Below are 72,089 nucleotides of genomic sequence, written 5' to 3'. Positions count from 1 at the left end.
GCAACGTGCACATATTCAGCACACAACCCAATCACCCTCTTACAGGCCGGCTCCCTCCTCTACGTAGCTCTCACTTCTCTTAGTCGCACCATACACAAGCTCATGCACGGGGGGTTTGTCAGGCCGGTTTGCGTAGGGCACCCGGCCGACCTGGCCCGGCCCTGGTACCTGGTCCCCCCTACATATCCTTACATATGACACATAAACTATACACTGAGCTCATGTGTAGAGCATTATAACAACTTTATTTTATTTTATAAAAGTTCCCTGGCCTTGTGTAATGTAATGTATTTGCTACAACATATACGTCCATTCAACTTTCACTTCCAGTCTTATGCAAATTAGCCAACGCTTTGCTTGGCAAAGTAACGCTAGCGCAACATCGCCACCTTTCGGTGCCCTGGACACAATTTCGCATTTTAGGGAATTATCGTTGTCCTGGCGAATTTACGCCTGGCAAAGTGTTGCAAAATGGGCAAAACGGTTGCTAGCTAATTTGTGACGTTAGGGAATTTGCCCTTTAGAATTACACAATCACAGCAAACAGGCAGGAGCAATTTTAGGGACACTGTTATTAAGGCAAATTGTGTATCACCCCAAAATCTTGTATATGCACTGCAATGCCTCTATGCCTGAGGCATAGAGATGGGGCAGTCAATTAATTTTACTTTCCATTCAGCAATTCCTACATGTCACTGCACTTCTCACATTTTCCCTTCCTTCCTTCCTTCCTTCCTCAGGCTCTATAATTATGTAGGGCACTGCACATGGGCATTAGGTCCATCAAGTTCAACCCTTTAACTGCCAGTTGATCCAGAGGAAGACAAAAAAAAACCCATCCAAAGCCTCTCCACTTTGCCTCAGATGGGGGGGGAATTCCTTCCTGACTCTAAAATGGCAATCGGACTAGTCCCAACCCCATCTTAAAAGAGAAGGAAAGCTACCGAAGCAGTATTGCCAATAGATTAGCCACAAAAGTGCAAGATATAACACTATATTTATTCTGCAGAATGCTTTACTTTACCTGAGTAAACAGCTCTAGAAGCTCGCTATGATTGTTTAGGATAGCAGCTGCCATATTAGCTTGGTGTGACATCACTTCCTGCCTGAGTCTCTCCCTGCTCACACATAGCTCTGGGCTCAGATTACAGCAGGGAGGGGAGGAGTGAGTGGAGAAAGGGGAGGGGAAGAGAGAGAGAGAGAGAGAGAGAGAGAGAGAGAGTAACAAACTGAGCATGCTCAAGCCCTGCCCTGGAGGTTTATGCTGATACAAAAGCCCACAATAGAAGGAAAGAAATGCTGTGTTTCTTTTGACAGAGGACTCAGAGAAGCATTACTTTGAGTGTTTACTGGTGTATTTATATAGACCTTTCTGATAAAGTATACTTCATTTTAGCCTTTCCTTCTCCTTTAAAGATATCTAATGTATTAGCCAGTACAACTGGTTCAGGGAGAGAAATCCACATCTTTACAGCTCTCACTGTAAAAAAAAACCCTTCAGAATATTTAGACGGAACCTCTTTTCTTCTAATCTGAATGGATGACCTTGTGTCAGCTGCTAGTAAATAAAGCATTAGAGAGATAATTATATGATCCCCTTATATATTTATACATAGTTATCATATCACCCCTTAAGCGCCTCTTCTCCAGTGTGAACATCCCCAATTTGGCCAGTCTTTCCTCATAGCTAAGATTTCCCATGGCTTCTACCGGCTTAGTTGCCCTTCTGTGTACCCTCTCTAATACAATAATGTCCTGTTTGAGTGATGGAGACCAAAACTGTACGGCATATTCTAGATGGGGCCTTACAAGTGCTCTATACAGTGGAAGAATGTCCCCCTCCTCCCGTGACTCTATGCCCCTTTTAATACAGCTCAAGACCTTATTTGCCCTTGAAGCTGCTGACTGGCATTGCTTGCTACAGCCAAGTTAATCATCTACAAGGACTTCAAGGTCCTTTTCCATAATGGCTTTGCCTAGTGCAGTCTCATTAAGGGTATAAGTGGCTTGGATATTCTTACATCCCAGGTGCATGACTTTACATTTATCAACATTGAATCTTATTTGCCTCTTAGCTGCCCAGATTGCCAGTTTGTCAAGATCGTGTTGCAAGGATGCCACATCCTGGATGGAATTAATTGGGCTGGATAGTTTTGTGTCATCTGCAAATACTGATATATTACTTACAATAACCTCCCCTAAGTCATTAACAAGTTAAATAAAAGTGGACCCAATACCGAGCCCTAAGGGACCCCACTAAGAACCTTACTCCAAGTAGAGAATGTACCATTAACAACCACCCTCTGTACCCTATCCTGTAGCCAGTTTCCTATCCATGTGCAAATGACTTCAAATTTGTCTGACATGATCTATCCTTCTTAAATAGTGATGGGCGAATTTATTCGGCAGGCGCAAATTTGCAGCGGATTTGCGCGGTTCACAGTCAGCGAATAAATTCGCGAAACGGGCAGGAAAATTTGCCGGCGTAAAAAAAATGGACACTGGCATCCGTTTTTTTGGACGCCGCTGTATTTTCGCCAAAAAAAGGACGCCGGCGTCAAAAACGAGATGCTAATTATTCGGCGAAGCGTAACCGCGCAAATTCGTCCATCACTATTCTTAAAGCCATGCTGATTGCTGCTGATAATGTCATTGACTAGGACAAAATTTTGAATGTGATCCCTTGTAAGTAAATTTACTGGCCTATAATTGCTGAGATCGTAATTCCTTTTTAAATATTGGAATAACATCAGCTTTTCTCCAATCCATAGGCACCATACCAGATGAAAGTGAATCTGAGAAAATCAGAAATAGGGGCTGGTCTAAAACTGAACTAGAACCCGGGGGTGTATGCCATCAGGCCCTGGAGCCTTGTTTACATTAATTTTTATTAAAGCTTTATGAATCATATCCTGAGTCAGCCACTGACTAGAATGTGCTGAGCCATTAGTGCAGCTATAAAGTGAGCCTGGGAACTCAGACTCCTCTATTGTATACACTGATGAAAAGAACTGATTTAGCACATTTGCCTTTTCTGTATCTGTTACAACCATACTGGTACCGTTATTTAATGGAACAGCACTCTCAACCTGCATCTATTTACTATTAATATATTTAAAAAACTTTTTGGGGTTAGTTTTAGCCTCCACCACAATGCACTCTTCATTTCCGTTCTTTGCCTTCTGGGTTGCTGTTTTACAACATTTATTATAGTGTTTATATTCATTAAATGCAGCTTCTGTCCCAACAGACTTGTAGTTTTTAAATGCCTTTTTCTTCTTTCCTATTAACTTCTTTACAACTATATTAAGCCACATAGGGTGATTCTTAGAGCTTCTACATTTACTCCTTAATTGAGAACAGTAATGATTTATTATAATTTTAAATGACAACCATTTCTGTTCTGTGTTTTTAGCTGAAAACGTAATGCCCCAATCAATGCTCTGGAGAGCAGCCGTCAAGGCACCAAAATGAGCTTTTCTGAAATTCATGGTTTTTGATGCCCTAGTGTATATTTGTTTTTTTCACAAGACTTGTTAATTTTTTTAAGCAGTGTAATGCAGTTGTTTGGCCCTGTCTATTTTTTAGACAAGTGCAATTTGCACAATACATGCTTCTTAACATTTCTTAGTGCCCCACTACACAAAATAGCTTTTTATGTGAGGGTACTCTGCTGTTTACTGAAACATTATCAATATCTTCCTTTTATAACACCCTTTCCAATTCACATTACACTTTGTCATTCAAACAGGCTGCTTGCTATAGTAAAATGTACCCTAGCAACCAGACAGCTCAATAACAAATCAATAATGTAGGTGTTACAATCGAAGTTTGATGTTCAATTTTAAAACAATATTTTAAATGTTTGTGTAAGAATGAATTTTTCCCTTTCCATATCTACACATTTCTATAGAATTGGGAGTAAACCTTGACTACATATAAGGGTGGTGGCAGACGTTGCAACTGCGGAAGATTAATTGCCCTGCGAAAAATCGGCTCTTCTTTGGGAGACATAGCTTCCCGCCGGCTAGAATGTAAACCGCCAGCGGGATGACACTCGTATCGCTTCAGCTTTCCAAAGTCTCCTGAAGTTTCCTCATGAGGCAACTTTGGGCGACTTCGGAAAATGAAGCGTTTCGAGTGCCATCCCACCGGCGATTTACATTCTAGCCGGCGGGAAGGCATTTAGGGGAGATTAGTCGCCCGCAGAAGCGGCGATTTATCGCTGGCCGACTAATTTCCCCCAGTAGACTTGTGTGCCACCACCCTAGGTAAACCTTATTTTGAAAATTTAAGCTAAGTTTGGAGTACATAAGTGAGACTGTACCCTCTGTACTTCTGTAAAGTGTCAGCTAATAAATGTTGACCCTTAACTGATCAATAAAAATAAATATTTGCCACCATTTTTATTACTAAAAATAAATAAAATTCCTTACAATGGGAAATAAGTAAAAATCCTTACAACAGGATGCTTTTTGTTGTAGCTTGTGTGATAAAAAATACAATTCTAGCCACTTACAAGCACCTGATCATTGGTGTCAAATAAAAAAAAGCACTTTTCTGCAAATGTTACAACTAAAATACAGTATCCACATAGCACATAGACATAGCAGGACAATAAAGTCGTACTAAAAATAATTTATTACTAAATTTACTTACTAAAAATTTTTACTGTGGTTTTAACAATTATTTATTTTTTGGGGGGAATATTTTTAGTAGGAAATGCTATAGCACATGCTATAGCTGTCTCAGCTGGTTGCATAACACAGGCAATCTTGTTGATACAATCTGTTTTTCTTTGGCCATTATGTCACATAAGGGTCAGTCACAGTTTAAATCACAGTTTAAATCGATTAAATCTTTCGAATCAAACTATTCAAAGGATTTCAGCGATTGATCGAATGATTTTACTTCGACTTCCAAAACCTTAGAAAAATGCTCTAGAAGGTCCCCATAGGCTAACATAGCACTTCGGCAGGTTTAATTTGGTGAAGTATTGAAATCGAAGTTTTTTTAAAGAGACAGTACTTCGATTATCGAATGGTCGAACATTCGAACGATTTTACTTCAAGTTGAAGTCGTAGTATCCTATTCGATGGTCGAAGTATCCAAAAAATTACTTTGTATTTTAAATTTCGAAACTTCAAAAATTCCCTCGAATTCACTTCGACCCTTGATAAATCTGCCCCTAGATATGGGGGTTATCTCAGAGCTTTTTTGAGTGTTTTCTACAAGCTTACACAATGAAAAAGCAATATCTGCCAAAGAACGAATGATTTCAAACAGGTGTTGTATGGTCAAATTTTGCTTGAGGAGTTCAGTGCTCCATTCTTTTCAATGTTGCAGCCAAATCATAATTATGATTTTCTATTCTTACTAACTGAAAACGATATTTCAAAAGTTCTCTATTTCTTATAAGCTGCAAATTCACATCATTATGGCATCATATTTGTGTTTCCACATAGGTTGTTGAAAGACTGGAATGCCTTATAGGATGCATGGAATGGATCCAGTACACCTTCAGAATGGTTATCTTTTGATGGTTCCTGATTTCCACTGAAAATACAGCATCAACATATGATTGTGCTTCTTCTTCCTCACAGTCTACATAACTTACAGGATGACTTTATTGTGTACATTTTTTTCAGTTGTTGCAAAAAAGGCCTTTGCATGGGCCACATATAAGGACACACATTGGAAAAAAGATGTGGATGGTAAGTGTGTAAAAAAGGATCATGATGTCTAGCTGTTTGCACTGTGGGTGCTATAAATTTTTAATAAACAATTTAAGCATCAGAAGTTGACTGTGGTCCAGTTTGTGCCAGCTTTTTTATTTATATGGTTTAGTTGTGGCATACTCAAACATTAAACCTCATTCTGAAAAACCAAAAACACTTGCCAAAAATGAAAGGTAGATCTTTGGAAGGTCCCTTTCAGCTGGTGTGGTGCACACTATAAGATGAAATAGGACGTTGTTTAGAGTGCAAGTTTAATAAAATGTGAGATTGAAGTTGCTTTGGTACACAGTGAAGTAAACATGGTTGTTAGAATGCACATGGGTGTATGTTTTGCAAGGCCAAACGTACCTGGAATAGCGGACTTGAAGCAAGTTTGTGCCCGCCTTTTGTTTTATATGGTTTACTTGTGCCATACTCAAACAGTAAACCTCATTTTGAAAAACCAAAAACACTTGCCAAAAATTAAAGATAGATGATCTTTTTGGAAGGCTGTTTGGAAGGTCCCTTTCAGCTGGTGTGGCGTACACTTTAAGATGATATAGAGGATATTGTGTAGAGTGCAAGTTTAATAAAATGTGAGACTGAAGTTGTTTTGGTACACAGTGAAGTGAACAAGGGTGTATGTTTTGCAAGGCCAAACGTACCTGGCATAGTGGACTTGAAGCACGCAAGCACGGAGGGCAAAGGCAGTCACAGAAAAATCTCTCCCTGGAAGGCTGGAGAAGGTCCTTTTTGACTGGTATGTGGTACACTATAAGGATATGGTTAAGTACGCAACTCGAAAAATGTATTAGTTTGAAAAAGAGTGAAGTTGAGGTTGTTTTTGCACACAGTGAAGAGAAGGCATATGGGTATATGGTTTGCAAGGTGAAACATACCTGGAATAGCGGACTTGGAGCACGCAAGCACCTGCAGCATGGAGGGCAAAGGCAGTCCCACAAATTTTCCAAAAATACCTAGTTGTGGTATTTAAGTAATAATCTTTGATTGGTTGTAATGAGCCAATAAAAGATGTTGATAAAAATCTTAGGCAACGTGGAGCTTTGGATGGTAACTGGAAAATATTATACTCATGAAAAAATTAAAAAGTTAAGAACTTGACATATGGTGTATTTATGCATTTGTAGACAGCGGTAGAATTTTGCATGTTAATTTGCGGCCAAAACAGAAACCACAATAATGCAGTACCGCTAAATTGAATGTTTCTCGCATTCACTAAATTCCTTTTTTAACAACCTCAACACATTAAGTGCATTTCTATAGGTGTATCCTATTCCTGGATTTTATGTTTCTTGTTCCTGGATTTCACATCAAAATTTCCAATATTTTCACAATTTCTCAGAAAGTTCCTACTATTGTTTTTGAATGCGAACGCCAATTTTTTCCCTTCATTTTCCCCTCTGCACATGTAGTACACATGTGCAGAGGGGAAAATGAAGGGAAAAAGTTGGCGTTCGCATTCAAAAACAAAAGTAGGAACTTTCTGAGAAATTGTGAAAATATTGGAAATTATGACACGCCAATACTTGTGTTCCTTCTCCAGCAGCTGGGGTGGTGCAGTCTCTGTGCACTTTCAGTATTTAGAAGGCAGTGTGGCAAGTTGTGCTGGACAAGGTGGGAGCCTTTGCTTAAACATGCGTGAGTTTTGCCACATTAGTAGTCTTTTTCTTCAGTTTACACCAATTTTACAGGGAAACACTGATTTACCTTCCCCCATTTTACGTTTCTCCTGGAAAATGTAAAATCATGGTTTGACTGTATTATAAATAGGAAGGGGTGAGTATATATTGGGTTCAAGAAGAAAAGGGGAGATCGAAAAAGACTGAAAGAGAGAAAAGTGTGGGACATAAAAGAGTGGAAAGATTACATAAATACAGGATGGAAAGGGATACCTGCATGGGCCTGCTGTACCTACTAAATAAATATGAAGGGCCTGTAGTACATACTAAACACATATGAAGGACTTGCTGTGCCTACTACTAAGTAGTTTGATGGAACTTTTAAAAAAAAAACTATACAGTCATGTTTGCCCTTCAATTGCCAACTGCATGGATTTGTAGGATAAATTCCACAGCTCTGCAGTACCGTATAAACTCGAGTATAAGCCGAGTTTTTCAGCATCCAATATGTGCTGAAAAAGTCTACCTGGGCTTATACTCAGGTCAGCGGGCAGTAGCTGAGATTGCAGTCACTTTTAATCATTCCTATACCAACAGTTCACTTGGGGAGAGACTGCAATATCCCACAATGCCCTCTGTTGGTTATATGAAAGAATAACAGTGCGCCCTCTGTTGGTTATATGAAAGAATAACAGTGACTGCAATAACACACAGCTCCCTCTGTTGGTTATATGAAAGATTAACAGTGACTGCAATATCACACAGCGCCCTCTGTTGGTTATATGAAAGAATAACAGTGCGCCCTCTGTTGGTTATATGAAAGAATAACAGTGACTGCAATATCACACAGCACCCTCTGTTGGTTAAATCAAAGAATAACAGTGCGCCCTCTGTTGGTTATATGAAAGAATAACAGTGACTGCAATATCACACAGCGCCATCTGTTGGTATATGAAAGAATAACAGTGACTGCAATATCACACAGCACCCTCTGTTAGTTATATCAAAGAATAACAGTGCGCCCTCTGTTGGTTATATGAAAGAATAACAGTGACTGCAATATCACACAGCGCCCTCTGTTGGTTATATCAATGAAGAACAGTGCGCCCTCTGTTGGTTATATGAAAGAATAACAGTGACTGCAATATCACACAGCGCCATCTGTTGGTTATATGAAAGAATAACAGTGACTGCAATATCACACATCGCCCTCTGTTGGTTATATGAAAGATTAAAAGTGACTGCAATATCACACAGCGCCCTCTGTTGGTTATATGAAAGAATAACAGTGACTGCAATATCACACAGTGCCCTTTGTTGGTTATATGAAAGAACAACAGTGCGTGCAATAACACACAGCGCCCTCTGTTGGTTGTATGAAGGATTAACAGTGATGGTAATATCACACAGCACCCTCTGTTGGTTATACGAAAGATTAACAGTGATGGCAATATCACACAGCACCCTCTGCACATGGTAGTGGGACAGTGGGACAATGCACACAGTAATCCGTTTGGCAATTCTCTGTCACCATCAACTTTGCAAAGAAGTCCGGTTGATCACTGGGGGGGTCTCTTTGGTGAAATGTGCGCTGCTGGGAGACAGGGCTGTAGTTGTGTCTAGGCTTATACTAGAGTCAATAAGTTTTCCCAGTTTTTGTAGGTAAAATTAGGTACCTCGGCTTATACTTGGATCGGCTTATACTCGAGTATATACGGTATTTATTTATTTATTTTCAATAGAAGGCTAATTATTTGGGATGTCGTCTTGCTTTTCTTTCTGTAAAGACTGCTCACTCTTCATTTCTGTACATATAGTCAATAGATACAGAATGTAATGTTTGATTGTCTTGTGTCTTTGCTTTTATCTATAATTGTCACAAACTAGTTAAGCACAAGTTTGCTGAAGATACAATAACATCTGCTGCCTGGCACGGCATAATTAAAATGTCTCTCTGCATTCTCTTTCTTTCTCTTTAGGAGCTCCAGCAACAATTTAAAAAGGAATTATCAGAACTAGATGAAAGTAAGAACCAATTGACACAGCAGCTGGCAAACCTTAAGGAAGAACTCACAGAAAAGCTGACAACTGCTAATCAGGAGGTAAATACGGTACCAATACAAACAAATCAGATAATGATGGCGATATACAAAATGTATTTCATAACTGACCTTTATCTAACACTATATAAACTTTTCTTTAGGGGCTCATCATGTTCTAAGTTTAATGTTTCTGTTAATTCCTGTTAAAATTTCAACTTTTTTTGAACCATCCCTATCTACTCTATTGCACTTAGCCTAGTCTGTGGTGGCGAAGAAAAGTCTGGCGCAAGAGGTAACTTTCACGAAAATCCTCAAGTTAGTGAATTAGCGTACTTACGTCCCTTTGCCATATCGCAACTTCGTCTGGTGTAAGGGTGCGAAGTAGCACTAGAGTAGGTCCACTTCGCTAGCGAATTTTTGCTAGCGTTACCCACTTCACCCTTTAGTAAATTTGCCCCATACACTGTAGGCTAGGGTGTGCTGGAAAAGTTATGTTTTGCAACAAATTCTTGTTTGTCCTTGTAAATGAAAACCCGCTATATCTGTCAACAGAATGTACGACTGCAGGACCTTGAGAAAAAAAGTGAGCAAGGGCTTGGTTCCGCTGAGTCTCATATAACTAGCTTAAAAGATACTCAGTACAGACTTCAGAAAGAGTTGGATGCAACAACCGAGAGACAAAGGGATACCAGTGAATCTTTATTTTCCATTCAGGTAATTGTAAAATGCTAGTCAAATTTGAAATTTGTAGATTATATAATACAGCCTGCACAAAGATTGCTGAAATTTGACATGTGCATGTTATATATTTGAATTGCAGATATAGAATAACTTTTATTTTCTTGTAAAGGATCATCTCATTTAGGTATACACAGGAAATATTATGCAGGCTTCAACAATGTTGTGAAAACATACACAATGAGAAGGACTTGCTCATTTGATCAATAAAGCTGACTAAGCAGGTCAAAATCATCACTAGTGATGAGCGAAGTCACGGCAAATTAGCGTGTTTCGCTGCCAGCAGTTCAGAAGCCGGCTACAAGCAAAAGGACGTCCATTTACTTTAAGGTGCGTCAAATGTTTGCGGCGGCGAAGCGAAACAGGACAAATTTGCCCATCATTAATAATCACTGCTATTTTTAGGAAGAAATATACAGCCAACACAATTTTACAGGGCTTCTTATATCATCCGTCACATATAATACATAATATACCTGTGGGTCATTTTCTCAGATCAAGAGACATTTTATTAGTTCAAAATGTAAGAATTTTGTGCAGGGTGTCCTGTCACCTCAGTGATCATTAGTGGCAAGAGGGTACACTATATTTACTTTTTTTAAGATTCATGACAGTGTCTGATAAAACTTAGGTAGTGGTACCAAGTCTATGTTGAGGTAGCCATTCTTTTTCTGTGGCTCCTTCCTTCCGTCCTCAGTTTTATAGGCAGATCTGCCTAAAGAATGTCTTAGACTTTGGGGAATTTTGTTGGCTCACATTATAGTTGTAGCACCCTATTATGTGTGCAGACTGTTTGAACATTATAATGCGGGACTATAATTAGTATTAATGGACAATGGATTACTAAATTGCTCCCTGATGTGATAAAACAGAGACTGCAAACATTTGATATTTCTGGAGGCAGAACTATTGCTTGGGGTTAAGAACTACATTTCTAACAAGCCCTTGCTCCAGGAAGTGCATGGAGACAGCCAATAGGAGCCCAACCCAGGAACCGGAAGGGGAGGGGGAATTAACCAGCAAGGAGGACTGTGCTGTGCTGGAAGACTTAGTGACTGGGGCAGTTGTGTTGCAGCCAGGATTAGTGATTAGCCAGAAAGAGAAACTGTCACTAATCTGCAGAGGAAGACACTGCAGTTTTGCTGAAAGTTGGTTCCTGTTATTCCCTGGAGGGAAAGTGCACAAGGTCCCAGTAGCCAGTGTGATCCTGGGTTGTAGCCTTCCAGCCATTTTTGATCAGGAGGAAAATCCAGTGAGAGGAGAAGCAGAGTTCCTGATAAACTGTGAGTCATCATTAACCCCTGCCCTGCCAGTTTGGAAGATTAATACTCAGCCTTATTCTATCTGTGAGACTGTGTGGTTCCTATGGACAGAGAAGCCCCTAAATTGCTGGATGTTTTCACATGTGTTCAGATGTGCCTTTTTGTTATTACAATCATCAGCTGAGAGTGTTGCAGTGAACCAGTAAAGTTACTGAAGGTGATTTCAGGGATTGCATAGTCACCTCATCAACCTGCAAGGATTATAAGTAAGGCTGACAGCATTGCATTCATCACAAGGGGCCCCCACCGGTACACACACTATATCCAGCTGGCAACTTGTTGGGAGAGACTTAGGTGTGCACACCAGGGTTACACTGGGCTATTCTTACAGCTGTTATTGGTGTTATATTATTGTTATTTACTACTATTCTAAGTAACTAATCTCTTTTCTTACAGCTTCTGCTGTTAAATAAAATAAGGCTGTGCCTGTTGCATTGCCATTCTTGTTTGTCTGTTCACTGGATCTGGGGTGTCACCAGTATACTTTGCAAGATCATACCCAATAGCACATAACACACTCACGGGTGTGCTACATTTGGGGGCTCGTCCGGGATTGGGTTTCACTTACTTGTATTGACTATGCCCATTTCCCTCAGAAGTTAGCAGACATTCCAAAGATTAAATATGGATCCTCAAGCTGTTGCACAGTGGTGTGAAGCTGTAAATGCCAACCCAGATCATTGCCTGGCACTGCTGCTTCCTACAAAGGATATGACTTCTAAACAGATGTATCAGCTAATGGATGAGATAATTCCCCAGAGCCGCTGCTTCATAAGAGGCATGAAAAGAGACCCTGTTACTGATACCACTAATGTATTATTGGAGTGGGATTGCCAGATACTAAGCTTGGATGTGCTCCCTACTGTAGAGTTTGGAAAGGAGGGTCACAAAGCCCAGCTAGTCTTTCCCCTAGAAAACCCACATGCCACTTCCACTGCTACTGGATTATCTTCAGCTGCATCTCCAACTATAGGTTCAGAATTTATAACTGCTCTTGGCATCCTTGTAGAGAAATGCAAAAAGAGCAGCGCTTTGTATGCTGGGTTTGGCTATCGCAAGCTGCGGTCCTTCTCTGGGTCACAGCCTGTTCCTACAGAGGAAGATGATTATGAGTCCTGGATGGAACAGACTATGCAAGTCCTGGATGAATGGGATATCCCTGAAGCCCACAAGAAACAAAGAATATCTGAGAGTTTGAGGGGAGCAGCTGCAGATACTGTGCGGAATCTGAAGCTCAGTAAACAAGACTGCACTGCCTATGACTATTTGGAAGCCTTGCAGGATGTGTTTGGCAGAACTGAAAAAGCAGCTGACCTACTATACCAGTTTGAGCACACCTATCAGGAGCCTGGGGAGAAACTATCAGACTACATTCGACGTCTAGATAAGACCCTACACCAGATATTGCTAAAGAAGGGTTTGGATCCCGAATTGGTGGACAAGGTAAGAGTGAAACAGATTTGGCAGGGGGCCCAACCCCTTGACCCCATCATGCTAAAGTTGAGACTGAAACTAGGGGAAGAAACTCTAATTTACAATCAACTGATTAAAGAAGTCAGAGAGGAAGAGGCCAGACTGGAGGAAAAAGGATCTATGGTGAACTCTAGATCTGTACTAAAAGTTGGAGTCAAAACTATATGCCCTATGGAATCGAGCAAAGAGGTTACCCAGTTGAGGGCACAACTAGACTTGCTAACTGAGCTAGTAACCCAATTAGCCAAGACTCATGTATCTACTCCAGAGGTGGCTGGCACTATGCTCAGTACAGCAGCTGCAGAAACTGAGAAGCCTCTTCATACCCAAGCTCACTCTGGTGGAAACACAGAGATATGTTACAAGTGTGGCGAGCCAGGCCATTATAGAAGACAATGTTGCAATGAACCAAATCCAAAGAAGGTAATTGACAAATTATCAAAATTATTGAATGAGGAGAAGAGAAAGGCACAGGGAAACTACAAATTACAAGCTGGGTGCCCATCTAAAGAAAGCTCCAGGAAAACCTACAGGATTTCTAAAGGGCGAGAGGCAGCCACCCCAAACAAAAAGATTGACTCGTTTTCACAACCTCCAATACCTCCCCATCAAATTCCAAAAAAATATAAATGTGATCGTAATCCACTCAAATGGCATACTGACACAGCAAAAGGACACCTACCAAATCGAAAGAACAACATCACAGTTAACTGTCAACAAGGTGGACCAGACCAAGATAAACTGTTGCAAAAGCCAAGGTCACCAAAAAGTCTGGTTGGTCCACCTCTCATTGTACCTGTGCAAATTGAAGGTGTTTACTCCGAGGCACTCCTAGATACAGGAGCTCAAGTGACACTACTGTACAGAGATTTTTATAAGAAGTACCTATCACACATACTTCTGGAGAAGTTGGAACACCTGGAAATATGGGGTCTGAGTGAAACCAAATTCCCCTATGATGGTTATGTCAACATTAAATTAGAATTTTCTCCTCTTGTGGCAGGGACCAAAGAAGTATTTGAGACATTGGCGGTAGTGTGCCCCAGACCTCCAGGAGCCCTGCAGAACTCTTTAGTGGTGGGCACAAATACGGATTTGGTGAGGCGAATGTTAGCTCCTCAATTGCAGTTGAAATGGAAACAGAGAGCTCCCATACACCCATTGCTACAGCCAGTACTGACTTCCCTAACTCAACAGAAGGAGGAACCTTCAGATGGAATAGGAAATGTGTGGTCACTTCAGAGGAAAGAATGTCTAGTACCACCTGGAAAAATCACCTGCATGAGAGCTAGGGTAAAAATGTGCTGGGAACATACTGGACCGAATTTGATGATTTAAGGTGGGCAAGGGATAGGTCTACCTACTGGAGTAGAGCTGATTCCTGAAACCTTTCCAACTGATTGTCTGAAGAAGAACCAAGGCACTGTCACTGTTGGGCTGAAAAATACAACCAGTGAACCTGTCGTTATTCATTCACATATACTCTTAGGAAAAGTCTACTCAGCTAGTCCTATGCCTATGGGTAGCTTGGCGAGTGATAGAGCAGAAGCCACAGATGAAGACGAAGGTTTCAATTTTAGTAATCCTTTCATTCCCCTTGAGTGGAAGAAGCGCTTACAGAAGCATTTGAAAGAGCACAGTGATTTATTCTCCAAAAGTGACATTGATATGGGATGCGCTACCAGCACACAGCACAGAATCCGTCTCAGAGAAGATAGACCCTTTCGTGAAAGATCACGGCGCATTGCTCCAGGAGACCTAGAATATCTTCGCAGGCACCTGGAAGAGCTAAAAGCTGCTGGAATCATTAAAGAATCACGAAGCCCTTATGCATCCCCAATAGTAGTGGTACGTAAAAAGAATGGTTCAATCCGTATGTGTGTGGATTATCGCACTTTAAATCAGCGTACCATTCCAGACCAGTATACCACTCCCAGGATTGAGGATGCCCTTAACTGCTTGGTTGGGAGCAAGTGGTTCAGTGTATTGGACCTGAGAAGTGGATACTATCAGATCCCTATGCACCCAGAAGACAAGGAGAAGACAGCATTCATATGTCCTTTGGGTTTCTATGAATTTAATAGGATGCCCCAAGGCCTCTGTGGAGCACCTGCCACCTTTCAACGCCTCATGGAACGCACAGTAGGTGACATGCACCTTTTGGAAGTACTGGTATACTTAGATGACCTAATAGTCTTTGGCAAGACCTTAGAGGAGCATGAACAGAGACTGTTGAAGGTATTCAGTCGGCTTGAGAAGGAAGGCCTGAAGTTGTCCCCAGAAAAGTGCCAATTCTGTCAGCCCTCAGTGAACTATGTGGGCCATGTGGTGTCATCAGAAGGAATAGCCACTGACCCCAGCAAGATTGAAGCTGTCTCATCATGGCCCAAACCCAGAACAATTACTGAACTGAGGTCCTTTTTGGGTTTCTGTGGGTATTACAGGAGATTTGTGAAGGGGTTCTCAAAAGTGGCTCAACCGTTGAATCAGTTGCTTCAAAACAGCTCTGAGACAGAAGAATTGAATGAAGGCAAGAAGTCCCGAGGTCAAGGATGGGCCAGAGAGTCCATAGAAGGTAGATGGACTCGAGAATGTGAACAAGCTTTTGACCAGCTAAAGTATTGCCTTACTCATGCACCTGTGCTAGCCTATGCTGATACATCTAAGCCCTATGTGTTGCATACAGATGCCAGCAGGGAGGGCATTGGAGGTGTTCTATACCAAGAGTATAATGAGGAACTAAGACCAGTAGCTTTCATCAGTCGAAGCTTGTCACCCTCTGAGAGGAACTACCCTGCTCATAAACTTGAATTCCTTGCACTAAAATGGGCAGTGGTGGATAAGCTACACGATTACTTATATGGAGCAGAATTCGAAGTACAGACAGACAACAATCCACTTACTTATATCTTAACCACTGCAAAGCTGGATGCCACTGGTCATAGATGGTTGGCCGCACTAGCACACTACAAGTTTAGTTTGCGCTACCGACCAGGTCGGAATAATAAGGATGCTGATGGGCTGTCTAGACGACCTCATGAAAATCTGCATCCAGATGATGAATGGATTGAGATTCCAGCACCTGGAGTGAGAAGCATGTGTCAAGGGGTGACTTTTAGACTAACAAGTGAATGTTTCGCAGAGAAGGTTGGAATGACTTCCAGTGGAATTCCTAGGCTTTATTGCAATGTGACTTCTGTTGAGACATCCACCATCCCAACTCTCAGCAAAGGAGACATCAAGAGAGATCAAAGTGAGGATCCCCTATGTCAACTGGCCCTGGAGGCCTTAAGGAAACAACAAGCTGATTTACTCAGAACTGATCTTCATCCTCTGGCCAGATTGCTTCTGAAAGAGTGGGACAGACTGCAGCTACGAGGTGGTTTAGTATACAGACGGGCTCCAAGTATAGCAGACACTGAGAAATGGCAATTGATGCTACCACAGAAACACAGAGACTCTGTTCTTATGGCCCTTCACGATGAACATGGTCATCTGGGGTATGAGAAAACTCTAGGCCTTGTAAGGGATCGTTTCTATTGGCCATGTATGAAACAAGATGTAGAAGACTATTGTCGTACCTGCCTCAGATGTATACAGAGGAAAACTTTACCAACAAGGGCTGCTCATCTTCTGCATATGGAAAGCCATGGGCCCATGGATCTAGTTTGCATTGACTTTCTATCCATTGAGCCAGATGAGGGTGGTATAAGCAATGTTTTGGTGGTAACAGACCATTACACCAGGTATGCCCAGGCCTTTCCCACCAAAGATCAAAGAGCCATTACAGTTGCAAAGGTTCTTGTGGAACATTTCTTCGTTCATTATGGCTTACCTAGAAGAATCCATTCGGATCAAGGAAGAGACTTTGAAAGTAAGCTAGTGCATGAGTTGTTATCAATGCTGGGAGTTCAGAAGTCAAGAACCACTCCTTACCATCCACAAGGTGACCCTCAGCCTGAAAGGTTCAACAGGACCCTGTTAGACATGCTAGGCACCTTGCCCAAAGAGAAGAAATGCCACTGGAGTCACTATATTGCCACAGTTGTTCATGCATACAACAGCACAAGAAATGATTCCACTGGGTACTCACCTTACTTCCTAATGTTTGGGCGCGAGGCCAGATTACCTATTGACATAATATTTGGGGTCACAGCTGATGACACTCCTGTCAAATCGCATCAGAGCTATGTAGAAAGGCTAAAGAAAAACCTCCAGCAAGCCTATGAAAGAGCTGAGACAGCGGCTGGTAACAAATGCAAGCAAAACAAAAGCAGATATGACAAAAAAGTGAAATATCATGATTTGCAGCCAGGTGATCGAGTACTTCTAAGGAATATGGGAATCCCAGGCAAACACAAGCTGGCTGATCGATGGGGATCACAACCATATATTATTTGCTCCCAACTACCAAATCTACCAGTATACCAACTTCGCCCAGAAGGGAAGGACAGTCCTATAAAAACCTGGCACAGAAATCACATTTTACCTTTAAGGGAAGCCACACGGGAGACAAGGTCTCAACCAGCAAAGAGACAAACGAATACTAAACCGAGAAGATCTCAGAGGCTACAAGGACAGACTCCCTCAAGGAATGATAATACCATATCTGAACAGCATTGTGAAGATAACAGTGATGATGATGATGATTGGGGGTTAGATTACTTCTTCTCAGATGGTGCAGTGGAAGGAACTCTCCATGATAACTCTGAAGTCAACAGGAACTTAAATGCCAATGCACCTGAGTTTGTCCCATGTATGCCAGAGTTACATATAGTAAATTCAGGGGCTTCTCAATCAGCTTTCAGAGAGCTTGAATGTGACTCAAATGGCGTAATACATTCTACAGAGACTGATCCCTCTTCAAGAGATCAGCTTGAACTCAATTGTCAAGATGAAGGTCAAGATTTAAGAGACTTAAATGAGGCCCAAGTAGTCAATCCAAGGGAGCCCAGAACTATTAGACCTCCTCAAAGACTGACTTACAATTCTCTAGGAAATAGTACTGAAGAGAGTGTTCTCACTTCACACAGATTGGTTTCTGCCCAGGAAACATTCGTTGAAGAAAAATCTGGTGGCACCCCATATAAGACTCATGTTTGCAATGTGAAACATAAGATTGAAACAACCGTATAAAGTATTTTAGGTGTACTATTATGTACCTATGTGCTAGATAATATGTATGTGGTTAATATATTAATGCCATGTTCATCTTGATGGGGCTCAAGAGTTGTGGTGGGGGGAGAGTGTAGCACCCTATTATGTCTGCAGACTGTTTGAACATTATAATGCGGGACTATAATTAGTATTAATGGACAATGGATTACTAAATTGCTCCCTGATGTGATAAAACAGAGACTGCAAACATTTGATATTTCTGGAGGCAGAACTATTGCTTGGGGTTAAGAACTACATTTCCAACAAGCCCTTGCTCCAGGAAGTGCATGGAGACAGCCAATAGGAGCCCAACCCAGGAACCGGAAGGGGAGGGGGAATTAACCAGCAAGGAGGACTGTGCTGTGCTGGAAGACTTAGTGACTGGGGCAGTTGTGTTGCAGCCAGGATTAGTGATTAGCCAGAAAGAGAAACTGTCACTAATCTGCAGAGGAAGACACTGCAGTTTTGCTGAAAGTTGGTTCCTGTTATTCCCTGGAGGGAAAGTGCACAAGGTCCCAGTAGCCAGTGTGATCCTGGGTTGTGGCCTTCCAGCCATTTTTGATCAGGAGGAAAATCCAGTGAGAGGAGAAGCAGAGTTCCTGATAAACTGTGAGTCATCATTAACCCCTGCCCTGCCAGTTTGGAAGATTAATACTCAGCCTTATTCTATCTGTGAGACTGTGTGGTTCCTATGGACAGAGAAGCCCCTAAATTGCTGGATGTTTTCACATGTGTACAGATGTGCCTTTTTGTTATTACAATCATCAGCTGAGAGTGTTGCAGTGAACCAGTAAAGTTACTGAAGGTGATTTCAGGGATTGCATAGTCACCTCATCAACCTGCAAGGATTATAAGTAAGGCTGACAGCATTGCATTCATCACAAGGGGCCCCCACCGGTACACACACTATATCCAGCTGGCAACTTGTTGGGAGAGACTTAGGTGTGCACACCAGGGTTACACTGGGCTATTCTTACAGCTGTTATTGGTGTTATATTATTGTTATTTACTACTATTCTAAGTAACTAATCTCTTTTCTTACAGCTTCTGCTGTTAAATAAAATAAGGCTGTGCCTGTTGCATTGCCATTCTTGTTTGTCTGTTCACTGGATCTGGGGTGTCACCAGTATACTTTGCAAGATCATACCCAATAGCACATAACACACTCACGGGTGTGCTACATAGTTATTACATTAGTACACACCCAACCAGTTGTGGTATGCAAAAAATATTGTATACACACACAATGGGTTGATTTACAAAGCTAGATGCTAGTAGGTTGCACCAGAGCAGTTCCCTTTAAATCAGGTGACATCTTTAGTCTGTTCCCAAAATATTTACTCATTCTGTCTTATTTTAGGGCCTAACAGCCCTACAGATGAAGATATATTTAAATAAATCATGGGTTCTTTAAATATTTCAGCCAATTTGATGTGCAGTACAGACTTAATGAGTAATTGCAGTTAGGAAATATTGGTGTTACTCTGATAAACACACCTAATTTGTATTCTTATTATCTTCTTGCTACCCTGCCAGGGAGGCATTATGCTTCCGTGTTTTTACCCACAATGCATAATTTTGTCAACCAAACCTGTGTGCCATGTACCAATGTAAAAAGCAGCATCCATTTCGGTTTGGTTTCCCTTGTATTTCTGTTAAAATGGCATCACTTCTACTGTGTGGTTTTTATAATGGCATTAGTGACCTATTTACTTAGCATAAGTCAGTTGTTCTGGTTAAAGAAAACCCTGGATTAATGCTACAACAAGGCTGGCTGTAGTTGCAAGGGCCCCTAATGTCCATGGGTGTACCTGCACACTATTCATGAAAGCAGGTTGAACAGAGAGGTTGGTTCGACATGCAAGTAGGTACAGTTTGCTAGAAAGATGTATTGGCTCAAGTAAAGTTGTGAATAATACCACTACATGCCCAGTTTTATGTCCAAACTAATGTTTTGCTCTTGTGTTGTGTTGTTCAGTGGTTCTAAGTGCCATGAAAACCTTTCCACATTTTATCATCCAAGGAAACTGTACTCATCATAATATGCAGTTTATCATCCATTCTTGCATTAGGCAATTTTAACTTTCTATTAGCTTATGCTGTTTTTTTTGTTTTTAATATTCTTAGTTTTTCTGTGTTGTTAAATATATTAGCCCCTGTATGATAAAACATTTGGTTGGAATTTTGAATGTTTGATGCCTGAGCAGTAAAAGTGTTCTTTGTACAAATAAGAAAAACATTAACCGTCTACCTCATTATAACTGTATTAGCTTGCACAAATACCCTTTCATCTAGGCTGTCATTTGTCCCAAAAGTGCTAAACATCTTGTTAACAAGCCATGACAATTCTCTTACTAACCTATTGTCTACTAAAAATAATCAATAAGCTGCTATAGCATGAAAAGTTTCATATTGTTTTTTTTTCCACCAGCCATGCAATAGCCAAATGCAGTATTGTGTATTGATTACAGTTTCTACAAGGAATTGCTGCCCCAGATGCCTGGTTCATAACATAGTATAGGCAGCATAGTAGTACTTATATGTGTTTTATTTAAAAATGAGCATATATTTTTTTCATCACAAAAACATACTGTACAGGCAGGCAACAAAATAAAACATGAGAGGTCATTTACTTTCTGAACCTCAGTGTGCAAAGTGCAATTTAGGTTGAAATCACCATGTTTTTACTCACAATGCAACACTTTTTCCCAGCTTTTTTTTCAGCGAAATTTCAGTTTCCAGGGGAAGTTGCGCTTGATATAGTTGCATCCGATTCGGCAAAATTTGCTCAGTTGATCTTGCACTTCTAAACAAATTGGATGTAATTGCATTGAAAAGTCAACTTGCCATCATTTTTTTAAAGGGCTTTATTTTGCATTTTATAACAATAAACAAACAACCATGGTTCCATCTTATTTTGTCACAGTACAACGTGAGCATACAATACATATAAATCCTGTACATTTGTATACACTTTGATACAGTTATAATTCTGCATCTGCTATCTCTATATCATACGGGGTACAATTAGTTATGTTGCTGCTAGTTCACCATCCCTGGCACTAAGGGTCCTCTGTGGCTTCTAGCCAGTCCCTCCACACCAGAAAGTTGTACTTCTGGGGGCACCCAGAATAGGTAAATTGTATAAGGGGGAGTGTCGTTTTTAGTAGGTTCACCCAACCATTAAATGTGGGGGGTTGAGGGGACATCCAATTCAGGATGATGCATTTCCTGGCATAAAATAGTAGTGTACGAAAGGGTATTCCTTGCAGACCTAAGGGGTTATTAATTTAGGTAGTGCTGTTTTATCCTGAATATAATTAAGAACCTGAGACCAGAAGGCTTGGATTCGGGGACATGACCAGATGAGCTGTAAGTAAGATGCGTCTGGGGCTCTACACTTAGGACACTGTGGTGAATCGAGCCTGTTCATACGGAACAGCCTATTTGAAGTTATGTGGAGCCTATGTGGGATCTTGAACTGTATCAGTCTATCCTTGGTTGAGACGAGGTAGGTATCGAAGATAACCCAATTCAGGAAACTGTAGAGCTGGACATTTGTAACTCTCCGAGGGCTTGCAGGGATTTTAATAAGAAGTGTATCTTTTCTACAGTATAGAGCAGAAAACTGCACCAGTTCTGTTTGATTAATCAGGAAAGCTTTAAATTCATGCTTTTTCTGCCACCCACAATACTCTAATTTCAGGGCACCAGTGGTGGGCAGTCCTAACTAATTAGCAATAATGGAGTTTTTTGCTAGTACAGTAAGACAAATCATTTTGCAACATGCCTATGATAACAATATAGTAGGCATGCCTTTCTTCTCATTTCTATTCCTTTAGCAATCTTAATTTGTCTGTATTATACCCCTTGTATAAGCCCACTTTAAAACTGGCTCTATGCTCTGTACATTCTCTCCTTTGTGTACTTTACATTAGTAAGTGATATATTCGATTATTATTCTATGCACGTACTATGTCTTTCAGTATATATGCATGTAAGACATAGCACTTGCATTTTGCCACCAACAACAGTGGAAATTTGAAAACCCTACATCTTAACTTGATTGTTACACCAATAACTCCTTAATTTTTCACCATATTCAGTGTGTGTAAATGATCTATCAAATAATATTATGTTTGTGTAAACAGACATTTTTAGGGGGAGTTGGTGAAAGAAAAACAGCAGCATGAAGCAGTACTTTCTGCAATAAGGGAGGAAGAGAAACTAAAGATGGACAAAGTTGCTTGTGACCTAGAATTAAAAGAGACTTTCAGGTAGGAAGGAGCACCTCCCCAACAATGAATAAGGCAATTGACAAGGCCCGATAGCACTGTTTTTGGCCATTGTTCTCCCTATTTGTTGAGAGAAGAGTGCAACAAACTTCGGGAAGAGCTCAAATTACAACACGCAGAAGACAAGAAATCTGCCATTGCCCAGCTCCTTCAGCTCAAAGAACGGGAGATAAATACTGCCAAGGATGGATGGCAGACAAAAATGGAAGATCTTCTAGATCAGGTATACAGTAGATCTGTAGCATGAGATGTTTTTTTAATTTTTTTTATGTTTGAAGGTTTTTATTGTTTTTCAATATAACAAAAATAAAAAGAATGTAGTAAAGTACAACATATATTCAGCTGCATGTCTGTCCATGTCTAAATATGTTATGACATTGTTTACAGAACATTCTCAGGAACTAGCCATTTCACATGGCCTCTCAGGCATTGCCGATTCGATATTAATCATGCAGCTGGCTCGTGGATGGGGGAGAAAAAACAATTATGGGGAAGGGAAGAGAAAGTTTAAGAAGAGAGACAGTTATCATGACTACAATACAGCGTTATCAAGTGACATCTTATTTATTGCACTGTTCAAGCGGTTACAGATTCAGAGGAGTTAGACTTAGATTGGATTTCCTCCAGATAGCGAGCCCAAGGATGCCACTCCAGCTCCCCCTCATAGCTCTTGTCTAGAAGTATATTTCTTATAGATTCCATCGCTCGAATCCAGTTCACTTTGGTTATCAGTGATTGTCGACCAGGTAATTGTGGTCGTTTCCAGTTAGCTGCTAGGAGAGATCTTGCTGCTGTCAGGATATGTGTGCCAAGTTTATGGGAGAGTTTAGAATGAATAGTCTATCGCTATTTAGAATCTCGGAGAGCAGAGAGGCTATCATCTTCCAGAAGTCCTGGGCCACCGTGCATGTCCACCATGTATGTAAAAAGGATCCTTGTTCGCCACAACCTCTAAAGCAAGTAGCGTGTTCCATGTTGCCACTTAATTTACTAATGTGTGTTGGCGTATAATACCAGCAGTAAATGATTTTATATGCCCTTTCACTGGAGGTTGCACATATGGATTTTTTTTGGCATTTTCCCAGATATACGACCATGTCTTATCTGATATTAGGAGATCTAAATCCGTTTCCCATTTTTTCATATAAGGCTGGCGCATATCAGTGATATCTAATGAGATGTGGTAGTATGATTATAGATCTCAGATGTGTCGGTATGAGCGTTTCAAGCAGATCGTTTTGAAATATGTCATAGGCTGGGTATTTTGAAGTTTGATTTTAGTCTCCACATAGTGTCTAAGTTGCAGATACCGAAAAAATTGCGAGTGAGGGATATTATGTTGTCCCTTAAGTTGGAGTAATTTGATCGAGACAAAAGTCTGCTAGCGTGACCATGTTTGCGTGTATCCATGGTTTAAAGTCCTGCTAGTGTCACGTGTGCTTAATTTAATTTTAACGGCTATGGAGTCCCATATATCTAGAGCTTGTTGCAAGGAGGGTAATAGGTCTTTGGAGGTGTCTCGGTGTGTTTTAGAGATCCAAAATAGATGTGCTAGCTGCAGAGGTGCAGAGAAATTATTTTCAATTATTTTCCAGGATTCCTCCATAGGGGCATGTATGTGCACCATTGCCTCTAATCTACTAGCCAAGTAGTATCTGTATAGGTGTGGAACTCCCAGTCCTCCTATTGCTTTCAGTTTGGTCATAATCATTGCTTTAATTCTGGGTCTCTTTCCCCCCCATATAAAGTTTGAGATAGCCTTCTGGAGCGAGAGGGCTATTTTTTCAGGGAAGTGAATTGGCAAAGTTCTGAAGAGATATAGGAGCCGGGCAATAGGGTCATTTTTACATACGCTATTCTGCCAAAACAGGACAGGGAGTAGGTATACCAGATAGCGAGATCCTTCTTAAGTTTATCTATTAGTGTGGGGTAATTTGCTTTGTATAAAGAATCGTAAGAGGGAGTGGGTTTGATTCCTAAGTATTCTAAATGATAAATTTCCCATTTATATTCAAAATTAATCTGGAGTAGTTTCATTTCTGATTTAGGCATTTTTAAAGGGAGAGCTTGTGTCTTCGTAGAATTGATTTTATATCCTGAAATTTGCTGAAAGTGCTCTAGGGTGTGTAGTAAGTTAGGTAATATAGTTTGGGGGGATGTGAGTGTGAGGAGAATTTCATCTGCGAATAAATTTATTTTGTGTTCCTAATCTTTCACCCGAAAGCCTTTGATATTTGGGTTTTGTCTAATGGCATTGGTCAGGGGTTCTAAGGACAATGCAAAGATTAATGGTGATAGGGGGCATCCTTGTCGTGTCCCGCCTTTTATTACAATAGGTTTAGATAACAGGCCCATGCTAAGCACCCTTGCCGAGAGAGTATCATATAATTGTCGAAGTCCTGTGAGAAAAATTTGTGGTATATTCAGTTTTTCTAGGACTGCAAACATATATCTCCAGTCCACCCTATCAAATGCTTTCTGTGCATCTAGGGACAGAAGAAGGGAGGAAGTAGGAATCTTATGAGCAATGCTTATCAGATTGATCACCGTGTGTATGCCATCTGCTGCCTGTCGGCCTGGTATAAACCCCATCTGGTCCCTGTGAACTATCTTTGGAAGTAACGTAGCTAGTCTGTTGGCCAGTATTTTTGCAAACAACTTGATATCAGTATTTATTAATGAAATTGGTCTGTAGCTGTTACAATTATGGGAGTCCTTCCCTGGCTTTAATATCATTATTATGGTTGCCGATTGCATATGTTTTGTTAGTGGTGATCCATGAAGTAGCAATTGGAAAAGGTCTTTTAAGTGTGGGCCTAAGAGTTTAACAAATTTTTTGTATGAGATGTTTTTTTAATGACAAATGGAGTATGGTCTAGTTATGTCTGGCATAATTATACAGGACAGTGTTACCTATTTCAATAGAAATGTGAGATTTAAACAATGAGGACAGTATTAGTTACTTTTGTTGAACAGCTGTTACAGGGTGTAGTAAATGACCTTAATTAAACTGCTAATATTCATCTTTTGCATTCAGCTGTGTATATTAATATTACAATTTGCTGCTACATGACTGCATCAGGGCTGTTCATTGAATTAAACCATGAATAAAACATGTATTTTTATTGCTTGGCTGCTTATTTTAGTCAGCTGATGTTATGGCCTAAAACAAATATATATGTATTCCCTATGGAATATATATAGAGAGATCAGCGCCTGTGGCAACAGAAAATAGAAACAAGCATAGCGTAATACGTTCAATTAAAGGGAATATCACCCTGTGCGTATACAAAAATGATTTTTCAAAGGTGTGCTCCCCTTGTCTTTGGGCAGCTATTTAGTTAGAAAAAGAGAAAGGAAAATGGATCCAAGTGAATATAAGAACAGAAGGTAACCTTCCTTGTATAAAAAAAGTACAATTCGATAGTGAGGCGCCTCAACACTATGTATAAAATGCCTACTTACAAACCACTATTGTGGTGTTGTGCATATCAAAAGGATTCTTTCTGATCCCTCCTCCAGCTCACCGCTCCTGCCAGACTCCAGATTAGAGATAGGAACCAAGGATAGTGTAATACCGCTTTTATTAAAACATAATTAAAAACAAGTAAAATGTACACTCACATTTACCCTCTTTGGGTAATACGCATTCAGTCCCACAAAGTTTGAGTATGCTCCCTCGGGGTGGTCCTGCCAATTCTTTCAGATTCCCCTGTGGTGCCTTTCCTGGGTCCAAAGCGTACCCCCAATGTAACTAACGCGTTTCGCTGTTGTAATAGTCAGCTTCCTCAGAGGTATAGTCCGTGTGGGTTCCTATCCCTTCTTTTAAAGGTCTGTTCCAGTGCTGTATCATGGCTCCTGCTCCTACTTCCGGTTCGTGCGTTCCACTTGATGTGTTCCAACCTGCTCACTTCCCCTTCAGCGCAACCGATGTTGGATTTTTCCTTATTTTACAGAGTTTCCATGATCGATCATATTGTCCTTGTCATACTGGTAATTCTAACAGTTTAACTCCATACTACTTGCCTATTGCAAGTATCTATCTCAACAGAATATTATGCAAATACTTTATGCTCACATTCACCAACATATAATAATAACAGAGGATTCTGGGAGATGTAGTTCCTTCTGGATCCCCTCCTTTCAAGTTTAAACTGTCTTTTGTTTTTGCTACTTTTTTCTTTTTTTCTCATATCTTTCATATGTTTGCCTGAGTGTTGTTATTCCCTTATTTCCTCCCTTTTTTTGTTTTTAACCCTTTAATTCCCAGTTGAAAATTTCCTTAAAGTGTTTCTATTAAAGAATGCCCTCAGTAAAATATAACTCGTGTTATGGTTTCAATCTTTTCTCCTTTTTTCTACCATTCTCTTTCATTACTTTCTATGTTTTTAATTATGTTTTAATAAAAGCGGTATTACACTATCCTTGGTTCCTATCTCTAATCTGGAGTCTGGCAGGAGCGGTGAGCTGGAGGAGGGATCAGAAAGAATCCTTTTGATATGCACAACACCACAATAGTGGTTTGTAAGTAGGCATTTTATACATAGTGTGGAGGCGCCTCACTATTGAATTGTACTTTTTTTATACAAGGAAAGTTACCTTCTGTTCTTATATTCACTTGGATCCATTTTCCTTTCTCTTTTTCTAACTAAATAGCTGCCCAAAGACAAGGGGAGCACACCTTTGAAAAATCATTTTTGTATACGCACAGGGTGATATTCCCTTTAATTGAACGTATTACGCTATGCTTGTTTCTATTTTCTGTTGCCACAGGCGCTGATCTCTCTATATATATTCCATAGGGAATACATATATATTTGTTTTGGACTTTCATTTACAGCTGAGGGACTGTGAAGGGATCGGCAAGGAATACCTAACATGCAACTTGGTAAAAAATGTCAGTCTCTTAGGCTAAGAGACTGACATTTTTTACCAAGTTGCATGTGTAAGCAATATATATTTTTTTGATGTTATGGCCTGCATTTATTGTATTATTGGAAAAAAAAGCTCCCCAGCCAAACTCAGCACTAAGCATTGCTTAATTGAATCATATATTATGGAGACAATGTGGAGCAAACATCTAAAAATATACATTCCAATATGCAATGTATGCACTGTATAATAAACGGGGACTCAACATTCTCTTTATAACTCAAACGTTCTTTTCGCCACTACATATGTTTCAGTCCAAACATGAAAATACAATTTTAAAATTATCTGTAATCTTTTGTAACAGCTTGCTGACTTGAATTCAACTGTTTCTGAATGTGTGTGATAAAATTGCCTGCCCTTGTTATACATTAAATACAAATTTGAAATTGCTATCTAGAAATACCTGCAACTCAGTAAAAATTGCTAGCGCCCTCACAGCACAAAGTTGATTTTATAAAATGGGTTCAATAGCCATATGTTAAAAAGGACTGCAATATTTTTAAGAAACATTATTTGAACAACTGCTTGGTGCTCTATGGTGCACATGATTCTCTTGTGCAAAATAATGTACATTATCAATGGCCGCTGCATAAAGAAACCATAAAGACATATCAGCTAGTTTTATGGCTAACAACAAGTTAATATATTAATTGTCAGGTCCACTTTCAATAATACAGCTGGTTTGAATAATTCTTTAAATCTTCAAATCTTCTCCTGAATTCAAACTTAACTACTTTGTTGTACACTAAGTGGGGTATTTATTAAAACTCAATTTTTTCTCATTATTTTGAAAATAAAAATTCAACCAAACTCCCAACCATAATTTGACTTAAATTACAAACAAATCTGAACAAAAAATGCACTTGCTGGAACTGTCACAGCAAAGTAGCGAACAGTTTAATTTGTGTGACTTTTTCAAATTTTTGAACGAAAACCAGCATCAAACAGCCCAAAACCCTTGAAAATCATGAAGGAAAAAAACATCTTCCAATTGTAAAAGGGACATCTGCCATTGACTTTTACATGACTTTTACAGATTTTAGCTGGAATATTTTTAGATTCTGATTTTAGCTGATTTGGAGCATAATAAATCGTGAGTTTTTTTCCTCTAAAAATTCAAATTTTTCCCCTTATAAACACAACCAGAAAAAATTGAGACTTAATAAATAGGCCCCTTAAGCTATAAGGGTCCCCCTTATAGCTTTATTCTTTATGCTCGCATGTCACTGTCATTGCAATGTTTCAGTCCTAAACCATCACTTTTATTTTTAATGTAGTGAGAGTTGTGATTGACATGAAGTAAACAGCATACAGCATATATTTGTCGTGAAGTAAATCTTCTTGACGTGTAAAATGTGAATGGCTCCAAAGTGACATTAAATGAATAAAAATAGATCTCGCTGAGCTGTAAGTATCTACCAAAACAAAGAAAATGCTCAATGCGTTTTCTGCATTCATCTTGCATCTTTGTTCCCATGGGATGTGCAAATAATAAATTATAGTAGAAGAAAGGAGTCTAGGAAGTATACATTTCAGATAACTTAGAAATTACAGTAAGTAATCAAATTGTGGGAAACCAAAACCAACTAAGCTGGAAAACAAAACATTGCAGAAGAGAACGGTTATACCCCAGTTTATAGGTTGCTGCTGAGACTTCACTTGTTCATTTGTTTCCATTTCTGGGCCCTATCTAAAAATAATATTAATAACATACTAACTATTCAAAGTAGGACAAGTTGTTGCATGGCAACTATAAATATAGAGAAACCATTTTCATACCTCAACAGGTGCAGTTTAGAAGAGATAATTATTCTGATGAAAAAATTTAAATTTTAGTTGAGAATAAGGAAAGGGAGTTTTTTTTTCAGTAGAGGATGAATACAACTAGGGACATAATATAATAATTGAGAGAAAGAAAACAAATGCAGCCTTAATGCACCATTGATTAAACTGGTAATTAGTGAAATGATCGGTTACAATCCGCTATAGTACAGTGCATACATTACCTAAAGCCAAGATCAATCAAGTTTATTCTGACTTCTTTTTAAAGAAGAACTAAATTCTAAAAATGAATATAGCTGAATACTGAACTTACTGAACCAGCATAAAGGTTCAGCATCCCTATAACAGTAATCCAGGCATTCATAGTTATCACAGGAGTTTTCCATCTTTGATTTTGTTAGCAGTGTCTCTAACATGCTCAGTGTGGTTTGAGCAGCTGTTGAGAAGCTAAGCTTAAGTATCATCATACATCATCAAGCAGACAATGAGGTTTGTCATATAAGCGCATGCTAAAGGGTTGATTTCTGGTACTATTTATACTGGTTTCTGAGCTACCATGTACCAATAATCTGATTTCTTTACTAATCAGCCTTATATTGTGACATTTATATTATTTATAGTCAGTATAGTGTGTGTCGGTCTTAACGTGATACTGACACTGAAAAACTACTTTTTAAAATATAAATATGCATTAAAAGTTACCTATAGGTCATGTTGATCGTTTTTTGCTGAAAGGTTTGTTTTTACAAGCAATTGTTAGTTGAAGTTTCTAAACCTGACTGTCCCATCTCAGCCTGCCAGTTAAAGCTTCTAATGCCAACGAACTCCTGCTGCACAAATATGGCAGCCCCCTCATACAGGAAGATGGGACATCAGACAGGTAATGTAAAAGCATTGCGCAAATACTTTATGGCAAAGTTATAAGTTGCCTTCAAAGGCAATATTATGATAGATGTAAAAAAGAGTTTAATTTCTAGTGTCAGAATCCCTTTAAGTAATTGTCAGCAGCACAGAGCATGTGTAGTGAATAAGCAGAAAAGAAGATGGGGCTACATGGACAGTTTTGGAGGCACAGATGTTTACTACTAAAGGGTTGTGGTTGCCTTGGCCTGGTATAGAAGTCCAAAACCAAATGCACATCATTTCTACCCTACTTCTTTAGTTAAGCTTTAGTTTCTTTAAGACAGTTGAGGAAATGAATGGAATAATGTGACTTTTGTCTTTTGACTTTTTTTCTTGATAATAGAAAAATCAGAATCCGAAAATCTGAAAAAATCTAAAGAGTTTGATTGTGATTATTATTAGAGTAATATTATAACCTATTACTGACTGGGGGGTACATGGTCAAGGTTGAGCAGTTGCTTTTGCCAGATGCTGGATTCAGTAAGGCTTTTCAAACTGCCCCATACAGAAAGTTGATTCTGAAATGGCACAGTTCAAGACTTGACTTAAGTTTTGAGTAGTCAAGTTTTGAGTATTTTTTCGTAAAATCGTTCGATTTCGAACGTTTTGATCGATCAATCTAACGATTTTTACTTCAACCGAAAACAGCCGTTTTTCGATCGAAAAAATACTTAGACTATCGAATCTTTTAAAGGAATGGACAGAGTTTAGGAAGAAAAAATACTTCTTGGCTGTAGAAAATGGCTAGAACAGAAAGAAAATGTGTTTGTGCAAACTAAATATAACTATATAAACACATGCAAAAACTTTCCTGCAGATGTTGGGAGTAATGATGACCAGATCTGTTTGTTTTGTCAGATTGCCTCTATGTAGATCTTTGCCCAGTTTGACCACCAACACAATGGGGCCAAATAATTTGGCCTTTGAGCCAAAGACCAGGTGTTAATGCAGACCTGTCAGGGGAGAACCACATCAATGCACTATGATGATCTTTGTCTGACAAGTTTTTGTAACCTGGCCTTGACATATCTGATATTTGTTGGGCAGGCCCCCATACTTGGCCCAATATACTGCTCATTTGGTCTGGAGAACTTTTATGAGCCCGTGAATGAATAATACTTTTATGGCGGTGGCTTTTAGGTTTTATCCCTCTTTTTAGATCCAACATATGGTCCAAACCTTCTAATCCTTGTAATAAGGTTATAGAAATATAAAACTATTTCAGCTTTTTACACATATATCTAAGAGCAATGTCTTCTCAAGAAATCTGACCTTAACTTCCTTCATCTGGGTTTCCATGAGTATCTAGTAGAACAAATAGAGAAATTCCCTTCAAGAAGGCTTTTATACCTTTTATTGTTTAGATTGCAAAACACCAATTTAATGTGTTTAGAAGAAAGAGAAATAGAGGAAGCAGCACAGTTAGGAAAGGGAGATAATGAGGTACATATTTAGAGTACTGCCGAGAAGAAGAGTTGGTGCACTGTTTCCTTTTTAACTTATTACAGCATTAATTTTATTTGGACAACATCAGTAAAAAACAACTTTTTCATTACAGAATCATATGTAAACTTATATTTATGATTGTATTGGAGTTACAAGCACATTCATAGGGGCTGTGGGATACTGAATGATACATAATATCAAGAATGGTGCAACTGTGGTGGAAAAAGATAACAGGTCACTGAATATCAACACAGCAAATGCATTTTTGTTGCTTCTGAATATGAATAGCAGGATATTTAGGGGCCCATTTACTAAGGATCGAAGTGAATTTTCGAGTTCAAAAACTTCGAATTTCAAAGTAATTTTTGGGTACTCTGACCATGGAATAGGCCAAAGTTCGGTTCGAATTGAACAAAACTTCGACTTTGAAAATCTAAGTACTGTCTCTTTAAAAAACTTCGACTTTGACACTTCACCACCTTAAACCTGACGAATTGCTGTTTAGCCTATGGGGGACCCCCTATAACCTTTCTAGAGTGTTTGGCTAAGTTTTGCGTACTCAACGTATTTTTTTGTAAAATTGTTTGAATTGTTTGATTTGAACTATTTAATAGCCCGTTTTCGGTCGAAAAAATACTTTGACTATCAAAGTATCAAATTCGATGGTCGAATTTTGAAGTTTTTCAACTTCGAAATTCAACCCTTAGTAAATGTGCCCCTAAGTCTGTCAATATAAGTGTTAATTAATGCTTTCTGTTCTACCACTACAATACATGTTGATTAAATTTGTCTTTGACAATAGATATTGCACTGTGCTGTTCTAACAATAGAAGAATAACAGAATAATACTGAAGCTCCATTAACAAAGACACATTTTATTTGTTCCACTGTGACAAAAATAGGAATGTTAATGTCCACATGTCACGATGAGCGCCTGGCGCTCCCTACCTTACTCCCGGCGCGGCGGCGGATCCAAGATGGCGGCACCCAGGACTACACGTAGGCGCAAGGACGCCGGCGCCAAAGCGCCGGCGCGGTGACGTCACGCGCTATGGCGCCAAATTCAAACTTAAAAGGACGCCGGAGACCCAGGTTCGATGCCCGAGTATAGCTCAATATTATATTGTGTTCCTGGGTTGCCCTACTTGCCTGTTATATCTGTTATTGATCTTCTGCCTGTTTCCTGACCTTGAACCTTGCTGCCTGCCATCTTGAACCCTTGCCTGGACTTGACCTTTCTATTGGATTTCCCTTGAATTGTACTTTGCCTGAACTCACTGGAAAAGGACTTCCTCCTTGATCCTTACTACACCCCCCTGTGGGTGCCGCAGGCCCCTGCTGACATTATACTCGGGCCATGGATCCTACTGAGGAAGCTACGCCTGATGTCGGACGAGCACTCCGCGGACTGGCATCCCGCATGGAGGAATATGAAGCCCAGCAGTACCGCATAGGGCAGGCACTCGATACCCTTCTCTCTCGAGTGCCTCCAGCGCCTCCTGCTTCCCAAGCTCCTGTAAATCCTCCCATGGCGGCCGTCTCGTCTACCACAGGTTTCTCGTCTGGTGAGCCTCGTATTCCGCCTCCTCCTCGCTTCAGCGGGGACTCACAGGCCTGCAGAGGTTTCGCTACACAGTGCCAGATCCAGTTCGAGTTTCAACCCTCTCACTTCCCCAATGAATGTTCCAAGGTGGGCTATGTGATGTCTCGTTTAGTGGGCAAACTGCTTGAGTGGGCAACATCTCTTTGTGAGAAGAATTCTCCACTGACTTTTGATGCCAAGGCTTTTCTTCAAGCATTTCGTACTGTGTTTGATGCCCCGGGTCGGGTCACTAATGCCCCTTCTCGTCTTCTGCAACTCTGCAGGGGAACCGCAGTGTCAGTGACTATGCTATTGACTTTAGAACTTTGATGGCTGAGACTTCCTGGAATGACGATGCCTATAAGGCCGTATTCTATCAAGGTCTGTCTATTCACATTAAAGATGATCTTGTCTCCAGGGAGTTCCCTGACCTGTTGGAAGATCTGATAGCACTATCCATTAAGGTGGACACTCGTCTCAGAGAGCATCAAGTAGAGAAGGAGCGTTGTAAAAGATTTCAACCCTTGTTGGCACCTCGCTTCCAAAGACCTCTCTTGCAGACTCCAGCTACTCAAGCTTCTATTTTTCCTCCGGAGGAACCGATGCAAGTTGGAAGGGCTCGTCTCTCTGAACAAGAAAGGCTCCGTAGACGTACAGCTGGACTTTGTCTCTACTGTGGTGGGCAATCCCACTTAGCTGTCTCCTGTCCTGTGAAATTGAAGAATGTTCCTACTCAGAGTAAGACTGGAATTTCTTTTATCAGTGGAGTTTGTTCCAAGTCCTCTGAAAACTCTCATCAGTTTCGTGTTCCTTTGCAGATCCTGCTAACCTCCAAGTCAATTCCTGTTTCGGCCTTCCTTGACTCCGGAGCTGCAGGAAACTTTATGGACTTTGCTTTTGCTAAAAAGATTGGTGTTCCTCTATCCTCTGTGTCTCCTCCCATACGAGTTTTCGCCATTGATGGCAGACCCCTCTCCACTGACACCATCACTCTGTCTACTGGTGAATTATCTGTCCAGACTGGAGTACTACATCGGGAGAAGATGTCCTTCCTGATCATTCCTTGTCCCTCCACTCCTGTCGTGCTGGGTTTACCATGGTTACGACTACATAACCCTTCTATTGACTGGTCCTCCGGTCAAATCTCCCGTTGGAGTCTACATTGCCAAGGACATTGTTTAATTTCTCAGCCCATCCAACGGGTTACAGTTTCGGCCACGAACTTATCCTCCTTGCCCTCTGTCTACAGGGACTACTCCGATGTTTTCTGCAAGAAGTCAGCAGAATTCCTTCCCCCGCATCGGCAGTATGACTGCCCCATTGACCTCCTTCCTGGAACCATGCCTCCCCGTGGGCGGACTTACCCTTTGTCTCCTGCGGAGACTACTGCCATGAAGGAGTATATCTCAGAGAATCTCCAGCGAGGTTTCATTCGTCCTTCTACATCCCCAGCCGGAGCTGGTTTCTTCTTCGTGGAAAAGAAGGACGGTGGTCTCCGTCCCTGTATAGACTATAGGGGTCTCAATAAGATAACTGTCAAGAACAGATACCCCCTACCCCTTATTTCTGAACTTTTCGACCAGCTTAAAGGGGCCAAGGTTTTCTCCAAGTTGGATCTCCGCGGGGCTTACAACCTCATCAGGATTCGAGGGGGCGATGAGTGGAAGACAGCTAACAATACTCGTGATGGGCATTACGAGTACCTCGTGATCCCCTTCGGCCTCTGCAACGCCCCTGCTGTCTTTCAGGAGTTCATTAATGATGTCTTTCGGGACCTCCTGGGGAAGTCGGTAGTTGTGTATCTGGATGACATCCTCATCTTCTCTCAAGATTTGGAAACCCATCGCTCCCAAGTCAGAGGCTCTTTCTCGTCTTAGGGAGAATTCCCTTTTCGCCAAGCTGGAGAAGTGTACCTTCGAAGTTCCTAAGATCTCCTTCCTTGGCTACATCATTTCGTCTGAGGGCTTCGAGATGGATCCTGCCAAGGTATCAGCTATCCAGAAATGGCCACTCCCCCAGAGTACCAAGGCGATCCAGAGGTTCATAGGCTTTGCGAATTATTACCGCCAATTCATTAAAGGCTTTTCTTCCCGCATTGCTCCTATCCTCTCCCTCATCCGCAAAGGAGGGAAGCCCGATTGTTGGCCTCCTGTGGCCCTTGAAGCCTTTCAGTCCCTAAAGGATGCCTTCATTTCTGCCTCAGTTCTTCGGCACCCTGAGCCTCACCTACCCTTCTTCATTGAAGTTGACGAGTCTGATGTCGGGGCAGGTGCTATCCTTTCCCAGAGACATTCTGCAGATGGTAAGCTCCATCCGTGTGCATACTTCTCCAAGAAGTTTTCCTCCGCCGAGCAGAATTACGACATTGGGAATCGTAAGCTTCTGGCTATCAAACTCGCCCTCGTGGAATGGCGTCATCTCTTGGATGGTGCACCACATCCGGTCACGATTTACACTGACCATAAGAACTTAGAGTTTATACAATCCCTCAAGAGACTAAACCCCCGTCAGGCGAGATGGTCTCTCTTCTTCTCTCATTTCAATTTTGTCCTGACGTATCGTCCTGGGACCAAGAACCGGAAGGCAGACGCCCTGTCTCGAAGTTTCTCCCCAGAGGACCGCCTTCCTATAGAGCAAGATCCTATCATCCCTCCATCCAGGATCATCGCTGCTGTACTACCCCAATTCGCTGAACAAATCATGTCTTGCCAGTCTGACGCTCCTTCAGATACCCCCATTGGAATGGCGTTTGTGTCCCCTGAGTTACGCCTTCCCATCCTCCAGCAGACTCATAGCTCCAAACAAGCCGGTCACCCCAGTTCAGAAAAGACTCTTGAGCTCCTTCGGCGCCTAGTTTGGTGGCCGACCATCCGCAAGGACGTCAGAGACTTTGTCGCAGCTTGTACTGTTTGTGCCACCACTAAGGCCAGCCACTCTCGACCCTGCGGTCTTCTACAACCACTACCAGTACCCTCTCGTCCATGGACTCATTTGGGTATGGACTTCATTGTGGAGTTGCCGCTCTCTTGTGGGAACACTGTCATTTGGGTGGTAATAGACCGCTTCAGCAAGATGGCACACTTCATTCCCTTAAAGAAACTCCCCTCTGCTGTGGAACTGTCTCTTCTCTTCATACAGCATATATTCCGTCTACATGGCTTCCCTGTGGAAATTGTCTCCGATAGGGGTTCCCAGTTTGTCTCCAGATTTTGGCGTTCCCTATGTAAGTCTTTGGGGGTTCCTCTTCAGTTCTCCTCTGCCTATCACCCTCAGACTAATGGGGCAGCGGAGCGAGTGAATCAAGCTCTTGAACAATTTCTGAGAAACCATGTTTCCCTCTGCCAAGACGACTGGTCTGATCTACTCCCGTGGGCGGAATTTGCTCACAACAATGCCAATCACTCTTCTACTGGAAGATCTCCTTTCCTGTCTGTATACGGTCAGCATCCTCTAGCCTTTCCTCAGGACTTTCTTCTCTCCGACGTTCCAGCTGCTGAAAATCATGCAGCTCACATGTCTGCCATCTGGACTGCCACTAAGTCTAATTTGGAGAAGAGCTCCCTGGTGCACAAGACCTTTGCTGATCGTAGGAGAAAGCCTTCCCCTCCATACAAGGTTGGTGATAAAGTCTGGCTTTCTTCTAGGAATATCCGCCTGAAGGTTCCATCTCCTAAGCTGGGTCCTATTTCGTGGGTCCTTTCTCCATCTCTGAGGTGATCAATCCTGTGGCTGTCCGTCTGCAACTACCTCCTGAGATGCGGATTCCCAGCGTGTTCCATGTTTCCTTGTTTAAACCTGTAGTGTCCAATCACTTCTCCTCTGGTCAGTCCCCTCCTTCTGCCATCCTCGTGGACGGCCAGCAAGAGTACGAAGTTGAGAAGATTCTGGATTCTAGACTCTCCAGGGGATCTCTCCAGTACTTCATCCAATGGAAGGGCTTTGGTCCTGAGGAATGCTCCTGGGAGAAGGACTCGGATGTGCATGCTCCCCGCCTTGTGAATGTCTTTCATAGTCGGTTTCCCCAGAAGCCTCGTCCTGGTGGTCCGGTGACCCCCTGTGGGGGAGGGGGTACTGTCACGATGAGTGCTCGGCGCTCCCTACCTTACTCCCGGCGCGGCGGCGGATCCAAGATGGCGGCGCCCAGGACTACACGTGGGCGCAAGGACGCCGGCGCGTCGGCGCGGTGACGTCACGCGCTATGGCGCCAAATTCAAACTTAAAAGGACGCCGGAGACCCAGGTTCGATGCCCGAGTATAGCTCAATATTATATTGTGTTCCTGGGTTGCCCTACTTGCCTGTTCCTGGATTTCCCTTGAATTGTACTTTGCCTGAACTCACTGGAAAAGGACTTCCTCCTTGATCCTTACTACACCCCCCTGTGGGTGCCGCAGGCCCCCGCTGACACCACATCATTTTATAAAAAAACAGTAAGCTGCAAGTAAGACAGAAAAACCTACCAGTTATTTCATCGCCTTAAACGGACTCAGTTTTCAGAATATGAAGTTTGTATTTATGACTGAAAAACATAATATTTATTTAGTATAGTTTGGTGGAAATATTTACTTGTACCTGCAATTGTATTTTCTTGGCACTCATGTGATTTTTCTTTTCCTATTGGCAAATAAAAAAAGTCCTGTTATAGTGGACTCTGTATTTACACTTGTTTTTTGGGTACCTGCAGAGAAAGAGGTAAATTTATTTGGGACATATTTATAGAGTGCTGAATGTAAGACTTTAAAATATGCCAAACAAAATTCTGTACAGTACAAGTAAATGGAGAGCTGAAAATTTCCCTTTGGCAAACTATGGCAGCCTTGTTTCTCCACATATCTTTAGTACATGAATATTGGTTTGAATCATCCAGGCAATATACTGAAAACGATGAAAATTTTAATATTGTATGATTTTATCGGTACATGTATTCGCAGCTTTAACTATACTGTCGCCTAAGAAGATTTTTGTCTAATTTGAATTGCCCATACACAGTCCAATTTAAGCTGCTGACTCAGCCCCTGTAAACCAAGTTGGTAGCTTTTTGGACCACATAAGGGGCCAAACCAGGCAACGATTCTTTTTCATGTATGTCCATATTTACCTATTAAAGTGAAAGATATTAGGTTGGCTGAAGAAGAACAAGCAAAGCCACTCAACTATAAAATACATAACAATTCATAATCTACACCTGTAATGGCCCTGAAAATAATACATTTTTAAAACTTGTGTGAAAAATAAAATGGAATTATAAAATAGAGAGCAAAGGGCAAAAAACAGGCCCATTCCAAAATGTTTTTGCACTGTGTCCTTAATGAAGAGCTGCTAGCATTCATCATTATTATTACTATATTTATTAGGGGAAAGACAAGTAGGATCCTCCCATTCCACCCCCTAATTTAAATATGATTTAGATGTTAGTTATAACTGAAATATAGGATTTATTAACTGTAAAGCTCTTCCTGTCTATCTAAATCAATAGATGGTGATTGAAGGCCAGAATGAGTGATATTATTCAGGATGCATGATTATTTGCTGTTCTAGATATACCAGTAGTATGGGAACATATGGTATAGCTGTAAATATAAACATCCATATACATTATAAAATTCTGTAATTTTCTTATTTTTAAATGTGTAGTTCACTTGAAACTTAAGTCAAATGTGGGAATGTAATATGTTTTTTAGCGCTCTACCAAAATCAGTAGACAGTGATTGAAGGCCAAAATTAGTGATATTATTCAGGATGAATGATTATTATAGTTCTAGACATACCAGTAGTATAGGAACATATTCTATAGCTGTAAATATAATATAATATAAAATCTATATACATTATAAACTTCTATAATTGTCTTATGTTTAAATTGGTATTTCACATGAAATTTAAGTGAAATGGGGGAATGTAATATGTTTTTTAGCTCAAAAAAACATTCGCAAACACCTTTGCACACATTTGTGACTATATTTGTGTCCTTTTTGACTGATTACAGACCTCCTCATAATGTTTGTGAACAAATGGTTTTTGCAAAAACATGTGCAGTGTATGTAATAAAATTTTGCAATTACCAAGTTTTTTTTGCAACAAAACATTTAAGGAAATTCCAGCAGGTTTTAACGCCAACTTTTGCTTAGCAATAATGAGCAAAGTAATATTCACCAGTGAATGATTTGACATTGCGAGCAGCAAAACATTCGCAAAAACGCCATTTTAAATAACGCTTGTGATTTTTAATTGCATTTTCCCCTTAGTATGTTATAGAATGTCCTGAGCAAAAACAATTGCTCTAAGAGACTAACAAGTTTATTGTTAATTTTAGTTTTTTTTCTTATCTTTCTATTCGGTCCCTCTCTTATTCATCTTCAAGTCTCTCATTCACACCACTGCCCAGTTACTAGGAGAGCTGCTGGAGAGCTTCTGAACAAAAAGCTTGATAGCTTGAAATGTGAAAAATGAAGACTAATTGCTGATTGTCCCAGGATATACAGTATTATCTGTTGTTTGTATGGCACCACCAAATTTTCACAGCACTTTTGCAGAGATTGTTCATCATTCACATCAGGCCCCAGTGGAGCTTTTTACACTTATTATCACTTTTACACACACTGGTCATTTTTATGAGGAATTATATTAAACTTTCTGTATGGTTTTAATAGGAAATAAAAGCAACTTAAGCAAACCCACACAGACACACCACAGACCGCAATTAAACATGAGAAAGGCAACAGTGCCACCCACTGAGCCACCGTACTCACTGTCTACATTGTACTAACAGTTAAAAGTGCTCTACCCCTTTAATAAAGTGTTCATTTTTGATTGTTGGAATGGGGTGAACCATGCATTTTGTTCTCCGTCCTACATAAAGTGGCATATTTGTTTGTAAACTGCAAGTAATGTTCTGTGTTTTAACTTGTCTTTTGTATGTCATTGTTATATTTTGTGGATTTCTGAATGTCTCCCTGTATTCTTGTGATCTTTCCTACATGTCTGGGTGAAGCTTTATATAAATCCATCAGCAATGTAAGTCGTCTGTTCCTAAAGCTTTTACATAAGGCATGCCCGCCTCATTATTTGACTGCAGCCTGTTTCTAAATTGCTTGCTGCCTTCTAACAACTTGCCAGCACTTGTGTACACTTGTGTACATTTAACCCTTTACCCGCCAAGCACGTACGCCGTACGTGCTGGCGGGTCAGGGCTCTAACCGCCGGCAACGTACCTTGTACGTTTTCGCCGGCGGGAGCGCTTCCGGCCATACAGGGGCTGCTGCTGTGGCCGGAACGCCACAGAACAGCAGCCGACACCCCTAGGCAACGAGCAGTGGGGCCGGATCGTCCTGCTAGGTGCCCGATGACCCCCACGGCGACCCCAAAACAGCATGAACATCGCCAAAGCTGTGGGGGTCATCGGACGGCTCCATATCATCTGCGGTGGCTGCTGTTGGCTGCGGAAAGCCACAGATCAGCAGCCACCGACCCTAGGCAAAGAGCAGTGGGGTCTGATTATTTAGGCAGGCGCCTGATGACCCCCACGGCGACCCCAAAACCATAAGTAATGCTAGCAAGGCCGTGGGGGTCATCGGTCGGCGCCACGTGGTCAATGGTGGCTGCTGCTGGCTGCGGAAAGCCGCAGATCAGCAGCCACCACCTCTAGGCAACGAGCAGTGGGGTCTGATTATTTAGGCAGGTGCCTGATGACCCCCACGGCGACCCCAAAACCACAGGTAACGTCAGCAAGGCCGTGGGGGTCATCAGTAGGCGCCTCATGTTCTGCGGTGGCTGCTGCTGGCTGCACAAAGATGCAGATCAGCAGCCACCCCCTAGGCAACGAGCAGTGGGGTCAAATCTACCTGTCAGGTGCCCGATGACCCCCACTGCGACCCCAAATAGCAGAAACATCAGCTGGAGATGGGGGTCGGTGGACACTGCCTCTTCTGCTCCTCTTCCCTTCCTGGTTTGACCTCAGCCAATCCCCTTAGGCAATGAACAATGGGGGCTGGATTCTTCTAACATGTGACCCCCACCTATGTCATCAGCTGCTGGGGTATATAAGATCTCCCCCAGTGACTCCTCCTCTTCTCTGCTTGGTCGTGGATGTCATTTGGAGCCCTCCTGCTGCCAGCTGCGGTCCTCCTGTGATCCTTGCCTGTGAGATCTACTGTGCCTGCCCCAGGTTACGCATTTTCACACTCACTTACACACTTATACTTGCACACTAATCTAATTTGTCTTTCTTATTTTAGTTTTCACTTTTTTCCCACTTACCTTCACTTACTTTTGCCCAGACACACTCAAACCTTACCCCCACACCAACCCCCCCACACCAACCCCCCCACACCACCCCCCACACCCCACATATTTGTATTTCTGTTTATTATATTTTATTGCTTGTTTATTTGTCTTTTCTTTTATTGGCTTATTGCATTTTTAGTGATTTTTATTGCTTTTTTCTCTTTTGTGTTGCTGCCAATTACTGTTCTTTATTGATTTTCATTGATTTATTGCATTTCAGTGTTGCGTTGCTTTTGATTTATTGCTCTAGCTTGTTTTGCTGGTAATTTGCATTTTCAGTTTTGTGTTGCTTTTGCTTATTGTTCTTGATTTTCAGTGGTTTTATTGCATTTCAGTGTTGCTTTGCTGTGGATTTATTGTTCTAGCTTGTTTTGCTGGTAATTTGCATTTTCAGTTTTGTTTTGCTTATTGTTCTTTATTGATTTTTAGTGGTTTTATTGCATTTCAGTGGTGTTTTACTGTTGGATTATTGTTCTAGCTTGTTTGTGTTGGTGCTTTGCATTTACTTTTCTTTTTTGATTTTCAGTTCTCTTATTGCATTGCCATTTCTACTTTGCGGTTTATTGATTCAACCTTGTTTTTGCTTTACTGTCATTTTTAGTTTTGTATAGCTGATCAGTTTTTGTGTTTTCTTGATTTACTGTGTGATTAGTGTTCATTCATAGGCTTTTTGTTCTAGAAAGTTTCAGGGGGTTGGACTTATAGTTTTTTTTTTTTTCCCCTTTGATTTGTTTATCTTATAATCAGTTTTGTTTATCTTATATCCAGTTCTTTTTTTCTTGACCAGTTTTGTTTATCTTAGCCTCAGTTTTTTTTTCTCAAGTCTCTGCCTTGCCTGTGTTGCAATAGTTTTGCATATTGTGATCCAGCTAACTTTTTCTGGCAGTGAAAACACTTACTTGATTTTCTGTTTGTCACTGTTCCTGATTGTTCTTTGGATTAGGGGATCATTTTTGTTGGCAACATGGCAAAAAGGTATTTTACTGTTGAAGAGGCTGCTGCCCTATGCATGGCCTCCAGCTCAGAGGAGTTTAGTGACTCTGATTCTGAGTATGTGCCCCCTGAATCAGAAAGTGACTCTTCTACTGATGAGTCACCAGGTAGTAGTAGCACGGTTACTGCCCTTGAGGAGCCCATGGAGTTGGAGCAGGATGTAGAAGAGGAGGTTGAGGTTGAGGATCAGGAAGAAGGTGGTAGGGCTGATGCTGCAACTGGAGGAGAGCCTGCGTGGGGGCCTCCTGGTAATTTTACCCCCGAAATTCCCCCATTTACTGCAGTCTCTGGCGTTAAGGTGGACACCAGTAATTTTGAGCCAATACATTTTTTCCATTTATTTTTGACTGAGGCCATCATACAGGATATGGTCCAGTACACAAATGTGTATGCCGAGCAATATCTTGCCCAAAATCCCCTCCCCAGATATGCTCGAGCTCAGGCGTGGCATCCCACTGATATTGCTGAAATGAAGAGGTTTGTGGGACTTACTCTAGCTATGGGGCTTATAAAAGTAAATTCCCTGGAGTCCTACTGGGATACCACTACTGTGCTATCCATTCCATAGAAACCGGTATCAGCTACTGCTCCGGTTTCTGCATTTCAATGATAATTCTAGGGCTGTACCCCCTAATGATCCTTCCCATGACAGGCTGCATAAATTGAGGCCCCTAATAGACAGCCTGTCTGAGCGCTTCGCAACAGTTTACACCCCCTCCCAAAACATTTGTATTGACGAGTCCCTTCTCCTCTTCAAAGGGCGCCTACACTTCCGTCAGTACATCCCAAGCAAGCGTGCCCGCTATGGGATTAAATTTTATAAACTTTGCGAAAGCAGCTCGGGGTACACCAACCGCTTTTTGATTTACGAAGGAAAGGACTCACAATTAGACCCCCCTGGTTGTCCCCTTGACCTGACTGTCAGTGGCAAAATTGTGTGGGAGCTCATCACTCCACTATTAGGCCGAGGTTACCACTTATACGTGGATAACTTTTATACCAGCATCCTCCTATTCAAGACCCTACATTGTTTAGATACCCCAGCCTGTGGCACCATAAATCGTAACCGTAAAGGATTGCCCAGGGAACTCCTCGACAAAAAACTGAACCGTGGAGAAATGTATTCCCTAAGAAATGATGAGCTCCTTGCCATCAAATTTTTGGATAGAAAAAATGTTTTCATGCTGACGACCATCCATGACACGTCAGTAATTGAAGAACAGAGAGCTGGTAGGCCCCCAAAATCTAAGCCTCTCTGTAGCAAGGAGTACAGTAAGTACATGGGTGGTGTTGACAGAACAGATCAACTCCAACATTATTACGATGCCACCCGAAAAACAAAGGCCTGGTACAAGAAAGTTGGCATATACCTTATTCAAATGGCCCTTCGAAATTCATATGTTGTCTATAAGGCAGCAGTACCAGGCCCCAAATTGTCTTATTATAAGTACCAGTTGCAGATAATCCCTGCCCTCTTGTTTGGTGGTCTAGAGGAGGCAGTGCCTGAGATGCGTGCCAGTGACAACGTGGCCCGATTGGTGGGGAAGCATTTTATAGACACGCTTCCACCAACTCCTGGAAAACCAAGAGCCCAAAAAGCCTGCAAGGTGTGCCGCAAAAGGGGTATCAGACGAGATACACGGTACTGTTGCCCAAAGTGCCCTCGCAACCCCGGGTTATGTTTCAAACCATGTTTTGAAATATACCACACTCAGCTGCACTACTGAAAATGTTGTAGATTGTTGTGTACTAATTGACTTTATTATAAGTATTGGCATCCCGCTTTGTGCAAAATTTATATTCAGGGCACTCCTAGCATTTTATGTTGTGGTTAATTTGGTATTTTCTTTCCCTAAACTGTTCCTATGGTTAGAGGTAGCACTAGGGGGTGTAGCCAAGTGATGTGTTAGGTGAAGGTCAAGGGCGCCTAAAAATTTGTGGTGCGTGATGACTCTTGAGATAATTTCATCTTGCCTGCTGATGATGTCTTCTCTCTGATGCCACAAAACTTTTTTTTTTTACTGACACCTCATAAGCTCCCCTCTGAGTGCGGTTGATCAGTATAGTATGGGCTTCAGTTTTTTTTTTGTAAAGTGATCTTTGCCTGTTCTGGCTTTTTATTTGCAGTTGGCAATGAAAGTCATGGTTTGCTGATAGATGGGAACATTTTGCATTTCAAAAGGCTAATCTAATCTTTGTCTTTATTATGGCTAGTAGTTAGTACAGTACTGAATGCATGGCTGAGATGGTTGGAGAAAAACAGGGCACTTGATTGAACTGAAAACTCACCAGCTTTCAGTGCAGATTCTTTACTTCTGGGCAATATATACTTTGTTCTTGTGTAGACATTTAGCTCTTTGTTTTTGTTTTTGTTTTTTTTTTTTGGGCCAATTATGGATCCATAAGTTGATTTCACCTCTTTATCTAATGCCTCAAGCTTTAGGGCAGAGACCCCTGTGGAGAAACACAGGTGCCTTCTGTAACTGCACTGAAAGGTGAGCGTTTGAGATGCCAATAATAAGGGCAGAGACACACATGGAGATTCGAGGAGATAAGTCGCCCAGCACTGGCTAGAATCTAAATCACCGGTGGGATGGCTCTTGGGAGCGCTTCATTTTCCAAGTCGCCCAAAGTTTCCTCCTGAGGCAACTTCGGGCAACTTCAGGAAAGCGAATCGTTCCAAGTGCTATCCCACTGGCGATTTAGATTCTGGGCGACTAATCTCCCCGAATCTCCATGTGTGTCTGTGCCCTTATTATTGGCATCTCAAACGCTCACCTTCCAGTGCAGTTACAGAAGGCACCTGTGTTTCTGGCAGTATGAATATATAGTGGCAAATGTTTTTTTCTTATAATTGCGCAGATTTTCTAGTTCTAATTTTCTAGGTGTTCTAAAAGTAAAAAGCAGCCTTGCCAAAGGACATTGAAGAGTACAGATCAGAAGATGGTCCACTAAACGGATAATGGTAAGGAGAATATTCAATAACTTCAGTAGGTTTTTGTTGCTTGTCTTTGGGGTTTTTTAGAGAAATCTAGTTTTGAGTTTTTTTTATTTTCATTGCAAGACAAACCATAAAATTTTACAAAGAATTGCATCCCATTCTGCAAGAAGGAAAGCAAGGATGGTGCCGCTAAATAGCTGCAGGTGTGCACGTTCAAGGAATATATAGTTTGTGGGGGGTATTTCACAGGTAAGGGGGTTTTTAGACTGAAAAACTGTAAGGTGGCCACTTAGAGCACAGCCTCAAATTTAGCTATTGCTTTTGTTTTAGGGTGTTTTGTGGCTGTTTCTTTAGGTGCACCCATACATGTAGGGTATTGTTTTGTTCGGGAGAAGTTGCACATTGATACTTAGCAGGTTTTTTTGAGTTGTCATGGCAATTTTGTGGAGAAATCTAACCTTGGTACTTTTTTTCCTTTATCTCAGGCCAAACCACAAATTTCTACGGAGAACTGCGCCCACAGATCTGCGTGTAGGAAAGGAAGGATGGTGCCGCTGAATAGCTGGAGGTGTGCACTTTCAAGGAATATATAGTTTGTGGGGGGTATTTCACAGGTAAGGGGGTGTTTGGACTGAAAAACTGCAAGGTGGGCACTTGGAGTGCAGCCTAAAAATTTAGCTATTGCCTCTGTTTTAGGATGTTTGGTGGCTGTATCTTTAGGTGCACACATACATGCAGGGTATCCTTTTGTTCAGGAGAAGTTGCAGATTGATATTTGCAAGGTTTTTTTTAGTTGTCATGGCAATTTTGGGGAGAAATCTAAATTTGGTACTTTTTTTTTCTTTATTTCAGTACAAACCGCAAATTCTACGACGAACTGCGCCCACAGATCTGCATGCAGGAAAGCAATGATGGCACTGCTGAATAGCTGCAGGTGTGCACTTTCAGGGAACATATAGTTTGTGGGGGGTATTTCACAGGTAAGGGGTGTTTAGACTGAAGAACTGCAAGGTATCCTCTTAGAGCGCAGGCCGAATTTTCCAGCTAAAATTTCCCTTATGTATTGCGCCTGTTTTGGGGTGTTTGGAAGCCGTGTCTTTAGGTGCACCCATACATGCAGGGTATCCTTTTGTTCAGGAGAAGTTGCAGATTGATATTTGCCAGGTTTTTTTTAGTTGTCATGGCAATTTTGTGGAGAAATCTAACTTTGGAACTTTTTTTTTTCTTTATTTCAGTCCAAACTGCAAATTCTACGGCGAACTGCGCCCACAGATCTGCATGCAGGAAAGCAATGATGGCGCCGCTGAATAGCTGCAGGTGTGCACTTTCAGGGAACATATAGTTTGTGGGGGGTATTTCACAGGTAAGGGGTGTTTAGACTGAAGAACTGCAAGGTGTCCTCTTAGCGCGCAGGCCGAATTTTCCAACTAAAATTTCCCTTGTTTATTGCGCCTGTTTTGGGGTGTTTGGAGGCCGTGTCTTTAGGTGCACCCATACATGCAGGGTATCCTTTTGTTCAGGAGAAGTTGCAGATTGATATTTGCCAGGTTTTTTTTAGTTGTCATGGCAATTTTGGGGAGAAATTTAACTTTGGAACTTTTTTTTTCTTTATTTCAGGCCAAACCGCAAATTCTATGGAGAACTGCGCCCACAGATCTGCATGCAGGAAAGCAATGATGGCGCTGCTGAATAGCTGCAGGTGTGCACTTTCAGGGAACATATAGTTTGTGGGGGGTATTTCACAGGTAAAGGGTGTTTAGACTGAAGAACTGCAAGGTGTCCTCTTAGAGCGCAGGCCGAATTTTCCAGCTAAAATTTCTCTTATGTATTGCGCCTGTTTTGGGGTGTTTGGAAGCCGTGTCTTTAGGTGCACCCTACATGCAGGGTATCATTTTGTTCAGGAGAAGTTGCAGATTGATATTTGCCAGGTTTTTTTTAGTTGTCATGGCAATTTTGGGGAGAAATCTAAATTTGGAACTTTTTTTTTTCTTTATTTTGGTCCAAACCGCAAATTCTACGGTGAACTGCGCCCACAGATCTGCATGCAGGAAAGCAATGATGGCGCTGCTGAATAGCTGCAGGTGTGCACTTTCAGGGAACATATAGTTTGTGGGGGGTATTTCACAGGTAAGGGGGTGTTTGGACTGAAAAACTGCAAGGTGGGCACTTGGAGTGCAGCCTAAAAATTTAGCTATTGCCTCTGTTTTAGGATGTTTGGTGGCTGTATTTTTAGGTGCACACATACATGCAGGGTATCATTTTGTTCAGGAGAAGTTGCAGATTGATATTTGCAAGGTTTTTTTTAGTTGTCATGGCAATTTTGGGGAGAAATCTAAATTTGGAACTTTTTTTTCTTTATTTCAGTACAAACCGCAAATTCTACGGCGAACTGCGCCCACAGATCTGCATGCAGGAAAGCAATGATGGCACTGCTGAATAGCTGCAGGTGTGCACTTTCAGGGAACATATAGTTTGTGGGGGGTATTTCACAGGTAAGGGGTGTTTAGACTGAAGAACTGCAAGGTATCCTCTTAGAGCGCAGGCCGAATTTTCCAGCTAAAATTTCCCTTATGTATTGCGCCTGTTTTGGGGTGTTTGGAAGCCGTGTCTTTAGGTGCACCCATACATGCAGGGTATCCTTTTGTTCAGGAGAAGTTGCAGATTGATATTTGCCAGGTTTTTTTTAGTTGTCATGGCAATTTTGGGGAGAAATCTAACTTTGGAACTTTTTTTTTTCTTTATTTCAGTCCAAACTGCAAATTCTACGGCGAACTGCGCCCACAGATCTGCATGCAGGAAAGCAATGATGGCGCCGCTGAATAGCTGCAGGTGTGCACTTTCAGGGAACATATAGTTTGTGGGGGGTATTTCACAGGTAAGGGGTGTTTAGACTGAAGAACTGCAAGGTGTCCTCTTAGCGCGCAGGCCGAATTTTCCAACTAAAATTTCCCTTGTTTATTGCGCCTGTTTTGGGGTGTTTGGAGGCCGTGTCTTTAGGTGCACCCATACATGCAGGGTATCCTTTTGTTCAGGAGAAGTTGCAGATTGATATTTGCCAGGTTTTTTTTAGTTGTCATGGCAATTTTGGGGAGAAATTTAACTTTGGAACTTTTTTTTTCTTTATTTCAGGCCAAACCGCAAATTCTATGGAGAACTGCGCCCACAGATCTGCATGCAGGAAAGCAATGATGGCGCTGCTGAATAGCTGCAGGTGTGCACTTTCAGGGAACATATAGTTTGTGGGGGGTATTTCACAGGTAAGGGGTGTTTAGACTGAAGAACTGCAAGGTGTCCTCTTAGAGCGCAGGCCGAATTTTCCAGCTAAAATTTCTCTTATGTATTGCGCCTGTTTTGGGGTGTTTGGAAGCCGTGTCTTTAGGTGCACCCTACATGCAGGGTATCATTTTGTTCAGGAGAAGTTGCAGATTGATATTTGCCAGGTTTTTTTTAGTTGTCATGGCAATTTTGGGGAGAAATCTAAATTTGGAACTTTTTTTTTTCTTTATTTTGGTCCAAACCGCAAATTCTACGGTGAACTGCGCCCACAGATCTGCATGCAGGAAAGCAATGATGGCGCTGCTGAATAGCTGCAGGTGTGCACTTTCAGGGAACATATAGTTTGTGGGGGGTATTTCACAGGTAAGGGGGTGTTTGGACTGAAAAACTGCAAGGTGGGCACTTGGAGTGCAGCCTAAAAATTTAGCTATTGCCTCTGTTTTAGGATGTTTGGTGGCTGTATCTTTAGGTGCACACATACATGCAGGGTATCCTTTTGTTCAGGAGAAGTTGCAGATTGATATTTGCAAGGTTTTTTTTAGTTGTCATGGCAATTTTGGGGAGAAATCTAAATTTGGAACTTTTTTTTTCTTTATTTCAGTACAAACCGCAAATTCTACGGCGAACTGCGCCCACAGATCTGCATGCAGGAAAGCAATGATGGCACTGCTGAATAGCTGCAGGTGTGCACTTTCAGGGAACATATAGTTTGTGGGGGGTATTTCACAGGTAAGGGGTGTTTAGACTGAAGAACTGCAAGGTATCCTCTTAGAGCGCAGGCCGAATTTTCCAGCTAAAATTTCCCTTATGTATTGCGCCTGTTTTGGGGTGTTTGGAAGCCGTGTCTTTAGGTGCACCCATACATGCAGGGTATCCTTTTGTTCAGGAGAAGTTGCAGATTGATATTTGCCAGGTTTTTTTTAGTTGTCATGGCAATTTTGGGGAGAAATCTAACTTTGGAACTTTTTTTTTTCTTTATTTCAGTCCAAACTGCAAATTCTACGGCGAACTGCGCCCACAGATCTGCATGCAGGAAAGCAATGATGGCGCCGCTGAATAGCTGCAGGTGTGCACTTTCAGGGAACATATAGTTTGTGGGGGGGTATTTCACAGGTAAGGGGTGTTTAGACTGAAGAACTGCAAGGTGTCCTCTTAGCGCGCAGGCCGAATTTTCCAGCTAAAATTTCCCTTGTTTATTGCGCCTGTTTTGGGGTGTTTGGAGGCCGTGTCTTTAGGTGCACCCATACATGCAGGGTATCCTTTTGTTCAGGAGAAGTTGCAGATTGATATTTGCCAGGTTTTTTTTAGTTGTCATGGCAATTTTGGGGAGAAATTTAACTTTGGAACTTTTTTTTTCTTTATTTCAGGCCAAACCGCAAATTCTATGGAGAACTGCGCCCACAGATCTGCATGCAGGAAAGCAATGATGGCGCTGCTGAATAGCTGCAGGTGTGCACTTTCAGGGAACATATAGTTTGTGGGGGGTATTTCACAGGTAAGGGGTGTTTAGACTGAAGAACTGCAAGGTGTCCTCTTAGAGCGCAGGCCGAATTTTCCAGCTAAAATTTCTCTTATGTATTGCGCCTGTTTTGGGGTGTTTGGAAGCCGTGTCTTTAGGTGCACCCATACATGCAGGGTATCATTTTGTTCAGGAGAAGTTGCAGATTGATATTTGCCAGGTTTTTTTTAGTTGTCATGGCAATTTTGGGGAGAAATCTAAATTTGGAACTTTTTTTTTCTTTATTTTGGTCCAAACCGCAAATTCTACGGTGAACTGTGCCCACAGATCTGCATGCAGGAAAGCAATGATGGCGCTGCTGAATAGCTGCAGGTGTGCACTTTCAGGGAACATATAGTTTGTGGGGGGTATTTCACAGGTAAGGGGTGTTTAGACTGAAGAACTGCAAGGTGTCTACTTAGAGCGCAGGCCGAATTTTCCAGCTAAAATTTCCCTTGTGTATTGCGCCTGTTTTGGGGTGTTTGGAGGCCGTGTCTTTAGGTGCACCCATACATGCAGGGTATCCTTTTGTTCAGGAGAAGTTGCAGATTGATATTTGCCAGGTTTTTTTTAGTTGTCATGGCAATTTTGGGGAGAAATCTAACTTTGGAACTTTTTTTTTTCTTTATTTCAGGCCAAACTGCAAATTCTACGGAGAACTGCGCCCACAGATCTGCATGCAGGAAAGCAATGATGGCGCTGCTGAATAGCTGCAGGTGTGCACTTTCAGGGAACATATAGTTTGTGGGGGGTATTTCACAGGTAAGGGGTGTTTAGACTGAAGAACTGCAAGGTATCCTCTTAGAGCGCAGGCCGAATTTTCCAGCTAAAATTTCCCTTATGTATTGCGCCTGTTTTGGGGTGTTTGGAAGCCGTGTCTTTAGGTGCACCCATACATGCAGGGTATCCTTTTGTTCAGGAGAAGTTGCAGATTGATATTTGCCAGGTTTTTTTAGTTGTCATGGCAATTTTGGGGAGAAATCTAACTTTGGAACTTTTTTTTTTCTTTATTTCAGTCCAAACTGCAAATTCTACGGCGAACTGCGCCCACAGATCTGCATGCAGGAAAGCAATGATGGCGCCGCTGAATAGCTGCAGGTGTGCACTTTCAGGGAACATATAGTTTGTGGGGGGGTATTTCACAGGTAAGGGGTGTTTAGACTGAAGAACTGCAAGGTGTCCTCTTAGCGCGCAGGCCGAATTTTCCAGCTAAAATTTCCCTTGTTTATTGCGCCTGTTTTGGGGTGTTTGGAGGCCGTGTCTTTAGGTGCACCCATACATGCAGGGTATCCTTTTGTTCAGGAGAAGTTGCAGATTGATATTTGCCAGGTTTTTTTTCGTTGTCATGGCAATTTTGGGGAGTAATCTAACTTTGGAACTCTTTTTTTTCTTTAATTCATGCCAAACCGCGAATTCTACGGAGAACTGCGCCCACAGATCTGCATGCAGGAAAGCAATGATGGCGCTGCTGAATAGCTGCAGGTGTGCACTTTCAGGGAACATATAGTTTGTGGGGGGTATTTCACAGGTAAGGGGTGTTTAGACTGAAGAACTGCAAGGTGTCCTCTTAGCGCGCAGGCCGAATTTTCCAGCTAAAATTTCCCTTGTGTATTGCGCCTGTTTTGGGGTGTTTGGAGGCCGTGTCTTTAGGTGCACCCATACATGCAGGGTATCCTTTTGTTCAGGAGAAGTTGCAGATTGATATTTGCCAGGTTTTTTTTCGTTGTCATGGCAATTTTGGGGAGTAATCTAACTTTGGAACTCTTTTTTTTCTTTAATTCATGCCAAACCGCGAATTCTACGGAGAACTGCGCCCACAGATCTGCATGCAGGAAAGCAATGATGGCGCTGCTGAATAGCTGCAGGTGTGCACTTTCAGGGAACATATAATTTGTTGGGGGTATTTCACAGGTAAGGGGTGTTTAGACTGAAGAACTGCAAGGTGTCTACTTAGAGCGCAGGCCGAATTTTCCAGCTAAAATTTCCCTTGTGTATTGCGCCTGTTTTGGGGTGTTTGGAGGCCGTGTCTTTAGGTGCACCCATACATGCAGGGTATCCTTTTGTTCAGGAGAAGTTGCAGATTGATATTTGCCAGGTTTTTTTTAGTTGTCATGGCAATTTTGGGGAGAAATCTAACTTTGGAACTTTTTTTTTTCTTTATTTCAGGCCAAACTGCAAATTCTACGGAGAACTGCGCCCACAGATCTGCATGCAGGAAAGCAATGATGGTGCCGCTGAATAGCTGCAGGTGTGCACTTTCAGGGAACATATAGTTTGTGGGGGGTATTTCACAGGTAAGGGGTGTTTAGACTGAAGAACTGCAAGGTATCCTCTTAGAGCGCAGGCCGAATTTTCCAGCTAAAATTTCCCTTATGTATTGCGCCTGTTTTGGGGTGTTTGGAGGCCGTGTCTTTAGGTGCACCCATACATGCAGGGTATCCTTTTGTTCAGGAGAAGTTGCAGATTGATATTTGCCAGGTTTGTTTTCGTTGTCATGGCAATTTTGGGGAGAAATCTAACTTTGGAACTTTTTTTTTTTTCTTTATTTCAGGCCAAACCGCAAATTCTACGGAGAACTGCGCCCACAGATCTGCATGCAGGAAAGCAATGATGGCGCCGCTGAATAGCTGCAGGTGTGCACTTTCAGGGAACATATAGTTTGTGGGGGGTATTTCACAGGTAAGGGGTGTTTAGACTGAAGAACTGCAAGGTATCCTCTTAGAGCGCAGGCCGAATTTTCCAGCTAAAATTTCCCTTGTGTATTGCGCCTGTTTTGGGGTGTTTGGAGGCCGTGTCTTTAGGTGCACCCATACATGCAGGGTATCGTTTTACTCAGGAGAACCTTTTCTTTCATATTTGGGGTTCATTTGACTATTTTCAGTGGAGTAATTTTGTCAAATTCACTTCTGACTTTGTGACTGTAATGGTGTTTCAGAAAAAAAAACAAATCCCCAAAAATATTGCTGTGTTTTAGGGTGATCTGCGTGACGGCAGCTACATTTAGAGCAAAAACGACACCACTGCTAAAAACCTAGAGGAACGCGGTTTCTAAAAACACCTAACTTATGGAGGTACGTCACTTCTGTCGTTGGATATGGCACGTTAACCTATAGATGCTCTTATCTATTGTGTTTCAATGTAAAATTGTACAAAATGCTGTTTTATTATTGGGGTGTGTTGTGGACAAGAAAAGCGGGATACCAATACATATCTGGTATCGTTGGATTCAGCAGAATCAGGGCTTTTACAAACTGTAAATTTTTTGTCAGTAAATGTATTTCTTCTTTGAAAGAAAACACAAAATAAAAACATTTTATTCTTTATTTCACTTTTTTTTTACATATTTCAATCAAAATTTTCATTATATCTCCAGAAAAAGTACAAAATTTTGTTTCAGTGTTCAAGCCCAATTCATTACGAAAAAAAAGATATATAATGTGTCTTATTTCACATAGGTTTTCTTGTCAAAAATCCTCAGTAAAAGGTGCAAAATGTCTAAAAACTGCTTGGCAGTAGATGTTCGCATTTAGGACAAATGGGCTGGCAGGGAAAGGGTTAAAATGAAAAGCACCGTCTTCACTGAAAGTATTGGAAATCAATATCCCTAGAAGCAGATTGGCTATGAAAGATTGATTGCTGGGAGCACCAGCATACAGTATAGCTATCAAGCTTTTAAATTCTGCTTTTGCCATTTGTACTACATATGTGACATTCACTATGCAATAGTACAAGATTCTAGGTGACTGTATTAAGAGCCTGCAAAAAAAAGCATGACATGCTAGATTTATTGAAATAGTGTGCTGCTATGGTTTTATTATGATATATTTATTAATACCAGTTTGACTGCAAAGGGAGATTTTGGATCTTCTTTGATATGTTTTAATATCATTAATACTGCAATTACTAGATGAATGTATTCATACCCCATATTCATACCCAATCAAATGTAAAGACAATGGTTGAAAATAGGGGGTGCACCTAGAAATAAGTACATGTATTCCTTAAATCGTCATTTACATGTCTTTGTCAAAAGCAAGGTTCTTAGTTTGGTGTTCTGTGTGTTTATTTCACCTCATTTACATATGAATATGCAAATGTTTCAGGCTCTAAAGGAAACATGTTTGTTATGTTTGCTGGTTTAATCAGCCAGAAAAATGTTACTATACTGAATCATATGGCACAGTTAGATTTTATTATCTGATGCCAAAAGGAATTACCAAGAAATCCATCTCCAGTGGAAAGCAGTGATTTAACAGATTATGACCTGTCATATTAACAACTGCTTCCCTTTCCCCACCTCCAGTACTTATACTTAGTATGATTTTATGGCAATGCATTCCATGATTACTGTAACCTTTGTTAAATAGACCTTCGTAATAGGAAAATGCAAAAAAATGCAAAAATCTGTTTTGTTTATTGAAAATTTGCAGCAACCAGAATGACTAGGAAATTGATACTCACACTGGCTGTGGTATATTGGCAAAGCCACATGGAATTGTCCCTACTCACATCTAATACTGGGGCAAATTCACTAAAGCGCAAAGCACCAAACGCTAGCGCAAATTTGACAGCGTGCAGTATATTTGAAATAAGCACCAAAAAGCCCATACCTCATACCTGCTCTGATAAATGGCATAGAGGAAACATATTTTTAGGTGAAAACACTCTTTTAGGTGCATTTTTTTAGATTATGAAGCAAATGTATTAAGTGGTAGTACATTTTACCAAGCAGTAACAATGTAGTAAATTGTAACAATGTATTTTCCTCGAGGGAATGATTTATTCCATAATTGTGCTGATGTGGAACTGCATTGTGCATCATGTTTTAGAATACAATGGTGTTTGACTATAAAATGCAATTGAAATCACACATAGTTAGATCGGGTTGAAAAAAGACCAAAGTCCATCAAGTGCCCATACACCAGTGTTCCAGTACACCAGAATCAATACAGCAACATTGTCTTAGTCTCATGAACAGCCATGTACTCTTTAAAGGTGCTGTCCCAAACTGCAAAATAAAGGCATTTGGATTTTAGTCACTTGGAATTGGATTGTATTTTGCAGGTTTATGTAACTGAATACATTTTGAGGAACTCACAGGAATTTTCTTTGGTAAATTAAGTCCTTTTATTTTCCTGACTTGTGAATTGTGTTAATAAAATTCAAAATTCACCAGTTTGATATTTGATCAGTACTTGAAACGGGACACATGTATTTATTTCTGAAAACATGATAAAGTATATTATATATAATGTACAGCTGCAATCAGTGCAAATTTTTATAAATGCTACAATTTATAATAATTGTAACTAAAATATTTAATTGAAATTGTATTTCGTTATGTATTATTGTGTCGTAGATATCACTTCTTAAACTGAACTTAGAGATGCAGTTATGCCAGTCCCAGAGCACTTTACAGCAGCTGCAGTCGCAGTTCAGTCAGGAGCGTCAGCGTCTCACCCGGGAGCTTCATGAGCTTGAAGAAGATCATCAGCAGAGGCAAAAGTCTCTTCAAGAAGCTCACATCATTGCATTCCAGACTATGGAAGATGCAAAGGATCAATAACAAAAAATAAGTGTGATATCAAATAATATAAAGTGACAATGTGATGAATGTATTATCCCTTTGGCAAATTTTAGAAATAGACGTCTATGAAAATTCTCATTTATCCAGGTCATGATATACAGTATCTAGTAGAATTAAGTGAAAGGCAACTGGACTTTTAGAGTTTTTCTTGAAAATATTTCACCACTCATCCGAGTGGCTTCTTCAGTTCAACTGAAGTGGTAGGGAATTACACTGCTTTTAAATCCTTGAGGCAAGTCACAGACATCCAATCATAATGGCTCGATTTTACTTCAGTAAGGTGTTGGCTGAAACTCACAGATGTGTGAAAGTGTGATCCAGTCACGATGGTACCATAAGGCAGGTGTTAATCTTTCAATGTACATGACTGGAAGTGTGAATTGTTGTGAAGCCACCAGGGAAAGGATTTCAAATCAGCATTTTGTTGATGACAAGCAGTGTCACAGCCCCCCTCCTCTATTCAGGGATGGTTTTTAAACTTTGGCATGAATGGCCTCTTTTACATCTCTTTCAACTCATCTGTCTTTTCTATCTAAAATGTGCACATTATTGTTCTCAAAGGAATGGCCCTTTTCCTTGAGATGTATATAGACTGCTGATTCTAGTCCTGAGGAGTTAGCCCTTCTATGTTGGGCCATTCTCTGACAGATGTTTTGTCTCTCCAATGTATAGATCGGTCACTCCTTACTACACTGGACAGCATAGACCACATTGCTCTTCATAGTAAGTTAGGTTGAAAAAAGGCATCAAGTTCAACCTTTTAAGTCGATATACAGTATAGACTGCCTGCTAGATGATCCAGAAGAAGGCAAAAAAAAAACATTTTGAAGCCTCTCCATGTTGCCTTGGAAGGGAAAGATTCCTTCTTGACTTCGGGATGGGAATAGGACCAGTCCCTGGATTAACTTGTACTATGAGCTGTCTTCCATAACCTTGTATTCCCTCACTTGCTAAATAGCCATCCAACTCCTTCTTAAAACTATTTAATATATCGGCCATCAAAACTGATTTAGGAAGAGAATTGAACATCTTCATGGCTCTCACTGTAAAAAAAAAACCCTTCCGAATATAACCAGTTTCCTATCCATACTTCTTCATTAAGACCAACAAGCCCTTAGTTTAGAAAGCAGTCAAGTGTGAAGCACTGTATAAAACTCTATGGCAAAATCCAAATAGATCACATATACTGCTCCTCCTTTGTCCAGCATCTTACTTACCTCATCATAAACCATGCTGATTACTGTTCATAATGCCATTCACCAGGACAATTCATATGTACCATACTAGATGAAAAGGAGTCTGAGAAAATCAGAAATAGAGGCCAGTCTAAAACTGAACCATGCTCTCTTAGAACCCAAGAATGTATTCCATCTGGCATTGGTGCCTTGTTCACATTCATTTTTAGTAAAGCTTTATGAACCACTGACTAGTTTGAGGTGAGCCAGCATTACAGCGATGATGTGGGTCTTGGAACTCAGACTTTGTATACACTGTGTATACTGAAGAACCAATTTAGCACATTTGACTTTTCAGTATCTGTTACAACTATGCTGGTACCATTATTTAAAGGAACCACACTCCTAACCTGCATATTTTTTTAGACAAACAGCTTTTTCTTTTCTCTATGTGTGGAGTAAGCTGGTGGATAAATTTAGTGCATTTATCTGGGAAAACCCATGTATGAAGCATTATGAATAATGGGTTGTATAACCGTACATCAATAAGGAAAATGGCCATAATTACGGGTAGTATTACTTTAATCAACATGTGCTGTGTTGCAAATCATTCAGTTTGATGTAATTACTAGAAAAGGCAAGCCTTGATAATTATTTCCAATATGCAGACTATTCCTGAGAAAGTCTCCATAGAATAAATTCAGAGAAATGTAAGGGTTGGTTTACCAATACAGCAGTTCATTATAATATCATTATTTATCTTTGCAGGATCTTGAAGTACACTTGCATCAAAAATACTCAGAGGAGATTCAGAGTGTAAAGGAAGCACACAAGCAGATGATGGATGATCTTCAACATAAAATGGAGCAAGAACTTCAGACTTAGCGTTTTGAATTAGAAGATGAGGGAAAAGCAATGTTAGGTAACACTGAGCACAAGTTCTAATAGCAAGTATAAGAGAATAAGTATACAAAGTCTTGGTAAATAAATGTATGTTTAGTAGACATAAGCACCTTTTAATCCTTCATGCCCTCAAAAACAATTTTACCCCATATTTCATCACTGCCAGAAATGGAGAGTCACACAACCTGGTAAGGTGGCTTAAGGGGGTCGTTCACCTTTAAAATCACTCTTAGAACAATGAAGAGAATGCTATTCCGATAAAATTTAAAATTGTTTGTCATTTTTTTTTATCGTTTGTGCAGCAGCTTTCCAGTTTGAAATCTCAACAGCTATCTGATTGCAAGGGTCCAATTTGACCTAGCAACCATGCACTGGTTTGAAAGAGACACAGGAATATGAATAGCAGAGGGCCAAAATAGCAAGATATGTAATAAAAAATAACAATAACAATAAAATTGTAGCCTCACATGGCAATAGTTTTTTCACTGCTGGAGTTAGTCACCACCATTTGAAAGCTGGAAAGAGTCAGAAGAGGAAGGCAAATAATTCAAAAGCTATACAAAATAAAAAATTAAGTTCAATTAAATAGTTGTAAATAACAGGACATTCTATTGAATACTAAAGGTTTTTTCCCTAATGTAATGACATTTTTATAACCTGTTTAAATCTGAAATGCTAGAAGGGAAATAATTTTTAATTACTTTTTAGCATCACTACGCTCTGAACTTAATCACCAGCATGCAGCAGCTATTGATCTGCTAAGGAACAATCACCAACTGGAGATGGATGCAGCTTCAGTAAACCTTGAGAGGCACAAAGAGATCAGCAGGCACCAGGTAAATCACGAGCACTATATATCTGCAGTCACTATGGGGGTTATTTATTAAAAAATCTGAAAAGTCTAAAAGTTCAAGGTTTTTATTATTATTTTTACTAAATTTTTCCAGGGGGGGGGGCAAGGAGGTAAAGGAAACCCATAAATTACTTGTACCAATATTTGGTTTCAGAATCTGCAAAGATTTTCTATAATATGGCTTTTTAGCAAGGGAGGGAATACAGGGTTATGGAAGATAGAACATAGTACAAGTTGATCCAACCCCTTCTTAAAGCTTATAGTATGCATGGCATACCTTGTTATCCAATGGCCTCTTCTCCATTCTGTTCTCTTCTTGCTCGATCTTCCCCTTTTCCTCTTTACTTGTTCACTTCATGTTAAAGGACTACTCCTTTTTATGTGTTGCCACTTTTCTACCTTTAATACTTTAACATTTTTTTCTTCGTATTTTGTTCTTGTTCCCATCCCTCAGTGGTTCTTCACTGTCCCCCTCCTCTTCTGCTGTCCACTACAATTCAATTTTTTTTCATGTATGCAACAATTTATCTACCCCATCTTCTTTTCTTTACTTGCCTTTTTAAAATATCCCTCTTTGCCATTTTCTCTCCACTTCTTCCTCAATAGTCACTTACCCACATCACATTTTTATAATCATGTTCTCTTTACACAGTCACAATCTGCAATACTGGCAACAACTTTCAGATACACAAACAGGCAAAAACACACGCACAGACTCAGGCACACACACATACAGGCACACACACATACAGTCACACACACACAGGCAAAAACACACACACAGACTTATGCACACACAGACTCGGGCACACACACATACAGGCACACACACATACAGTCGCACACACAAACAGACTCAGACACACACTGACTCAGGCACACACATACAGTCGCACACACAAGCACATACATACAGTCACACAGACTCAGGGAAACACACAGGCACAGACTCAGGCACACACACACAAATACACACACAGGCTCAGACACACACATAGTCACACACAGCGTAACACACACGCACACACTGAGGCACACACAGGGATACTCTAATACACACACAGAAATACACATTACGGACACACTTTTCACCGAAGCCAGTAAAACAGCAGACCATTAAATTAAAGTTAACAGACACTAACAGAGAGCTCCGTAGCCTTATCACTTCTCTAACTTAAATAAACAAATAGGGGCACATTTACTAAGCTTGAGTAAAGGATTCAAAGTAAAAAAAACTTCTAATTACGAAGGTTTTTTTTGGGTACTTCGACCATTGAATAGGCTACTTCAACCTTCGAATACAACTTCAACTTTGAATCGAACAATTCAAACTAAAAACCGTTCGACTATTCGACCATTCGATAGTCGAAGCACTGTCTCTTTAAAAAAAAACTTTGACTACCTATTTCAGCACTTTAAACCTACCGAGCTACAATGTTAGCCTATGGGGACCTTCCCCATATGCTTTCTAACCTTTTTTTGATAGAAGGAAAATCGTTCAATCGATGGATTTTTCCTTCGATCGTCGATCAAAAGCTGGGCAAAAGCTGTCTGAGTTTCCTGCTGCCTTATCTTTCTCCCCTGAGCTGCTGCTTCCCTCTCCTGAGTCCTGCCCATTAAACTACTCATCGCTATCTTTATTTTAACTCTTAAGACTCGTCTGCATTTGTTAAAAGTAATTCATTGCATCCTGCCCAATTTCAGCACCGAGTACAAGTCCAGGGGGGGCAAGTGTCCCCCCTTGCCCCTATTTGTGGATGCCCATGCTACACATGCTGTTTTACAGTCATCCATTTATTTTAAATCTGTTATTTTTCTCTAATCCATCTCACCAGTATGTAGCACCAAATGTCTCACTCTTTATGAAGCATATCCATGGTTTGTAAATTGACAGTGAAGGAGGTAAAGGATTAAAAGTGAAGTCCGCCATCATTTGCAAAGCCACACTTTGAAGATCACTGCTGTAAAGAATCTCTAATAGTGAAACTGCAAGATCCAGTTTGTGACAGTTTAATGAAAAGAGCACCCTATAACACAGAACTAAAACTCATTCACTCATTTGTATGCATAAACTTCATCTATTTTATCCCTGTTGCTTGATCTGATAGGAGTGTGAGCTTTTGGGACAAATAACAGATCTTCAGGACAAACTGAGACATCAGGAACAACATGCATGTGAACTTAACAAGCAGCTGGTGACATTAAAAGAGAACATAAACTTGCTAACCAAGGAGCTGGACTTTAAAGGGAAGGAGATCCTTCGCATACGCAGTAAAGCCAACCAGCAGATTTGGTACTTCCACACACATTCCATATAATGCTACTTAAAGGTCCCCATAGACGCAAAGATTTCTCTTGCCGAACGACCGATTTTAGTGAAGTCCGACCAATCCTTCGAAATTATTGTGCGGTTAGTGGTATTCGAACGATCAAACATCTTACAATTTTTCGCCCGACATCTGTCAGGAAATTGATTGGCCAGGTTAAAAAATCTTTGTTCATCCCAGTGCAATCTATCTATGTTTGCAGGGCCAAGCAGGCAGCTACCCTTTGTTTTCCTGGCAAATTGGTCTTTTTAGTTGATGGACAATTCGTACGATCGTTCTGAGATAATCGTGGTCTCGCGATGATGATCGGATATTTTATAAATCTCAACATCTATGGCCAGCTTTAGACCTGACTAAGCCACACTTCATGTCTGTTCAATGAAATCAAAGTTATGAACATTAGAGTTGTATTTGTGGACATCACACTCATGAAAATGCATCAATAATATTTAAAATATGTATATTTAATTTTGAACAAAGGATACACGAACAAGATTTTAACAAGAAACACAAGGAAGACTTGAATGACTTTACATCGGCCCACATCAGGGAGAAACAAATTTTAATTGCAGAAATGACAAAGACTCAAACACTTTTCATGCAAAATATTCGGCATTGCAAAAGTCCTAAGCTTGAGTGACAAGCTTTGGTAGATCTTTAACTAATCCTAGGTAAACTACACCAGTCAAAGTAATACTAACGTCTCACGCTAACAACTGCTGGCTATCCTGCTGTGAGGGGTCAGAATAACAGAATCTTTGAAACGTATCTGCCAAGGCTGCTCCAAATATAGATGTAGCATCTTCAGCTATCTTGATATTCAGTCTCTGAAACACTTGGGTCTCTCAGTTTAAAGGTGAACTATCCCTAATTATTTGTGAGTTTTTGCAGCTGGGACCAAAAGGCTCTGTGGTATAAAAAATTTCATAAAAAAAGTCTGCCAATCAAATTGCAAATCATGGCCCTTATTTGGATTCCCATTTTATTTGGCATCCTCATGGACTTTTTTTATGTTTGTATTGCTCCCCAGCGCTTTTTAAATTTAAATATGGCTCATGGGTAAAAAAGGTTGGGGAATCCCTGCTAGAATGGCTTATTTGAAATCACTAGGTGCTAGAACTGTGCAAAATTGGACCCATAAAAGTGGCATGCACATTTAATTTGCTGTTACTTTTAGTTATATATACTGGCATCATGCACCAATTGAATTTCACACATTTCAAGGACATTTCCCATTGTGTGTTACCACTATTACTGTAGTACTTTGGGAGCTCTCCACAAGGACAGGGTTGATTGCATATAGGCAAGCCAGGATTGCTGAGAAAGTAAAACACTAAGGAGCCCTGTATTAACTTCCTTTGTATAACAGGCGTTAGTGACTCCTTTGTGTGTGTCAGCTGCACACTTACATATGTCATGGGTAAATATTTGCATCTGCAGAATCTGGTACAATAATTTCCATCGCTTTTTGCGCTGCATTACAGCTGGACACTTTGTCATATAACTAGAAAACAATATAATTTACAGATACAGATTCTTTCTCCTGTTGTGTGATAGTGTTGTGCTGTGTTTTGATAAAGAAATTAAATAAACCAATACTGATTGGGCCCTGCAATACACAAACTTGTCCTTCCAACTATCCCACCATCCTTTCCTGGGTGCATGGTCTTTCAAGAAACCAAACAGTAACAAATTACAAAAAAATAAATAAAATGTGAAGTCTGCCTAATTTATGTGCAGAAAGTAATTTTTTAAACCTATAATATATCCACTGTGATTTACACAAATTGGGCATTGCAGTTGTTATAGAAATTAACCCTACATTTTTGTTTTTTTTTGATCTAGTTGCATGATGCGGACTGTGGACTTTTTCAGATTTTTTTCCCTTTAAAGTTCATGGTTCAACAGCTTTACTGTTTACTGTAGAGCGGAAGGATAAAAGTGCTTAAGAAATGCACTCTTACACCCCTTAGTGCTCTTGTACTTGCACCTCCAGGAGTTAATAATGAACCCTTTGAGCATGAATTCAGGAGGTCTGGGTAGATGGAGCAAGCATATGCTTTAATCTTTACTATACTGTTTCATTTGGGTTGCAGAGTCACCAGAGGAGATCGGGACCATATCACTAAATCCTGCAAGTGTCAGTCAAACTCTTTGTAAAATAGTTTGCATGCAGATAAAAAATCATAAATGGTTTGGCAACTGTGCCAGAAGTCACTTTTATACCATCTTCAGAAAAGCCTACATTTTCAGAATAACCATTGCTGCTCCCATATACATGCCTTATTAAACTGAGGTTTTGGGTGTGATCTAAGCTTAAGCACAGTATCTAAATGGAGTGTGTTTCCACTCACAATTGGATGTGTATTGATAGGTGGCTCCTAAGGAAAATTACTTGAATGGATGTGCTTTTGGTTGGGAAATTAGACTGAAAGCTCCACTGGGGCAGGAACCAACATGAATGATTGCACATCCTCCATATATATACCGGTATACAGTATGTATAATGTGTTGTTTCATTATAAATAAAATATAATCATATGGATTTATACAAGGCTTCCAGTGCAGAATAACCTACTCCCAAGGTCGCTTTAGTGAACATGTACACAGAATAAACCAACAATATCTAGTGCTACTTGTAGTTGGGGTTAGGGGGGTATAATTCACTTGTAAATGTTTCTCCACTTTTGAAGGTTAACAGAAATGGAAGAAAAATATCAGAACAGAGAGTCTAGGCCTAAGATACGGTAACCGAGCGGGATCAGCTCATCACGAAACTAATTGTAAGACTTTCTCTTTTTCTTTGTACCTAAAGTTTACAAAACAAAAATGGCATTAACAATTCAGCAACCTTTAACAAATTGTGTTTAAAATATTAATACATTAGATGAAAAAGATAAGTTAATGTAGCACCATTTATTATATATTCACAGGATGACTAGAAGATTTGCCAACTAGAGTTAGTGAACCGGGAGACCAACTTCAACAAAGTATTCAATACTAGTCCTAATGTTGGGGTGAGTAACCCTTTAGTAAAGGTATGGATCAAGTAATTCCACATTTCTATTACAGGTCTTAATCAGCCTACAGTGCAATGAAATGTTTTTTTAAAGGCTCGATTTTGTACATCTGTCCCAAGGGAAAATATGAAAAAGGTCAATAATTTTTCAAAGAATTAGTAAATCTGCCCCTTACTGATTCTCTACCAAAAGTTTAATACTAAGCTCTGCTCTCGCTACAAACCTCACAACATTGTCTGTAAGATGGGGAAAGCACATCTGCACACCTACAAATACTTGTAGGTTCCAAAGACTGCAAAGTTCTGCCTACCACAACCTTCTTCATTTTCATTATGCTTCTCCTACCTCTGCTCTATTTTAACCACCTTCCCCTAGATTCATTTCAGTTATTAAGTTCCTACCCCATACCTGCGCTATCCATCTCTCCAGAATCTAGCTTGCAAGTCCTGCTGGAACCTGCAAGTTAGCATCAGAGCAAGATTCCCAGTAAGAATGACAGTTAAAATGTTTACTTTAACATAAGTTAAAGCAAATATAAGTTGGTAGTGCATTTAAAATCAAGTACCCCGGCAACCAGTGTGATTGAATAATAAGACCACTGTGCAGTTACCCTTCCTGCTTTGCAGCTCTCTTGGTTTCCACCGATTGGTTACCAGGCAGTGCCCAATCAATGACTTGAGGGGGGGGCACATGGATCATAACTGTTTGCTTTTGAGTCTGAGCTGCATGCTAAGGGTCAATTGCAAACTCACTGAACAGTTATGTCCCATGTGGCCCTCCTTGTGATCTTTTATGTCAGACATCTGCTTACTCCAGCCTTTATAGATGAAATTTTTGGCTAACTATATTAGAAACATGTATCATTTTGCGCAGACTATCTACAGTATTTATCCAGTTTTTATTTTTACCCTGAACTGTTTCTTTAAGGGTATATGCACATGGTGGCAAGAAGTAATTTTTAGTGTAGAAACGTTGCATTGCACTCCGTTTCAAGAAATTATTGAAATTTTCACGCAGACCTGAGTGCCGTGAGGTTTTTCTACGCTGTTGCATTGGGAGGTTGCCGAGCCCCCACCCACGTGAACCAGGCATATCTATATCCATTGGAAAGGAGGGTGTGCGAATCCACACTACACTGTTAAGAAGTAATTTTTAAACATGTTTGACATATGGTGTGCAACACATGGGTTAACTGATTTCCGGCTTACCAATGGGTATTTATGCACAGAAACAGAGATCAGAGAGCTTATATCAAATGCATTCAAAGAGTCATATGTATCAAAGAGTTATGGTGGCCATACACACTACAATTACAGTAGAACCCCCATTTTACTTATTCAGGGGACCAGAAAAAAATGGTGTAAAATCCAGGAAAATGTAAAATCAGGGAAATGCATTATGCATAATATATAGGTGGGACCACAAAACAACAATTTAAATTTAGAGAAACTTAAAATCAGGGGATATAAATTGGGGGTTCTACTGTACCATCTTTCCCATGACCATTGGTTGTACGAAAGATCTTTCCTCCACTCTACTAACATTAAGAGCTGAATCATCAGATTCATGTAGGTCAGTGGCGGAACTACCGGGGGAGCGGGGGGTGTGATTGGGCCAGGGCCAGGGCCCGCACCCCCTCATGCCCCCACTGGCAGCTCGCACGCCACTGATTCCGGCTGGATTATTGCTGATTCCGGACGGAAAATTGCGTGCCAGAGCCGGCCCCCTCTAGTTACTGATGCAGGTAAAAATAAGAATAATTTTCAGCCCTGCCGAATCCCTGATTGACGAGACAACTAAAATCCAAGACTTTTTACCATTATCAGTCACCTTGTCTCCCACCACACACACACCGATTATCATATGAAAGATGTTTTTATACTATAATATCGCTGTGTCTATTGCCACCATTAGAATAGTATCAGCCAGAGAAGAACACACCAGCAACATTTATTTTCACCCTTTCATAAATAAAAATTCTATGCACAGAGAGTGATGAGCAACATTTCCCCCCATATTTCCCAGCAAACAAGATGCCCATAGACTCCAGTAGGTGAAAAAAATTGTTGCACATCAAAAAATGTTGTCGTCATAGTCTTCAATAAATTTTTCTCTATTTTGCAAATTTCTCAAAACAGGTCAGATTCTCCCATCACTCTTTCTGTTTTTACTCTGTGATAAATAAAATAATGCTTTTTGACTGATCGGTGTATGTTCATGTATGGGACTTTCTGTAATTTGGATCCTCATACCAGAAAGTCTACTAGAAAATCATGTTAACATTAAATAAACCCAATAGGCTGGTTTTGCACCCAATAAGGATTAATGGTTAACGGATCCTATTCTTGTACTCTGTGGAGCAGATTCCACTACTTTCTATTCATTTCTGTGGGATTTTTTGAAAAGTATTTGTCAATAAGTGAAACCAAGGATCCCTTGTCAATTTATGTTCTGGGTTAAGATCCCCTTTAATTGTTCAGAAGCCCCATAATAAAATGGGAAGATATATGCAGGATTGAAGACCCTGCAACCATTTCCTAAAGTGATTTTTAAATTCCCTTTAGAATGTATAAATGCTATTAAATTGACATCTCTATGAATATAAATGTCATGGTAATTTGTTTAATGCCCAGAAAGGACTCATTCCTGCCAAGGAGTGTTGAAAATTAGAAACCTCACATCTGTTATTTTTAATACAGCAAAATAAGAAGAATAATAAATCCACAAACAGGTTTGTGAGTGTTCCTAACCTCAGTGCTCTGGAATCTGGTGGAATGGGAAATGGACATCCACAGCGCCTGGAGCCCATTCCTAACTCCCCCATCCACGATATTGAGTTCAACGGCAGCAAGCCATTTCTTCAGCCCGTGCCACACAAAGAGGTGAAGACCTTAATGAGGTGAGCATTGCCACACCGGTCAGACTGGTCAGAGAAGTGCAGGACTTCTGGCAGAGCGTCTAATATATATATGCCAATGGCAGATGCAACCTGTTAAAGCTCCTTTTGTATAAGTACTATAAGGGGTGGTTCACCTTTAAGTTAACTTTTAGTATGTTATAGAATGGCCAGTTCTAGGCAACATTTCAATTGGTTTTCATTATTTTTTTTTAAAGTTTTTGAATTGTCTTCTTCTGAGTTTTCAAATGGGGGTCACCATCTAAAAACAAATGCTATCTAAGGCTACAAATTCATTGTTATTGCTACTTTCTACTCATATTTCTATTTAGGCCTTCTATTCATATTCCAGTCTCTTATTCAAATAAGTGCATGGTTGCTAGGGTAATTTCGACCCTAGCAACCAGATTGCAGAAATTGCAAACTGGAGATCTGCTGAATAAAAAGCTAGATAACTCAAAAAACATAAGGGTAAAACATACAGTACTGAAGAGAGGAAATGCCAAACAAGTAAATTTACATGTCATTTACCCTCTGATATCCAAAAGAATGGCACTTATTGCTATCTGAGATGTATTCCTACTTTTCTACCCTCAGGCTTCCCTCTAGTGATGATTTGTTAAAGTATAATATGTACGCATGTCTGTATGTGAATAGTTTTTATACAGTGCAAGTTGTACTATATATGTAGGCCTGTATGATTTTACAACACATTAGTAGTTCAGACTGTGCAATGAATAAAAAGTAAATACAATGCATTTACCAGGATTACGTGCCATACCCTGAGACCCTGAGAAGGGGACTTTTCTTATAATCACCCATGCATTTCTTTGATTAGTTGCACATTACTTGACCACCACAATCCATCAGACCAAGGGGGTTATTTATCAAGGTCCGAACTTATCTCAATATTGTCTGCTACAAACTCCGATCTAAGCCGCTCGGGTTTTACCCGATTTTCTCGATTTTTCACCTGAAAACCTCAGATATTTGCCCGATACCTCCGAAAACTTCGGGGTTTGGCACAAGACCCAGCGCACATCAATAAAATCATTGGGACTTCTCCCATTGACTAATATGCAACCTCGACAGGTCTGAGATGCCAGGATTTCAGATTCGGAGTTTTCCAGCCTCTGGGTTTAATAAATTCCAAAAAATTCATAGTAAATAACCCCCCAAGTGTAACTTTTCAGAACAATCCATGGGATCAATACTTAAAAAGCCAACTACCTCAGATTATAGCCCTTCTGTGCAATAAAGGATATTTTAATTTGGATGTGGCAGTATTTTATATTTTATTAAGAATTAAACATTGTTTTCAGTATAAAGACATCTCACTGCATTCATTCATATGACTGACAGTCAACTAATTTATATATTGTTGGAAACTGCATGGATGCAACCTTCCCAATAATTGCAACAGAGTGGATGTACATAGGTGTCACACAGGGACAATAAACTTTAAAATGAATCATCTCTAAATCAGACTTGCTTTGACTGCAATGCTTTTTCTGTGTGCTTAATCTGTTTGTTTTTCTACTCACCTGCTCATGCTCTGCTGCCACTATTAATGCTTTGTAATGCATCTCTCTCTTTCTTTCTCGGATCCAGCCCTCCCCAGACTGAGAGCTCATCAGTGGCATCCCCAGACCCCCAGCGTTAGGAATGGTTTGCCAGATACTTCACTTTCTAAGAGACACAATTTGACTATGTTTCTATTTATTTATATTGTGGCACAGCGTAGACGTGGACTGTGTGTAAAAGCATGATTTTGACAACTCATGATGTGACCAAACTTTGCCGTGAAACACTGTTTGTCAAACACTGTGAGCAAGTTTTTGTCTACAGCAACAATTGTACTATAATTTTTTAGTCCATTTCAATAACATTCTCATTCCATAAGGTGGTCACAGCCATTAGAAACAATGATCACAAAGTCAGCAAAACTGCTGTACTACCCAGCGGTCACCTTCTTTTGCCATAATGCACCGCGATACTGTGCCAGTGATAGAATGAATCCCATCAAAATGAGACAAGGTTATCTTAAAGGGGACCCGTCACCCAAAAAAATCATTCATAATCCTATTTTATCACATCAGTCAAGCAAAATTACACTATATAAATTATTTGAATCTTGTTTCCTCCAGTCTGGGAATTCATAATTACAGCAAGCAGGCAGGAGCCATTTTGTGGACACTTATTAAGGCAAGCAATTAATTAATTAAGGCTACATAATTAAATGGTGAAGAGAACGGGGGAATGTGGGGAGAGCAGAGATTTCTTGGAAGTGCTGAATGAAAGTGAAAGTAATTGTCTGCCCTGCCTCTATGCCAAACAGCTGCGATGTTTAAATGAGCTTACAACAGCTATGAGTGCTTTAATAAAAAAATAGAAATTGGATTTCATGTTTAATTTGAAAAGGACTTTTATTATACAGATTTTTGTGTCTGGGTGAAAGGTCCACTTTAATATCTAGACGCATCCATCCAAACCATGTCTGAGGGTCTTTGTTTTAGTTTGATTCTATTTCAGAATTGGACTGTGGTTATAACAATGTGCCTGGAGTCAGACTATAAGCTTCTGATCGGTTTGTATATACTATGTATGCCAATTGTAATCCTCTTGTAACAACGTTATAGCTTATATCCTAGTGTGTTATTTCCTATGGAAGTCACTTTTATATAAAAAAAAAAATTCTTACAAGAAAACATTTGTTTTGGCTGCTGTTTTGTTCTGGGAAAGAAAAGAACATGAATTGCACCATGGCATGATGTGTTTTTAAGAGCAGATGTCAATAAAGATTACCAAGACACACGTACTGTATGGTTTCTGGTATAATAATGAAGCTCATAGTTACATAGTTAAATTGGGTTGAAAAAAGACAAAGTCCATCAAGTTCAACCCTTCCAAATGAAAACCCAGCATCCATACATACACCCATTACTACTTTTAATTAAATTCTATATACCCATACCTATACTAACTATAGAGCTTAGTATTACAATAGCCTTTGATATTATGTCATCCAAGCCATTCTTAAAGGCATTAACTGAATCAGCCATCACAACATCACCCGGCAGTGCATTCCACAACCTCACTGTCCTGACTGTGAAGAACCCCCTACGTTGCTTCAAATGAAAGTTCTTTTCTTCTAGTCTAAAGGGGTGGCCTCTGGTACGGTGATCCACTTTATGGGTAAAAAGGTCCCCTGCCATTTGTCTATAATGTCCTCTAATGTACTTGTAAAGTATAATCATGTCCCCTCGCAACCGCCTTTTTTCCAGAGAAAACAACCCTAACCTTGACAGTCTACCCTCATAATTTAAGTCTTCTGTCCCTCTAACCAATTTAGTGCAGGTCTCTGCACTCTCTCCAGCTCATTTATATCCCTCTTAAGGACTGGAGTCCAAAACTGAACTGCATACTCCAGATGAGGCCTTACCAGGGACCTATAAAGAGGCATAATTATGTTTTCATCCCTTGAGTTAATGCCCTTTTTTATGCTAGACAGAACTTTATTTGCTTTAGTAGCCACAGAATGACACTGCCCAGAATTAGACAACGTGTTATCTACAAAGACCCCTAGATCCTTCGCATTTAAGGAAACTCCCAACACACTGCCATTAAGTGTATAACTTGCATTTATATTATTTTTGCCAAAGTGCATAACCTTGCATTTATCAACATTGAGCCTCATTTTCCAGTTTGCTGCCCAGTTTTCCAGTTTAGACAAATCACTCTGCAAAGTGGCAGCATCCTGCATGGAACCTATAGTTCTGCACAATTTAGTATCATCTGCAAAAATAGAAACAGTACTTTCAATGCCCACCTCCAGGTCATTAATAAACAAGTTGAAAAGCAAGGGACCTAGTACAGAGCCCTGCGGTACTCCACTAACAACACTGGTCCAATTAGAAAATGTTCCATTTACCACCACTCTTTGTAGTCTATCTTTTAGCCAGTTCTCTATCCAGGTACAAATACTATGTTCCAGGCCAACATTCCTTAATTTAACCAGTAACCTTTTGTGTGGCACTGTATCAAATGCTTTAGTAAAGTCTAAGTAAATCACATCCACTGCCATCCCAGAATCGAGGTCTCTACTTACATTCTCATAAAAAGAAATTAAGTTAGTCTGGCAAGATCTATTATGCATAAAACCATGCTGGCACACACTCATAGTATTATGATTTGCTATGAAGTCCAGTATCTTATCCTTTATTAACCCTTCAAAAACCTTTCCTACCACTGACGTCAGACTAACTGGCCTATAGTTTTGAGGCTGAGAACGGGATCCTTTTTTGAATAGAGGCACCACATTAGCAATTCGCCAGTCTCTCGGCACTATGCCAGATCTCAATGAATCCTGAAAAATTAAGTAAAGAGGTTTGGCAATCACAGAGCTAAGCTCGCTAATTACCCTGGGATGAATACAATCTGGCCCTGGACCTTTGTTAATCTTAACATGTTCTAGTCTCTTTTGAATTTCTTCATGTGTGAACCATGCATCATTAGTTGTATTACTAGAATTGGGACTGTTAAGAAGGAAACCTTCACTTACTGGTTCCTCATTTGTGTAGACAGATGAAAAATATGAGTTCAGAATCTGCGCTTTTTTCATGTTATGTTATTATTACACATGGCAGATTGAATATAAAAATACTTCACTCTTTGTGTTTGCATGGTGGGGGCATGTATTTCCAGTGTCCAACTGAGTGGTCTGGGTCAGAAGTATGATCATCAGGGATTTCCTGGCCTTGAGTGTTATCTGAAAGGCTGCAGGTTGGGTATTTCATTTGGGGATAAGAATCCTAATACAATCTCATAACCAGCTTGAAAAACCACTTACCTTATAAATTACAGCACCTTATATGGGGCAATTTTTCCCTAAAAGGAATTGTAGGAAATAAGCACAAATCATATTCTGCTTGGATTTTTTTCTGTGATAACCACTGGTGCATTTCCCCACAGTACATTGAACAGTTCTTCATAAGAAGTTGCTGCAAAAAGCCACAGACTGAGAGAATAGGTCCCATAATTATCAACTGTACCTGTGCAATTGAGCACATGGGCTTGTAAATAAGTCCCATGTTGAATTACCCTTCATAATACACCAGTGTTTGTTTTGGAAGTTGTAGCTCTCCAGTGTATCTTGTGTAGGTGTGCTACACTGTGCATCCCTATATAGAGAACTAGTAATTCTGGCCACACATTAGGGAGGCCAAGTGCATTCTAACTAAATTATGTATGGCATTTAGTTGGATATTAGTTCAATACTGTCACATGTGCATGCTACTGAAGAGCTAGGTC

General features: G+C 40.5%; 1 protein-coding gene and 1 long non-coding RNA gene across 2 annotated transcripts; both read left to right on the top strand.

Moving 5' to 3' along the window:
- Positions 1–42,274: 42,274 nt before the first annotated feature.
- LOC121394101 (piggyBac transposable element-derived protein 4-like) lies at positions 42,275–44,030 on the top strand. The gene is made up of 2 exons (XM_041564104.1): positions 42,275–42,780; positions 42,872–44,030. Exons 1-2 carry the CDS (start codon positions 42,275–42,277, stop codon positions 44,028–44,030), a joined length of 1,665 nt encoding a protein of 554 aa, XP_041420038.1.
- Positions 44,031–55,329: 11,299 nt separating this feature from the next.
- LOC108717419 lies at positions 55,330–68,892 on the top strand. Its single transcript, XR_005961568.1, has 6 exons — positions 55,330–57,702; positions 58,392–58,519; positions 63,557–63,646; positions 63,797–63,880; positions 66,583–66,782; positions 68,391–68,892. It is a non-coding gene; the product is annotated as an uncharacterized LOC108717419 (long non-coding RNA).
- The last annotated feature ends 3,197 nt before the right edge of the window (positions 68,893–72,089 follow it).

This window comes from Xenopus laevis, chromosome 5S, assembly GCF_017654675.1.
Source record: "Xenopus laevis strain J_2021 chromosome 5S, Xenopus_laevis_v10.1, whole genome shotgun sequence".
NCBI lineage: Eukaryota > Metazoa > Chordata > Amphibia > Anura > Pipidae > Xenopus > Xenopus laevis.
This window is presented reverse-complemented; position numbering and strand designations above follow the sequence as displayed.

Bases quoted from the DNA above. Each gene is read 5' to 3' on its own strand.
- LOC121394101 (XM_041564104.1), top strand. From the start codon at position 42,275: ATGGCAAAAAGGTATTTTACTGTTGAAGAGGCTGCTGCCCTATGCATG. The intron at 42,781-42,871 runs GTTTGTGGGACT...TCCATTCCATAG, and splicing joins GATATTGCTGAAATGAAGAG to AAACCGGTATCAGCTACTGC.